At 46.0% G+C, this 72,089-nt stretch overlaps 1 protein-coding gene across 1 annotated transcript; it reads right to left on the bottom strand.

Moving 5' to 3' along the window:
- Positions 1-13,551: 13,551 nt before the first annotated feature.
- ANGPT4 (angiopoietin 4) lies at positions 13,552-60,613 on the bottom strand. The gene is made up of 9 exons (XM_063296862.1): positions 60,055-60,613; positions 37,129-37,284; positions 35,727-35,848; positions 25,966-26,198; positions 22,185-22,300; positions 19,600-19,701; positions 17,901-18,067; positions 16,421-16,551; positions 13,552-14,001 (listed from the first exon to the last, which is right to left on the bottom strand). The coding sequence occupies exons 1-9, from the start codon at positions 60,367-60,369 to the stop codon at positions 13,829-13,831; spliced, it is 1,515 nt and encodes a 504-aa protein (XP_063152932.1). The 5' UTR covers positions 60,370-60,613; the 3' UTR covers positions 13,552-13,828.
- Between the last annotated feature and the right edge of the window lie 11,476 nt (positions 60,614-72,089).

The raw sequence follows: 72,089 nt of genomic DNA, 5'->3' as shown, positions 1-72,089 counted from the left end.
CCAAAGACAAGGGCAACAAAGCCAAGCTGATTTTATGCCCTTTGAGGCTGCCAAGTTTTTACAAACTTCTGGAAGTCTATTAAGAGCAGGAGACTCCTTGTGGCCCACCAAGATCAGAAGACAGAAAGACCGTCTGGCAACATTGCTCAGGGCTCAGTGGAAAGGGAATCCTATGGAGGGGATCTGGTGGTGTCCAAGGGCAGCCTTATTGAAAAAAACAGCAACTCATAGCAATTTGGGCAGGAGATGACAAGGGCTTAAGCTAGCTTCTTTGCTGCCCTCTCTTATAGGCGAGGCCACAATTAGCTAAAGCTTGGCAAAAGTCCTCCTGGAGATGACCTCCACGTGTTTTTCCAGCAGGAGTCACAAGGACTCCCAAATTGTGGGCCTGCTCTGCACCGGGAGGGATGTGGTGGCGCTGCAGGTTAAACTGCTGAGCCGCTGAGCTTGCAGATCGGAAGGTCGGCGGTTCGAATCCATGTGACGGGGTGAGCTCCCATTGCCAGTCCCAGCTCCTGCCAACCTAGCAGTTCGAAAACATGCAAATGTGAGTAGATTAATAGGTACCACTTCGGCGGGCAGGTAACGGTGTTCCGTTCAGTCACGGAGGAAGTGTCTACGGACAAACACCAGCTCTTCGGCTTTGAAACAGAGATGAGCACCGCCACCTAGAGTCGGACACGACTGGACTTAATGTCAAGGGAAACCTTTACCTTTACTTCTGTACCGGGGAGTGCAACCCCATGAAGACCCAGAGTTGGTACAATCCCAGAATCAGTAGGTTTCTGAAGCCAGTCCACCTTGCATGGGGAATCCGAGCCTGTTTTATCTTGTCTGGACCCTGAAACCTTCCAGAGATGAGGTCTAGACTTCCCCACATCCCCCATTTGGCCTGGGGTGGAGATATACAAGTGGTTGTCATTAATGATTTGATGGCATCTCACCCTGAACCGGTGACTTCAGCCATGAAATTAAAAGACGCTTGCTCCTTGGGAGGAAAGCTATGGCAAACCTAGACAGCGTATTAAAAAGCAGAGATGTCACCTTGCCGACAAAGGTCCGTATAATCAAAGCTATGGTTTTCCCAGTGGTGATGTATGGCTGTGAGGGTTGGACTGTAGGGAAGGCTGAGCGTGGAAGAATTGATGCTTCCGAACTGTGGTGCTGGAGAAGACTCTTGAGAGTCCCTTGGACTGCAAGGAGGTCAAACCAGTCGATCCTACAGGAAATCAACCCTGTTGACTCTTCATTGGAAGGACAGACACTGAAGCTGAAGCTCAAATACTTTGGCCACCTAATGCAAAGAGAGGACTCACTGGAAAGGACCCTGATGCTGGGAAAGACCGAAGGCAACAGGAGAAGGGGACGGCAGAGGATGAGATGGTTAGATAGCATCACCACTGCAATTAACATGAATCTGAGTAAACTCCAGGAGACAGCAGAGGACAGGAAGGCCTGGCATGCTGTGGTCCATAGGGTCACGAAGGGTTGGACATGACCTAACGACTGAACAACAACACCCTGAACCAGCAAATGCCCTCTCGGTGGCTTTATCTAAATCAGTGTTTTTCAAGCCTGGAAATTTTAAAATGTGTGGACTTCAACTCTCAGAATTCCCCAGCCAGCATGGGGAACTCACAACACCCTGGCTGGCTGGGGGATTCTGGGAGCTGAAGTCCACCCATGCTGGCTGGGGGATTCTGGGAGCTGAAGTCCACCCATCTTAAAGTTGTGAAGTTTGAAAAACACTGATCTAGATGTTAAATCTAGATGTCTGTGGGTTCCTGGAATCCTGGGGATAGAGACTGTGCTGAGACTCTGCCTTCCTTTGCCCTGTGGAGTGCTGGCATTGACTTGCCCTGTTAGGGATGTGACAATTGCCACCAGTCACCTGCCACCCAGAGCAGAGGTTGGTCCCTTCCAAGGCTGACCACCTCTTCAGGGAGAAAACTTTGATGGACCAGATGGCAAGACCTGCAAATTGCAGAAGTATGCATGAAAGGTCCATCACTGGGTTTTAAAGGTGGGCCCTGCGACCTGTGTCATCTCCTTCTGAGTATATCCCCACTTTGGACTAACAAATGGATAAGCACAATCCACATAAACCATCAGATGCTTGCTCCCAACTATCAGCAGGCTCTAACCCTAACTTGTTCAGCCCCCACTCACTGGTTGCTTTGGGTGAGGGTAAAGGGGACATCTCCCACTGGATACCCTGAGGTTGGTGCCCGTGGATTGAGAAGATTGATTAGTTAGGCCAGTGTTTCTCAACCTTGGCAACCTTAAAATGCTGGCTGGGGAATTCTGGGAGTTGAAGTCCAGACATCTTAAAGTTGCCAAGGTTGAGAAACACCGAGTTAGGCAATGGAACAACGCTAATTCAGAAGAGTGCTAGACATGTCCAGAAATAGACTAACAGGTCACTGGTCAGCAAAACCTCCCTTTTGAGCATCCACTTACCCTCACCCAGCTCCAGTGAGGCCGTTGCCATGGCATCTGCAGGGCAGTGTCAGAAAAGTCAAGATGGTGGCTATGGCTATGTAATCAAAGCCCCACCTACTTTTTGCATGCATCACAGAGGGGTGGGGCTTTGACTGCTGGATCGTGCTGCCATCTTGACTTTTTTGACAGCTCCCCCCTCTGTGGATGTCCCTGGCCCCACCCCAGCTGATCCCACAGTAGGGAGCATGGCTGAGGCTGCTTACTTGCAGCAGGCAACGCTTTCTGGGTTCGAGCTGTTCCTTAATTTTTCCCTGCATTAAAACCCTGGCATGAGAGAGATGGGAAACAAGGGCAATTGGAATATTTCTGTTCCCAGCCTGTAGTTAGGGTGTTTGTGAAGCCCCGCATCAATTTGTTTTAAAAAAATTATTATATTGATGTGGTTTTGCCTGGCTGGTTGTGTTTCTTTAATTGTGCATTTTAAATGTCGTAAGCCGCCCAGAGTCTTTTTTGAGTCCAGTGGCCTCAAAATCCAATGAATTAGATTCAATTACATTAAATTTGTCCTGGCTCAAGGACCAGCCAGCATCACTTTTAACCAGGAAGCTCCCTCAGACGGTTTCTGAGTTTTTGCCCTCTAAAGTTTCATGGGAAATGTTTCAGCTTCAGACTGAGGTGTGACTCAGATGTCCATTTTCAGTTTTGTTGTATGGAAGTGCCCACGCATTGCTTCACAAAAATTTAAAAAACAGCATCTTGTTTCCATCTTTCCTCCTCTCTTTCTCTAACAGGTAGTAAAATTAAATACCTTGCTGTCATCCTGCAGTTTGGTGTTGCGTTTTCCTTTTCTGCCTGATCATCTCTGCTTCTTATTTTATTTATTTATTTATTTATTTATTTATTTATTTTTCAAATTTAGTTACCGCCCATCTCCCGCAAAAGAGGGGAGATATTCACGACTGATGCTCTCAAAGAACAGCCAACCCATTTTTTTTTTCAAATGCACACACTGCATTCACACAATATGACAACCCCTAAACCCAGATTAGCAAACTACACTTATGCTAAAACAAACTGCAGCAGAATCTCTGTGCTTGTGGGAAAAGTCTCCTGTCGTTTAAGCCTTCAAATTTCCTGATGATTAAAATGTGTTGCCTCGTAAAGCATCTGGCATCTGTGAAATCTGCAAAAAGCATGTCATGGCCCGCCTTAAGCAAAACAGCTCAATGGTTCAGACACAATTAATCACTGCCTTTTTCCAGGATGATTTTTTAAATTGTTATTATTTTTCCCTGCCTGGCCTATAATTCTGAGATTTATAGGTTTATATCCGTGACCTCATCTTGCAAGATGATGCTGTCAAGGTAATGCATGCTATATGCCAGCAAATTTGGAAAACACAAGAATGGCCATCAGACTGGAAAAAATCAACTTATATCCCCATACCAAAAAAGGGGAACACTAAAGAATGTTCAAACTATCGAACAGTGGCACTCATTTCACATGCCAGTAAGGTAATGCTCAAGATCCTGCAAGGTAGACTTCAGCAGTTCATGGAGCGAGAATTGCCAGATGTACAAGCTGGGTTTAGAAAAGGCAGAGGAACTAGAGACCAAATTGCCAATATCCGCTGGATAATGGAAAAAGCCAGGGAGTTTCAGAAAAACATCTATTTCTGTTTTATTGACTATTCTAAAGCCTTTGACTGTGTGGACCATAACAAATTGTGGAAAGCTCTTAGTGTTATGGGGATACCAAGTCATCTTGTATGCCTCCTGAAGAATCTGTATAACGACCAAGTAGCAACAGTAAGAACAGACCACGGAACAACAGACTGGTTTAAGATTGGGAAAGGAGTACGGCAGGGCTGTATACTCTCACCCTACCTATTCAACTTGTATGCAGAACACATCATGCGACAAGTTGGCCTTGAGGAATCCAAGGCTGGAGTTAAAATCTCTGGAAGAAACATTAACAATCTCAGATATGCAGATGATACCACTTTGATGGCTGAAAGTGAAGAGGAACTGAGGAGCCTTATGATGAAGGTGAAAGAAGAAAGTGCAAAAGCTGGTTTGCAGCTAAACCTCAAAAAAACCAAGATTATGGCAACCAGCTTGATTGATAACTGGCAAATAGAGGGAGAAAATGTAGAAGCAGTGAAAGACTTTGTATTCCTAGGTGCGAAGATTACTGCAGATGCTGACTGCAGTCAGGAAATCAGAAGACGCTTAATCCTTGGGAGAAGAGCAATGACAAATCTCGATAAAATAGTTAAGAGCAGAGACATCACACTGACAACAAAGGCCCGCATAGTTAAAGCAATGGTGTTCCCTGTAGTAACATATGGCTGTGAGAGCTGGACCATAAGGAAGGCTGAGCGAAGGAAGATCGATGCTTTTGAACTGTGGTGTTGGAGGAAAATTCTGAGAGTGCCTTGGACTGCAAGAAGATCCAACCAGTCCATCCTCCAGGAAATCAAGCCAGACTGCTCACTTGAGGGAATGATATTAAAGGCAAAACTGAAATACTTTGGCCACATAATGAGAAGACAGGACACCCTGGAGAAGATGCTGATGCTAGGGAGAGTGGAAGGCAAAAGGAAGAGGGGTCGACCAAGGGCAAGATGGATGGATGATATTCTAGAGGTGACGGACTCGTCCCTGGGGGAGCTGGGGGTGTTGATGACCGACAGGAAGCTCTGGCGTGGGCTGGTCCATGAAGTCACGAAGAGTCGGAAGCGACTAAACGAATAAACAACAACATCCGTGACCTCAGGGCAGGGGAGGAGGGGTGGCTGTCGTCATCCGAGAACCCCTAGTGGCCGTCAGGGGCCCTGCTCCACAAGTGACTGGATGTGAGACCCTGTTCTTCAAGCTGGGTTCCCGGGAACAGTTGGGAGTGTTGCTGCTGTACCAGCCCCCCTGCTGCGTGGCAACCTCCCTGCCTGAGCTGCTGGAGGCCGCCTCGGGGTTGGCGGTGGAGTTCCCCAGGCTTATGGTTCTGGGGGACTTCAACCCGCCATCCCTGGGACGGACCTCGGAGGCAGCTCGGGAGTTCACGGCCAGCATGGCGGCTATGGACCTGATTCAGACCATTCGAGACCCAACTCGGGACAGTGGCCTCACCCCGGATTTAGTTTTCTTGTCGGAGCAGTGGCAACGTGATCTGAGGGGAGAGTTACAGCCATCCCCACTGTCATGGTCAGATCACGCCCCGGTGAGCCTGAGATTCTCTCGTGCCGCCCCCCTCCGCAGGGAGGCAGGACCCGTTCGATTGGTCCGCCCCCGGCGACTGATGGACCCAGCTGGGTTTCAGAGGGAGCTGGGGGTTATACCCGGGGATCTGCTGCACGGTCCAGCGGAGGCCCTGGCTGCTGCCTGGAACAGGGAGGCGGCCGGGGCCTTGGACAGGATCGCGCCTGTGCGGCCTGTCGTATCCCATCGAACCCGACACTCCCCGTGGTTCACGGAGGAGCTGAGGGTCCTGAAGAGGACCAAGAGATGCCTGGAGCGCCGCCGGAGGAAGACAAAGACCGAATCTGACCAGACACAAGCTAGAGCGGCTATTAAGGCCTACCTGGTGGCGGTACGAGCGGCGAAACACCAGTATTTCTTCGCTCTTGTTGCATCCGCAGATTGCCGCCCGGCGGCCCTGTTTAAGGTTACCCGATCCCTTCTGGGGAAAGGGGAGTCAGACTTCCATCTACAGGGCCGTGCGGAGGAATTTTCGTGGCACCTGCAGGATAAAATTGCTCAGATCCGGACCGAGTTGGACTCCAAGCGTGAGACAGAGTCTGAGGAGATACCCAGGGAACGTACTTACCAGGTTATCTGGGACCAATTCGATCCTGTTGAACCCGAGGAAGTGGACAAGATCCTTCGGACTATAAATGCTACCATGTACCAATTAGATCCATGCCCCTCCTGGCTGGTGAAAGCAGCACGGGAGGTGACATGTGGCTGGGTCCAGGCGATGGTAAACACATCCTTGAGAGAGGGGGTGTTCCCAGCAGCCTTTAAGGAAGCGCTGGTGCACCCCCTCCTCAAGAAACCATCGCTGGACCCTACTATACTGGACAATTTTCGCCCAGTCTCCCACCTCCCCTTTTTGGGGAAGGTGGTTGAGAAAGTGGTGGCTTTGCAGCTCCAGAGGATTCTGGATGAAACGGATTATCTAGACCCCTTTCAGTCAGGTTTCAGGCCTGGTTATGGGACGGAAACGGCATTGGTTGCACTTATGGATGACCTCTGGCGGGAGCAAGATGGAGGCAGTGCATCCATCCTTGCTCTTCTTGACCTCTCAGCGGCTTTCGATACCATCGACCATGGTATCCTTCTGGACCGACTTAGGGAGTTGGGGGTGGGCGGCGTGGTTCTGTGCTGGTTCCCCTCCTTCCTCCAGGGTCGGTCCCAGTCGGTGTTGATAGGGAGTGAGAGATCCGGTCCACGGCCCCTCCTTTGTGGGGTGCCGCAGGGTTTGGTACTCCCTCCGCTCCTTTTTAACATCGACATGAAACCACTGGGCGAGATCATCCATCACCACAGGTTGAGGTATCATCAATATGCAGATGATACCCAATTATACATCTCCATCCCGGGTGAAGTAAGTAATGCTGTGGCCACCCTTTCCGAGTGCCTTGGGGCCGTGGGGGCCTGGATGGGGGACAACAGGTTGCGGCTGAACCCGGGGAAGACGGAGTGGCTGTGGATTAATGGCTCCTCGATTTCTGGGAAATTGTCATCTTTCATTCTGGATGGGGTTGCACTGCCCCAGACAGACCCGGTGTGTAACTTGCGGGTCTTCCTGGACTCACGGCTCCTGCTCAAAGAGCAGGTGGCAGCCGTGGCTGGGAGGGCCTTTGTGCAACTTCGTGTTGTGCACCAGTTACGTCCCTTCCTGGAGCGAGAGTCCCTTCGAACGGTCACTCATGCCCTGGTTATCTCCCATATAGACTACTGCAATGCACTCTACATGGGGCTACCCTTGAAGAGTATCTGGAAGCTTCAGCTGTTGCAAAACACAGCTGCGCGGGCGATCTTGGGTCTCCCAAGATCAACACATGTCACTCCTTTGCTCCGCGAGCTGCATTGGTTGCCAGTATGCTTCCGGGTCCAATCCAAGGTGTTGGTTATCACCTTTAAAGCCCTGCATGGCACGGGTCCAGGCCACCTAAGGGACCGTCTCCTCCCCATCACATCAGCCCGTCCCACCGGGCCATGTAGAGAGGGCATGCTACGGACCCCGTCTGCAAGAGAACTCCATCTGGCGGGGTCCAGGAGGCGGGCCTTCTCTGCAATAGCACCCGCCCTTTGGAATATCCTTCCCCCGGAAGTGAGACTGGCTCCCTCCCTCCTGGACTTTAGGAAACAGCTGAAGACCTGGCTCTGTAATTATGCCTGGGGCGGGAGGGAGACTAGCCATTCCTGGGGATGGGTAGTTTCTTAGAAGGACCCAGCTCTGCCTGCAAATCATAAAGAACTTTTAACCATCGAGGTTTTTATTATATTGATTGTATCTGTATTATAGGGTTTTATAGTTTTATATTGTTATCTATCTTTTATTGTAAACCGCCCAGAGTCCCTTTTGGGAGATGGGCGGTGATAAATTTGATTGATAAATAAATAAAATAAATAATTTCCTGGTTGCCTCCCATCCAAATGCTAGCCACCTTTCCCAGCCAATTATGGTCAGCCACTGCTTCCACTTGTTGAGACATGCCCAACCAAGCCTGTGCCATATTTCCTGCATAGATTAGCATGTAAGCCCATCTGCAGATAAGCCGACACTCAAATTTTTAACCAAACCACCATGAAAAATACCGTGAAAAATGCACCACTGTGGATAAACCAACCCTCATTTTTCATGGTATTTTGGTTAAAAATTCGAGTCTGCTCATTTGCGGATGGGCTTATACACAAGTATATACGGGAAATACAGGCATAGTACTTAAAAAAAAGTATTACTGTATATACTGTTGGATAAGCCCATCTGCAGAGAGGCTGTACCTGTTTTGGGGGGTGTATTTTGGCACCTAAAATTCTTGGCTTATTCAGGAGTATATACCAGTGTTTTTCAAAGTTGGCAACTTTAAGATGGGTGGACCAACTCCCAGAACTCCCCAATCAGCACACATGGACTTCAACTCCCAGAATTCCCCTAGCCATTAACATGTGAGAGTTCTATCTTTATTTGGGGAGCACGAAGGAACAAATCATTTATTCAGCGTGTTTCAGGCAGGATTTTCAGCTCCTTTTATTTTAATTGGAATTATTTACCTTGCTGTACTGCATCTATGTAGTTTTGTACACTGGCTGCTGTGTATTTTGGGAGAAAATGTTAAATAAATCTTGAGTAATTTCACTCCTTGTTTTTCAGTCTCCTGCAGCTGAAAATTATGAACCTGCTCTTCACACTGTTATGGCCAGCGTCAAACAAATGTTCAGAAAGAAATTCTGTGCATGCTCAGGAGTTGAATGATTTTTCCCCCTTCCTTTCTACCTGAGATGGAAGGGGGGGAAAAAATCACTGCTGAGCATGCACGGAGTTTCTGAACAAGGGGTTGCCAGAATTTGAGAAAGACAGAAAACCTGATCTCCTGAAAAATTAGCCATTTTGCCTATTAACACATTCACTTTGTTATCATAGGACTGAGAATTTATCTCACTGCAAATTACCTACTCCATGAATGAAAACAAAGTGCCATTAAACATTCCTCCTTTGCTTAAAGTATTTCCCAGATGGCAAGGCCATCTCACAGCGTTGGTAAGGAAAACTCCCCCTTCTAACCGTAACATAATTCTAAAGCCTAATAGACAGGAAGCTAACTTTTTAAAAGATTGCCAATATGTTGATATCTTTAATCTGATGTGTTTCAGAAAAATCAATGGCAGTTTGCCATAGAGCTGGCCTCTAGCGCCACCTAGAGGCAAACGTTCCAGCTGCAAAACTTTAATTTGCTTTTCAAGGCCGGCTGAGCAAGATGACCGTTGAAACCATTAGCATTATTCACGCAAACCGTTTGTGGGGAACAAAGGATCATGGGCAGGATCAGGCTTCCCCTATAGCAGTGTTTCTCAACCTTGGCAGCTTTAAGATGTGTGGACCAACTCCCAGAATTCCCCAGCCAGGCATGCTAGAGATCATGTAGTCCAACCCAATGCTCTCTATAGGAATTGGCTAGACTATTGCTGACCGGCAGCCAGGAAGCCTCTGTTTGAAATCTTACAGTCAGAAAATTCCTCTGAATATTCAGCCATAGACACCTTTTCTTGAACTTCAGGTTTTTAACCTGTTGATTTTCCTCTTTCTTTCCTTTTCAACAGAGAATATGGTTTAGGGTTTAGCATTTTCCTAAATTTTAGACCCCTTATTTTGGGTCCTGCCCTCCAGACTAAAGAAAACCACATCTACTTCTTCATCAGTACCATATCAAATCATCTTTTCTCCAGGCTATGCGCATCCCACTCTTTTAGCATTTGGATCTCCAGGCCCATCTGTTTTTACTCCACATCCAGTTTAAGCTGAAAAAAGTCACTGGGGTGAGGCTGGGGGTTATATTCTGGCCCTGAGCATTGCAAGTCACCATGTTTGTGTTCAGAGCATAACTGCTGATCATAAACTGTGGCTGGCAAGTCACAGCAGCTGGGCTCCCATGCTGAACTTTGCCAGAAAGAAAACTGACACATGATGCTATGGTATGTTTAACCATGGTTTGGTGAATAAATGTTTGAACCTATAAATGTGCCTCCTTCGTGTAACAGTGTAGCTTAAGAGCTCCATCTTCTGTAGGATGGAAAAGAAATTGCCAGATAAGGATATTTTTGAGGCTGGACAATTAGGAACGGGTGCCTGTTTTTTCTACTAACAGGATGTCTGAAGGGGTGTGGGTGTGTGAAAATATGGCAGCTGCAATCAAACAGAAGCAAAAGTGCTCCCTTTTTGATGTGCAATACGCAGCCAACTCCCATGAGTGCAGCTGCCCTCTTGACTTTTTTGACCCCCTGTGGACGCTCCAATCTTCTTTTGCGCCAATTTTGCCTCTCTGCCTGTTGCCGTTTGGGGCTCTGTTTAAAGAACTGGAATGCATAAAATGTGGTCCATATAAGCCTCCATGAATCACCCATAATCCACCCCTAGAGGAGACATTGCCCAGAACTGCCAAGTTCTGGGCTGCAACCTCCTATTTCAATCTTCTAAAGCTGTGTTTCTCAACCATGGCCACTTTCAGATGCATGGACTTCAACTCCCAGAAACCCCGCAGCAACGGGAATCCTGGGAGTTGAAGTCCACACATCTGAAAGTGGCCAAAGTTGAGAAACACTGTTCTAAACTATTCCTTGGCGTCTCCCTGAGAGCTAGAGATATTCTTGGAAAGGAAAGGCCATGACTTGGCTTTGATGAAATGCTGGCTCTGCACATTGAATTTTTTTTAAAAATCACCTCCATCTAAAGCAGTTTTTCAATCTCAGCAACTTTGAGATGGGTGGACTTCGACTCCCAGAATTCACCAGCCAGCCATGCTGGCTGGTGAATTCTGAGAGTCAAGGTCCATCCATCTCAAAGTTGCCAAGGTTGAAAAACATTGATCTAAAGGCACAACTGAAGAAAATCAGGGGAATGGTTTTCATTTCCTCATTGCTTACAGCCTCTGTCCCTACATGGGATCTTGAGTTATTGCAGGCTGCCTGTTCAGCCATTGCTCAGCCCGTAAGATCCTCAGCCTGCATCCCCACTGGGGAAAGGAATCAGTTTTGAAACGGAGCTCAGCATCCCCAGGGAGTCCAAGATCAGCTTTAGTCTCGCTCCCTGGTGTGCCTATTCTAAAGATCAGTTGTGTCTCGGCAGATGAAAAGACATCTTGCTGCAGCAACATTATAAATGCATGCTGGGGTGTCAGAAGCATGAAAAGTGGGGATCGTATTGAAGGATTTCTGAGTCGATTAAGCCCTGTGTCCACGTCCGGAGGGGATGTGATAGACCCCTTCCACCAAGGGTCTCTCTGATGATCAAGTCACTGCCCAGCCGTGGGAATCCATCTGTGGCCAGAAGTCAGCACGAAAGATCAGGGTTATCTGCAGGGGACGGGAGGGTTCAGAAAGTCCAGGTGCTACCCGTGATTGCAGACGCCATCTTGATCTTTTTGACCTCCCTCCCTCTGCAAACACTCCTGAGGGCTTCTCTGTGACAAGGACAGAGAAAACTGAACTGGTCATTCAGTTGGGATCGTAGTCCATTCATGGCCCCCAAAGCTGCATCAGGTGTAGATTTCTATGCATGCCCAAATCCTGCCATCTCCGCCCCCTTGAGCTGCTTTTCCTGTCAACTCAGGCAGATTTAAAAAATAGGGAACCTCAAGAAGGGGGCACCACACTTAGAGGTTAACATTTATTAACACAACAGCGTGCAAAGTGCTGTACAGAACAGAAAATTCGCGCCAAGTAATATCAGAATTTGGAAAGTGATCATTCTCCAGACGTTGGCCACAGTAACTTTCTTTCCCCGAGATGGTGCCCGTGGCCTCTGTTGGCCAATGTGGCTGGGGATGATGGGAGCTGAAAGTTAAGCTAATGGTGGGCACAGCTTGGAGAATGCAGCCATAAAGTCCTTGCATCTTCAAGGTGCTCTATTCAAGGTCCTAATTTCTTCCACCGTTAGAAGATTGGAGCAGCTGGAAGAATGAAGAAGGCAAAAAACAGTCCTTCCTTCTCTGTCCATTGTACGCAATTTTGCCCCCCTACTACTTTTGGAAAGAGAATGTAAGTCAAGGCTGGTCACACAACTGCCGGGCCCCCTTCTGGGACAAAATGTGTGCTTGCTGTTTCCGTGCCAGGACATCTTTGGAGAAGTCAGACCTCCTACAAGTCAGGTTCAGTTTAGCTAAGTGAAAAGCTTAAGTTGGTTTATTGATGGCTTAATGTGCTGCACAAACCAGCCCTGCGGGTTAGTTCGTGATGCATTGTATGATTATGAGCAGGGGGCTCTGGAGGGATTCTTAAAAAGGCAAGACGATTGCCAGGACTGTGGGATTGAAGCCCCACCCCATTTTTACATGCGTAATGGAGCGAATGCAAATTTATCCTGGATTGATAAAAGATGCATCAAGGATGACCCACCATTTCTTATACAGAAAGGACGGCAGAGGGCAGTGCACCATCCAGCACAGCTTTCCCAAGCTTTCTGCCAAACCGGACATGTACTTCCGTGCATCTCCTGTTGATGTTTCCTCCAACTAAATTCATCCAGCCAGCTAAAAGTGCGAAAGCGATTGCTCCAACCTGGCCCCTTCAGATACAGGTAGTCCTCACTTAGCAACCATTTGTTTAGTGATGGTTTGGACTTACAACACTGCTGAAAAAAATGACTTACAACTGGTCCTCACATGACTGTCGCAGCTCCCCTGTGGTCACGTGATCACAATTCGGGTGCTTGGCAACCGGTTCCCATTTTTGATCATCACAGCAGCCTGGGGTCATGTGATCACCATTTTCGACCTTCCCAGATGACTTCTGGCAAACAAAATCAACAGGGAACCACACGATTCACTTAACAACCACATGGTTCACTTAATGTCTGCAGTGATTCGCTTAATGACCACCTCAAAAAAGGCCATAAAATCAGGTCGGATTCGCTTAATGACTGCTTCACTTAGCAAGCAAAATTCCGGTCCCAATTGTGATTGTTAAGCGAGGACTATCTGTATATTGGATTAAAAACCCCAGCCTGTAGGTGCCTAGACTATTTTAACTGACCAAGTGCACAACTGTGCCTTTTTGCAACCAAATGAATGGTTCTTCTGGCCACCACCCATGATGTTAAACACTGTATGCTGGCTTCATACGTTGCGCTAGCCATGTTTTGGGCATAAACCACAACTGGGCAGCTTCGTACCACGCTGCACTAAAGCGTGGCTTACAAACACAGTGGCCAGTTTCAGGCAACAGAGGGGGCTAAAATCAAAGAAACCCCATTGTGGCTCTGTGTGATGTGTGAACTAAGTCTAGATGTGCAATTTCAAATATATACAGTACATTATCCATCCATGCTGGCTGTTGGAAACAGATGTGACTAATGGATATTCTGCTCGGGCTAGAAAGAGTTTTAGCCGCACCGCAAAAGATCTAAATCACACAAATCCCTTTGGATAGATGGGGAACATTCGAGTCCTGTCTTCCTTTCCTTGGAAACACAGGAGCCCTCCACAAGCTTCTTTGCTTATCTGAAATGCATTTTTCTCCTTGCAACCTTCCTCGGTGGTGAGGTCTCCAGCCCGGCGCAAAGCATCATGCTTCCCAAAGTTCATTGCTTTTCCCCCAGGAGTCCAATGCTACAAGGCCTCAGGGATTGTGCAATACGACTTGGAGGAACAGCATCCTGGCCAGCCCCGTTACGCCCCGTCACGGCTGCTGGAAAGCCTGATCATCATCCGTGTGCCTTTTAATGAGTATCCTGGACCTTGGAAGTAATGCCACCGGACCCCGTTCAGTTTCCGGATGTTGTGCCGGGCCGGATAATAGATGCCGTTCAGATTGGAGAGGCCACAGGCATCAAACCACCAACCTGGTTATGGAAGGATCAGAAGAGGTCAGTAGTAAATCACACTGTTCCAAGTCCCTCCAAAGGCATGGACCCACTCCCAGAATTCTCAGTAACAGCCATGCTGCCTGGGGAATTCTGGGAAGTGAGATCCTTCAGGGCAAAGTGACCTATCCAGAGTGCTGAACTTGTTTGATCCTGAAATGACTTAGGAAAAACTTTGGACAATGAATCCTCCTCCTTTAGGATTGTGGAGGAGAAGCAAGAACACATTACAACAGTGTTAAAACAGTGTTTTAAGAGGTGTGGACTTCAACTCCCAGAATGCTGGCTGGGGAATTCTGGGAGTTGAAGTCCACACCTCTTGAAGTGGCCAAGTTTGAAAAATACTGTATTACGAAGACTTAGGGCTGCCAGGGAGTTTCAGAAAAACATCTATTTCTGTTTTATTGACTATTCTAAAGCCTTTGACTGTGTGGACCATAACAAATTGTGGCAAGTTCTTAGCGGTATGGGGATACCAAGTCATCTTGTATGCCTCCTGAAGAATCTGTATAACGACCAAGTAGCAACAGTAAGAACAGACCACGGAACAACGGACTGGTTTAAGATTGGGAAAGGAGTACGGCAGGGCTGTATCCTCTCACCCTACCTATTCAACTTGTACGCAGAACACATCATGCGACAAGCTGGGCTTGAGGAATCCAAGGCTGGAGTTAAAATCTCTGGAAGAAACATTAACAATCTCAGATATGCAGATGATACCACTTTGATGGCTGAAAGTGAAGAGGAACTGAGGAGCCTTATGATGAAGGTGAAAGAAGAAAGTGCAAAAGCTGGCTTGCAGCTAAACCTCAAAAAAACCAAGATTATGGCAACCAGCTTGATTGATAACTGGCAAATAGAGGGAGAAAACGTAGAAGCAGTGAAAGACTTTGTATTTCTAGGTGCAAAGTTTACTGCAGATGCTGACTGCAGTCAGGAAATCAGAAGACGCTTAATCCTTGGGAGAAGAGCAATGACAAATCTCGATCAAATAGTTAAGAGCGGAGACATCACACTGACAACAAAGGTCCACATAGTTAAAGCAATGGTGTTCCCTGTAGTAACATATGGCTGCGAGAGCTGGACCATAAGGAAGGCTGAGAGAAGGAAGATCGATGCTTTGGAACTGTGGTGCTGGAGGAAAATTCTGAGAGTGCCTTGGACTGCCAGAAGATCAAACCAGTCCATCCTCCAGGAAATAAAGCCAGACCGCTCACTTGAGGGAATGATATGAAAGGCCAAACTGAAATACTTTGGCCACATAATGAGAAGACAGGACACCCTGGAGAAGATGCTGATGCTAGGGAGAGTGGAGGGCAAAAGGAAGAGGGGCCGACCAAGGGCAAGATGGACGGATGATATTCTAGAGCTGACGGACTCGTCCCTGGGGGAGCTGGGGGTGTTGACGACCGACAGGAAGCTCTGGCGTGGGCTGGCCCATGAAGTCACGAAGAGTCGGAAGCGACTAAACGAATAAACAACAACAAAGGGCTGCCAAGAAGAAAACATCTGGGTGGAGTCAGCTTGAATAACAGCTGCTAGAGGAAGTTGGACAAGACTTTCCCATGTTCAGGGAGGATTAAGGAAGATAAACCTTGCATGCTTTGTTTGTTTTTTGTTGTTTATTCGTTTAGTCGCTTTGTTTGTACACTCCAATAATCAAGAAAAGCACAATACAGGATGCAAAATATATTGGGTGGAAGGGTGCTTGGGAATTTGGAGAAGGCATTTCGAAATGTGAGTGGGGTCTGCTTCAAAGCGTTGCAGATGGCTGCTTCAAAGCTCCTTTCTCAATTTATTTCCAAAGCACAGTCCAGGCCTAAACCAATGCACTTCCATTGTTTGATCTTTGCACAGCAGAGAAGATCAAGGGCAGGCTGCCTGGGATGGTTTGCACAACTCCCAGAATTCCTTAGAGTTGGCCGGGCTATCTCAGGTTCATAGGCAGTGTAGTCAAATGGACACAATAGACCAGTGTTTCTCAACCTTAGCAACTTTAAGAGGTGTGGACTTCAGCTCCCAGAATTCCCCAGCCAGCACAAACAGACTTGCAAGATTGTGTCACTATAGAAGTAACATAAAAGTAGTTTTAGCCTTCCTGTGAGCCAACTTCCTGGCCTGGTCTACCTCGTGGGGCTGACCATATATATCTAATTTTATCTAGCCAGGAATTTAGGAAGGAAGGAGGAGGATGGGAAGGATGGATATTTGTTTTGTTTATTTATTTAAATGATTTATAAGGCCACCCATCTCACTGCAGTGACTCCACAGCACCTTTTTAATCCCTCCTAACCACTGTGTGCATGTTCCAAAGCACCTGCTCCTTCATCCCATAATATTCCCTCCAAGGGCCACGCCTCCCCTCCCTCTTTCCAGCTGCAGCTGGGAGCACACTCACCGCCGGAAAGCATCTGTGCACATCTGCACATGCAGTTGTCGTTATCAGCGTCCCGAGTGCTGAACGAAGTTCCTTGGAGGGGCAGACCGCTTTGCATGCCGGCTGAGCCCTTGTAGCCTTTCAGAAAGAGCCTGGAACAGCAGCGAAGGGCAACAGGAGGAGAGATTAAATTCTGCCCCCCCCCATGTCTGGCACACTAAATCTTGACTCTCTTGCACTGAGCTATGGTTCAGACATGCTATCGACACCCATTCTCCAGCCATGTCCCCCTAACATTGACTTGTTAACCGTTACAGTCAGGGGTGTCTGCAGGGTGTGGTCAAAGTTGGCCACAACAGTGCGATCGATGCGCCACCTGGTTCTTATGTGCGTCACACTCACTGCATATCACAAAATGGGTGGAACTTCAACAGCACCATCCTGGCCACCATCTTGACTTTTCTGACCATATCCTGCAGAAACCGCTGCTTGCAGTAATTTTTTCCATCTGCTTCCAACACCAGCCAAGGACCAGATGGTGGGAGAGCATTGTCTGGGGGCGACTGCATTTGTGATTGTGTTGATGTCGTTTAGGATTCAAGCGCACCTAAAAGGGAAGCTAAGTCCACCACTCAGAGGGGGAAATGGCTGGTTCCAGGGTATCTGAAACAAGCTTCATCTCTGGAACAAGCAATCGCTGAATCCGCATGTTAGATGGGTGTTTATGGTCTGTAAATAGGGATTGAAACCCATAGTAGAGAATATACATGGCTCAGGGTTGAACTGGTAGGTTCTTAGTCCTGTAGATCAGGGTTCCTCAACCTTGGCAACTCTAAGCAGTGCGATTTCAACTCCCAGAATTCCCCAGCCAGCAAAGCTTCTGGGAGTTGAAGTCCGCACAGCTTAGGGTTGCCAAGGTTGAGGAACCCTGCTGTAGATGGATGCACTGATGATGTTGTCTAGCCTGGTAACAAAATGTCTGCAGGAAAATAGCCAAGCTCAGAGAACATCAAGGACCCAACAGGATTGTTAAACAAGAAACGGGGTTGGGGAGCCACATACATTTTGCATATTGAACCTATAAAACCCTCTGTTAATGTTTGGGACTTTGGAACTCACCTGGCGGCTTCACCTGGAGTCAATACAGGCAGATGCAAGGTGTATTACACCTGGTCGGCATGGTGGTCTGGCTCACGAGCCTCTGTGTTGGAGGCTAAGATTGGCAAAATGGGGAATGGAATTGGCTGGGGCAAGCCCTGCCCCTTATGCGCATGTGTTGATGTCTCACGCACGTTCACAATGAAAGGCTTCAAGGGGAGGAAAGCTTAGAACGTTGTATGAATGCAGCCACCTTTCCTATTTTGGAAACTAAACTTCTGCGGAAGCAGCCTAGGATTGCATTTGCCTTGTCTGTACCACATCACATTGCTGGCTGATACACACTTTGGAATCAGCTAAGACTCAGGTCTTCTTCACAAGATCTGTTCCCAAAATATCTTACCTATATCGCTGGCGCTCACTTCCAAGCCGGAATTTGTCATATTGGGCATAGGCATGGTTGCCTTCCCAGTCAAGAAGCTCCACCCTCAGAGTATAGGCTGCCTGGTTTGTCAAGAGGTGGACGGCCTCATTCCCCAGCCAGTATTCTCCTGCTGCATCCCCAAAACCCTGGGAGAGATAAACATACAAGCAGTCAATGGGATGGAGAAGTGAGGGAAGGAGGGAGGGAGGGAAGAAGGAAAGAGGGAAGGGAGGGAGGGAGGGAGGGAAGAAAGGGGAGAGGGAGAGAGGGAAGGAGGGAAGGAAGAAAGGGGAGAGGGAAGGGAGGGAGGGAAGAAGGGAGGAAGGGAGGAGGGAGGGAGGATTGGGAGGGAGGGAGGGAGGGAGGAAGGAAGGGAGAAGGGAGGGAGGGAGGGAGAAGGGAGGGAGGACTGGGGGGGAGGGAGGGAGGACTGGGAGGGGAGGGAGGAGGGAGGTTAAGTTCCATCCACCATTTAAAAACCAGATATACTCTACATCTGTAAAGTTGGACCTAATTCATTAGCTCCATCCACCTCACCACTCTACCTACACCCAGGATGACTATCCTCGGTATCACGATAACTCCACTGCCCTCTGTTCTTGCTCAGAGCCAGAGGTTGGAGTAAAAATGGGATGAGGTGGGGCCCACCCCTGTTGGCCTTCCATATAGCCTTGAAAACTTGCTTTTCCACCCAAGCCTGGGGCCCTGGACGCGCAGCAGAATCCTGGCTGTGTGGTTGAACGATGGCCGGCTGCTATGTGTTTTATTTTAATTTTTTACATTGTGAATGTTATACATCTCATTATTTATTTATTTATTTATTTATCTATCAAATTTTGTCACCACCCATCTCCCTCAAAAGAGGGACTCTTTATTGTAAGCCGCCTAGAGTCATGTATATGAGATGGGTACCCCATACACCCCCGGGCAGCTGTATGAATCAAATAAATGAATAAGCAAACAAACAAAAGGCTGGACCCTGCCTTGGGCAGGGGGTAGACTAGAAGACCTCCCAGGTGCCTTCCAACCCTATGCTTCTACGATTCTACGAAATAACTGATCTCCAAGGTCAGTTCCAATTCATTCATTCATTCATTCATTCATTCATTCATTCATTTATATATATTTATATTTCAAATTTCTATCACCGCCCATCTCTCCCAAAAAGGGGACTCTGGGCGGTTACATCCTATGATTTAGAACCCTTGTTTTCCAGGTTCTATAACTCACTAACATCTCTCAGTTCTAAGGAGTCAGTTCCTCGGATAGATACCTTTAACACCCTCAAGGCAATCCTTTTAAGTTTTGATTTGTTATACGTGGATGTGTCAGGCTAACGTTGCATCCGGCTAACGTTGCATATTTCCATTCTTAAATCCATCCGGGCTGAAAAGAACTTTGATAAATTAAATGCTTGGAAAGAAGAGGGTAAGATGGGTTGGTGGCGTCACACTTCCTAGCCAGTCCGTGCTGAGCAGTCCAGCCCCTGCAAATCAATGACTTAAAACAAGTTTCCCTAGTGTTTGGCCTCCGTTGAGTGGGTCTCTTCCAGAGAACATTGGGTACATCTGGACATAGCCACATTAACTGAGAAACCGCCCAGAGTCCCCTTTTGGGAGAGATGGGCGTTGATAGAAATTTGAAGAATAAATAAATAAAATAAACACCAGTAGCAGACCTGTTTATACTCTTTCCAGGTTTTTTGGAAGCTAGCGCTGCCGTTAACCCGGCGTTGGATCACCGTCCATCCTCCTCCATCTGTTTCCATGTCACAGAAGGCCTGAGAAGGGCAGAAGGGCTAATGTTAGGGAGAAAATTAAAGGAGGTAGGAAGAAAACCACCAGCTTGAAGTGTATAGGATGGTCAACGGGACCTTTGTGGGATTGTTGCTAAGGATCCGTATTTTCATCTTGATTAGATATACCCAGTTTTGGACATTTTTCAAGACATCAAGAATAATGGGCACTTTGTGCAGTGATGGGGGGGAAGCGAAAATATTTGTTATATAACATTAATAAATAAATAAATTTATCCTTCCTTTGTAGCAGTGGAATTAGAAAAATGTTACCACCATTTGAATTAACCTTTGAGTTTTGGACAGGGATTGAAAGACATATGCCTTTGAGCAAACTGCCCAGATTTCCTTGAGCTGTTTTGGTTAGGATATAAAGTTTTAGCCATTTTTTTTTCCTACCCACTTCCCTTCTTTTCAATTTAACTGATCGCATGTAAAGATTATACCGTTCACTGTTTCTTCAAGCTGGTTTTAACTGTCTGTGTAGCATCAAAACATCAATTTGATATTTGCAGCTTCCATTTTATCATTATGGAGTTATTATTTTTTTTTTAATAAAGGGGGAAGAATCCAAATTTCACGATGTTCCCACTGACACTTCCCTGCCTCGCCTTATTTATTTCCTGATTTTAATTTGTGTGTGTGTGTGTGTGTGTCTTCAAGCCAGTGTTGACTCCTGGCCACTGCCTGGACAAGTCCCCATAGTTTTATTGGCAAGGTTTTTCAAAAGTGGTTTGCCATTGTCTCCTTCCTAGGGCTGAGAGAGGGTGACTGGCCCAAGGTCACTCAACTGGCTTCATGCCTAAGGTGGGACTAGAACTCACGTTCTCCTGGTTTCTAGCCTGGTGCCTTAACCATGACACCAAATTGGCTCTCTGTTCTTTTAATTAAGAGTAATAATTAATGAGAAGCTGGCATTCTGAAAAGAAAAATGCCAACTTCTAGAAACATCAACCAGTAAGCATGGGACTTTATTTTTTGAAATCGGTGGAACAGATGTTTTCAGGCCTCTGCATCCAGCGCCATGTTACTTGCTTATGGTACAACTGTAGGAGAATGGAATTTTTATAAGGATCATCCTAAACTCTTACTTACTGGGTCACAAAGACACCTAGCTAACTGTTTTTAAGGGACATGTTTCATTTTCAGCCTGCTGCAGTGGCATCCTGGATTTATCCTTAATTGTTCTGGTGTGGAAGTGGTGTTTTCCCTCTTCTTCCAACATAAGATTTGCCATATGAACAGTTTATGACACTTTGGTGATGAGGCTGGCAATGGTCCCATCAGAGTCATGGATTGATCCAGCTCACCACTTAAGTCTACTGTGGGCCCAGCTGCTCCCCATCCTCCCTTGAGTAGAATAGACTTGCCAGATGAAGATGATGAAGATGAAGTTGGTGAAGATGATGAAGATGAAGTTGGTGAAGATGATGAAGATGAAGTTGGTGAAGATAATTTGCATTGCCATACCAATTTTCCAAGAGAGCAATAATGTTACAGCACAAAAGAGATATGAAAAAAGAAAAGATTTGGCTGACAGTTGGTAGGGCACATGAGGGGAATAATATGAAGCACGAGGGAGTGTCCTAATCCAACCCCAGGAAATGCTAAATGGGTGGGGAAAGAGTGACACGGAACCCACCAAATGCAGCCCCCAAACCACCCTGCCTTTTTCTACATAAAGGCAGCAACACAGTCTTGCCTTGGGGATCAAGCACAGCAAAATGAGGCTGCAGGGCCATGCCACTGATGTCAACAAACATTGCTACCAACTTAAGGGTGGGAGAAATGCAGTGTCCATCATTATTAGTTTGCACAATGGCTTCTTTCAAGAACAGGGGGAAATCCCAGAAAATGCTTGATGGCTGTCTTTAGAGGAAGAGAGCTCAAGAAATGCAGACCTTTACTCTATTGCATTGTAGTGTGATACATTCATTTGCCTACAGAACCAACGAGAGAACATGGCATGAATATGCACCAGACAGATTAGAGATATCTAGATTTATTCATCTCACTCAAGGCACAAATTACCCTGCTTCAGACACATTATGCAAAGACCCGGCTCTTGGGAGAAGCTCTAATGCAGTGTTTCTCAACCTTGGCAGCTTGAAGAGGTGTGGACTTCAACTCCCAGAATTCCCCAGCCAGCATGATCTCTAGCATGCCTGGCTGGGGAATTCTGGGAGTTGAAGTCCACACCTCTTCAAGCTGCCAAGGTTGAGAAACACTGCTCTGATGCTGGGAAAGGTGGAAGGAAAGAGAAAAAGAGGACGACCAGCAGCAAGGGGGATGGATTCAGTTCCAGTGGCGATGGGGGCAGCGTTGGGAGTTGTGAAGGACCAAGTTAGGGACAGATCACCTGGAGAAGATGCATCTATGTGGTTCCTAAGTGTCAGCACTCACTTGATGGCACATACGCATTCATTCAGTCAAGCCCTCAGATTCATCTAGCCTTTGGGTTAACTGACCTTTTTGGGTTCAGTCAAGTTGTTAATATGGAGGGTGTAAACCCCACTGAGGTTGAATCCAGACTGAAGGATGTCTGTGCAGTCTTGAAACAGACGGTCTTCGTTTTTCAGAAGAACTGTTGAGGGAAAAACAAGCTCTCTGTAGATTTTTGCAGCAAAGAAGGTGAGCTTCCAGTTTTTTAAACTAAAGGATGAGACAGGTGGGAAAAAGATTTTAGAACTAATTTGAGGCTGTGATGCAACTACTGTACAGGTAGTCCTCACTTAACAACCATTCATTCAGTGATGGTTCTGACTTACGATAGTGCTGGAAAAAACAGCTTACAACTGGCCCTCACATTTATGACCACTGCAGTGTCCTCACGGTCACAGGATCACAATTTGGGTGCTTGGCAACCAGTTCACATTTATGACTGTCACAGAGTCCCATGGTTGTGTGATCAGCATTTTCTCCCTTCCTGGCCAGCTTCTAGCAAGCAAAATCAATGGGGAACTGTGTGATTCGCTTAACGACCATGTGGTTTGCTTGCCTCCCATGGTGATTCACTTAGAGACTACAGCAAAAAGGTTGTAAAATTGGGTCGGATTCACTTAATGACTGCTTTGCTTAGCAAACCAAAATTCTGGGCCCAATTGTGGTTGTTAAGTGAGGACTACCTGTACCATCTTCTACCAAGCAAAATCTCTGAATTCAACATTTGTTTGGGAAAATGCATAATTATATATATTTAATTTGTGGGGTTTTTTTTATTTTTTCCAATTACCAATATTATTAGGCTTCTGTTATAGGTGAAGGATGAGGAACTATAAATTAAAATCAATGATTATATTTATTGTTTTGATTATAGCCATCCCTGGACCCTACTATACTGGGCAATTTTCACCCTGTCTCCCACCTTCCCTTTTTGGGGAAGTGGTTGAGAAAGTGGTTGCGTTGCAGCTCCAGAGGATTCTGGAGGAAACGGATTATCTGGACCCCTTTCAGTCAGGTTTCAGGTCTGATATGGGACAGAAACGGCATTGGTCGCACTTATGGATGACCTCTGGCGGGAGCGGGATGGGGGCAGTGCATCCATCCTCGCTCTCCTTGACCTCTCAGCGGCTTTCGATACCATCAACCATGGTATCCTTTTGGGTCGGCTCAGGGAATTGGGGGTGGGTGGGGTGGTGCTGCACTGGTTCACCTCCTTCCCCCAGGGCTGATCCCAGTCGGTGTTGATAGGGGAGGAGAGATCGGGCCCACAGACCCTCTTCTGTGGGGTGCCACAGGGTTCAGTACTCTCTCCATTCAACATCTACATGAAACCGCTGGGCGAGATCATCCGTCACCACGGGTTGAGGTATCATCAATATGCAGATGATACCCAATTATACATCTCCATCCCGGGGGAAGTAAGTGATGCTGTGGCTGCCCCCTCCGGGTGCCTGGGGGCTGTGGGGGTCTGGAGGGGGAACAACAGGCTTCAGCGGAACCCTGGTAAGACGGAGTGCCTGTGGGTTGATGGCTCCTCTGTATCTGGGAAGTTATCATCCTTAGTTCTGGATGGGGTTGCACTGCCCCATTCAGACCCGGTGCGTAACGTGGGGGTCCTCATGGACTCACGACTCCTGCTCAAGGAGCAGGTGGCAGTCGTGGCCAGAAGGGCCTTTGCACATCTTTGGGTGGTGTGCCAGTTACACCCTTTCCTGGATGGTGAGGCCCTCTGAACAGTCACTCATGCCCTGGTCATCTCCCACATAGACTATTGCAACGCGCTCTACATGGGGCTACCTTTGAAGAGTATCCGGAAGCTTCAACTGGTCCAGAATGCGGCCGCGTGAGCAGTTTTTGGTACCCCAAGATCGGCACATGTGACACCTCTACTGCATGAGCTGCACTGGGTACCAGTTTGCTTCTGGGTCCAATTCAAGGTGTTGGTTATCACCTTTAAAGCCCTACGTGGCATGGGGCCAGGCCGCCTAAGGGACCGCCTCATCCCCCTAACATTGACCCGCCCCACCCGGTCATGCAGAGAGGGTATGCTACGGACCCCACCAGTAAGGGAATTCCACCTGGCGGGGTCCAGGCGGCGGGCCTTCTCTGCAGTGGCCCCCGCCCTCTGGAATATTCTGCCCCCGGAGCTGAGACAGGCCCATTTGCTCCTGGACTTCCGGAAGAACCTGAAGACCTGGTTCTGCTGCCTCGCTTGGGGTGGGAGGGGCACCAGTTCTTCGTGGGGGTGGCTAGTATCATAGATCTCTCCCCAACAAAGAAGATCTGCGCTGCTTGAACTTTATATTTTATATCTATTTATCTTTTACTGATCTATTTATATTGTAATGTATATGTTTTAATTGTGATTTTATTGTAAACCGCCCAGAGTCCCCTTTTCGGGAGAGATGGGCATTGATAGAAATTTGAAATATAAATAAATAAATAAATTAAATTATATGATATTATATTTATTGTTCTGAAGTTTATCAGCAAGACTTTGAAACCTGAGTTTGTCAGACGTGTCCCTGGAAGTAGAATGAATGAATGAATGAATGAATGAATGAATGAATGAATGAATGAATGAATGAATATATATATTCATATATATATATATACACACATACATACATACATACACATAATGTTCCCTGCAGGGGTGTCCACAAGATATGGTAAAAAAGTCAAGATGGTGACTATGATGGTTCCACCAAAGCTCTTTCCAGAGGTGCACAGGGGTTTGACTAGATGATCTCTAAGGCTGCTTCCAACTCAGTGATTCTGTGAACCCAGAACAACTAGGAACTGAAGTAGACCAAGAGCAAAGCGTGGTGGCAGAAGCCCAAAGTGAGGAGGTTCTTCTTTTTTTTAAATAGACTTTAGGAAAATGTGCAACACGCATTTAAAAATGGGTGGGGATTCAATTGCACAGCTCTGTCGCCATCTTGGTTTTTTTATCACACCCCTGTTTACTGGCACAGCTGAGGTGCCAAACGGCACAGCTGATCCCGGGAGACCAGCTGCACATGTCTCCCCCCACAACTCCTAACCCCTTCTGCCGCTGGCTGAGTAACCATGATGTAAAAGAGTGTTCTGAAACTCTCAAAGGCTTGGAGGGGAAGACATCCAGCATAGCACACTGACGCCGGATGAAGATCAGCAAGACCCTGCAAGTCCCACCCTTTGGGGACGGGTGTGTGATGCCATGAGGCATGGGAGAAAAGGGGGGGGGGTGCGTCCTGATGCCACAGTGCTCCTGATTCAGTCTCCTCTGTGGATGATGCTGGCTGGGGGTCTTCAAACACAGGCTGGACGGTCATCTGTCAGAGCTGCACCCTGCACTGAGGGGGAGGTTGGACTAGATGACCTCTAAGGTCACTTCCCACTCGATGATTCTACGAATCTGTGAGAGGACAACCAGAAGCTGAGGTAGACCAAGAATGCTGAAAGCAGCCCCGCGTGAGGAGGAGGTCCTCGGAAAAACAGAGGCCTTAGGAAAGGACTCAAAAAGGATGTAATTACTGGTTTTAAAAAACACAGGGAAGGCAAAGCAGAAGGGTCATCTAACAAAATATAAATGAAAACAATGGAGTTTGGGAGAAAGATCTGAAACGTGCACCCTGCAGCTGTCCCTAACCCAGGACCTTCCAGATGTGTGGACTCCAACTCCCATCATCCCTAGCCAGCCTGGCCACATCCTGGACAGCTGCATCTATGGCTTTTACGTATATCTCCCACAGCCTGTAGGAGACAGAAGAATGCAGCTGGATCCAAACCATCATCCCTTTCTTTGGATGCCCAGGAATGTACCTTTGCCTTGCGAGACAAGGGAGACCAAACTCTGGACCGACTCCAGGAGCTGCAGCTGCTGTTGCTGAAGGAGGCTGGCATTCCTGCTGGCGACGTGCAGGGACTTCTCCAGGCCCTTGATGGTGTCGCTCTGGTGGCTCACCAGCTGCTGGAGCTGCTCCTTCTCCGTCCGAAGGTCCTCCAGTTCTCGCAAGTGCTTCGTTTCCATCTGCAGGACTCGGGTTTCTAAGATGCTGCAGAGACGGGAAGGTGGTCACAATAAAGGTTGGACAGTTGGTTGCATCGCAATACAGGCAGTCCTCGACTTACGACCACAATTGGGACCGGAACTTCTGTTGCTAAGCGAGGTGGTCATTAAGTGAGTCGTGCCCGATTTTTCAACCTTTTTCGCTGCAGTCATTAAGTGAATCACATGGTTGTTAAGCAAATCTGGCTTCCCCCATTGACTTTGCTTGTCAGAAGCTGGCTGGGAAGGTTACAAACGGCGATCGTGTGACCCCAGGATGCTGCACTGTCATAAATACATGCCAGTTGCCAAGTTCCTGAATTTTGATCACATGACTGTGGGGATGCTGCAACAGTCGTAAGTGCGAGGACCGGTTGCAGGTCACTTTTTTCAGTGCCATCATAACTTTGAACAGTCGCTGAACAAATGGTTGTAAGTCGAGGAATACCTGTAACATCAATGGTTTGTCTCTGGGCTCAACCCCCAAAGCAAGCAAAACGGCTGGGCAGATTTCGAGACTTAAAATTGCTGAGGTTTTAAAATCGCTGAGGTTTGTCTTCACAGATTTCAAATCAATGAAGACATCAATTAGATGCCTGGCCACCAACATCTGTCACTGAGACCTCCTTCAGGGTCACCAGTGACATTGTTTCTCTGCCTCAGAAGGCCGCTGAAGCTCTGAAGACGCAAAGAAAATAAGGGGACTCTCTTGAGTAACTCAGCCTGAACACTTCCTATTTCATCTCGAAAACAGGCAGCCAGATTTCAGTACAATTATAAAGTGATCTCTCCCCAACCTGGGGACCTCCAGATTTATTTATTTATTTATTTACTGTTTATTTATTAGTCACATTTATTATGGCTGCCCATCTCCTGCCAACCTAGGGGTGTTGCAGAATTTCCCAGAGAACAACCTGGGCGTGATATTTCCAGAGGGCCTTCAAGGGCTGTCCCTCAGTAGAAGTATCACAGCCATCCAGCCTAGAAGATACCAGCAAAGAGGGTTCCACTAAACAGAGACCTCCATAGGGAGGGGGTGAAAAAAATCAAGATGGTGCCACAACGGTGCAATTGTAGCAGCCATCTTGACTTTTTTGACCCCTCCTGCTGATGCCCCTGCTGCTAGAGGTCTTCTGACGGAGGCTGGATGGTGATCTGTCAGAGATGCTCTAGTGCAGTGCTTCTCAACCTCAGCGATTTTAAGACGTGTGGACTTCATCTCCCAGAATTCCCCAGCCAGCCATGCTGGCTGGGGAATTCTGGGAGTTGAAGTCCACACGTCTCAAAATCGCTGAGGTTGAGAAGTTCTTCTGTAGTGGATCCTGCACTAAGATGCAAGCTGGACCAGATGATTCAAGAGTCAAGGATTTGAGGAAATACACCACTATTTAAGATGAGTTTCTTTCCAGAAATATGCTGCTGCTATCTGGCCCTACAGTGTTTCGATAATTCCAGAAAATACTGTAAGTCATTATCACACAGCTGATCTCGGGGTCTTTCTTGGGTCTTCCATGTGATAGGTAGTTGGCCACTGTGTTCTGCAAGTTGCTGGACCAGCTGGTGCCCTGGTCTGATCCAGCTCAGTTATTCAGGGTGGGAAATGTTGGAAAAAACGAATGTGAGGAATGTCTGTTTTACAGGTAGTCCTCACTTAATGACCATTCGTTTAGTGACAGTTTGGACTTGCAACGGTGCTGAAAAAACCAACTTACAACTGGTGCTCACACTAATGACCATCACAGCATCCCTGCAGTCACGTAATCACGATCTGGGCGCTTGGCCACCAGTGCGCATTTATGACTGTCGCAGCATTCTGTGGTCACATAATCACCACTTTTGACCTTCCCAGTTGGCTTCTGGCAAGCAAACTCAATGGGGAACCATGTGATTTGCTTAATGACTACGTGGTTCGCTTAACAACCACAGTGATTTGCTTAATGACTGGCACACAAAAGATCATAAAATCAGGTCAGATTCACTTAATGACCACTTCACTTAGCGACTGAAATTCCGGTCTCAATTGTGGTCGTTAAGTGAAGATGTAGCTTTGGTTCTGCTCAATAACCGCATTTTTGCATATGCAACCTGATAACGGTTTGATCAGCCAAAGCTCTTCCTTACCCAGCAATTTTAGGTCCTGTATCATAGAGCAGTTTTCAAAAAAATACTCATGATGGCACTTGGAACTGAATTTATTTTTCCATGGTGCAATCCCTTCCTTTCTTGTGAATGTTTCCAACGTTGCTAAGATCGCAGTTCGCTGCATGCCGGCCAGCTGGCTCTCCAAACTTGGAAGAAGATTTCAGTTGTTAAGTGCAAGCATGATCTTGGCTTGTTCACAAGTCATCTTCTCTGTGCCAGAAATATTTTTAAAAAGCTGGTTGATGGTGATGCTTTGCCAAGAGAGAGAAAGGTCAACTGTGGATGCCAAGGTCTCTCGCAAGTGTCATGTAATTTGGTAGAGAATTCAACCCCCCGGGAGAATTTTAGTGGCTTCACTTTTGTTTTCTTAAATGAAAACTCTTCTGATTGCAAAGATATCCTTTCCAGCCCATTAGAAATCCCTAACAACGTGTTGGGTGGTAGTCAAAAGACTGTTCCTGATGGTTAAAATGACTTGATTATGCCTTTATTGCCCTAAAACACTTATTTCCAAGGGGTGGAAGCAAATCTATGGAAATTGGAGGGCTTTCTAGAGCCCACTACATGTTTCAAAGAATCACAGATTACGTTCACACAATACAGATAACCAGGTTAGTTCCAAACCTGCAGCTGTGTTCAGGCAATATGCTACGTTTGGGCCACAATCAAGATGGCTGAGCACGTCGCAGAAATGCAGCCGTTTGGTTCACCCTGTCGAATTATTCCACCTTCTGCAGAACAGCCTTTGGCGACATAAATTCAAATTAGCTGATATCTTGCCTGTCCTTAATTCAGCCCTCCCTCATCTGAAAGCATTCCCATGATTTAGGAATTTTAATTCCTAGAATTGCTAGCCAGTATAATATACTGCTGGCCCATATTGGGATGGTAATCCATCAAGACAAAATCTTCCTTATATTTTATACAGGAAAGATCTCTAGGTTTTCGTATTTACATCTTTTCCCCACTTTTGTTGATATCAAGAACATGAGATAGTTTTGAATCTTGATTCTGTCTTTGATATTACCTACCACACCCTGTGCCAAACACTATCTTAGCACTCTCATTGAAGACATGGATTGAATGTCGGCCAGTGGCCACTAAAAGTCAACACTGACTTGGTGGCACATAATCAGTCAAGCCCAGATCACGGAAGACAACTGACTAATGCTTATTTGAGGCGTCCCTCCAAATCAACATCTTTTGAACATCACTGATCAACTCATTGTAGATTTACCAAACTGTTACATTGTCCAGTCCACATTTTACCATCCTGTCAACCAGAATAGCTCGTCAAATCAAGATATATTACATCCATGGCATTCCCATGTTCTACAAATTCAAGCAACTCTGTCAAAATGGAGATAAGGTTGATCCGGGGTAATTTATTCTATAGACCCTCATTGTCTCCTAGTCATCTTGTCTAGAAGCTGACAAAGGGTTTAAGATGCTATTCTTAAGTTTTGAGAGTTATTGACTGGAGATTGGTTGACTGACATGTGTTTGGACTCATTCCTGGTGTGTGCTAAATTTGAAATCTCAGCAGAAGTGACCTTTTGGCAGCGTTCCTGGTGCTATACTGAGCTTGTGGGTGGGCTATTTTCCCACAGGCAGGATTTCTTGCTCTTCTGCAACACCCAGCTCCTATTTCACATGGTCTTTTCAAGGCAACAGAGAAATAGGGGCTTGATGGTTTAGTAGCTCCCTCTCATCCAATGGCTTAGACCACCACTCAGACAAAAAGTGTTGAGTATAAGTAAAAAGCATGAATGAGAGGGCAGTAGCAATCCCTATTATTTTCCTTTTGTGTGGATAGGGTGTGGAGATTTTTCTAACACTGGCAGTAGCCCAGGACAGGGCATTGAAGGATTGCCATACTTGGTACACTTCTGCCGACCAGCTGGAGAGAGACAGATTGGCTCCTATATATCTCAGCTCTTTGAGGCTAGTGGAGTTGAAAACCTTCTGGGTCAGCTTCAAATGGCTTTTGAGAAAGCGAATAATGGCAGGTCTCCGACAAGTCTCAGGGGTTAACCAGAGGCCCTGAAATAATGCTCACCAATTCTTCCAACCTCCCAAAGAAGACTTGAATGAAACTTTCTCTAATCACTTCCTCCTAACACAATGTGCTTGACCCATCTTAGAGTGAACGAAGGTCCTTGTGGGCACACACAGGGCAAAACAGGGTGCCTTATCTCCATCACCACTTAACTACCTTCTTCGAGCAAGGGAACTGCCCCCTTCCTCATTCTTCTTCCTCTTCCTAGCATAACCAGGAGAGACCAGCAACCTCTCAGAAATGTTTCTGTTGCTGTTCACCGTCTCTTCAAGTTCTAGCATATTGGTCTTAGCTTGACATATCAGCTCATGCAATTTACTCTTCCTTTACAAATGCGTTTTTACTTCTCCTGTTATAGGCCTCAACTCATCAGCAACCTCTCAGTGAAGCCACACTGGGTTTTTCAGAAATCTCCCATTTTTTCTTTGCACTGGAAGGCTGGCTTTGTGTGACATGGTTGACAAGGCTAAGAGAATGCCGGGTTGCTCATGGCTCAGTGCAGGGGTGTCAAATGTGGGCTGTCATCTCAAGTTTTGGAAAGCGCCCCTCTGCCCCTGGCCATCCCTGGTTCAGAGTGCTGTGGGAACAACCCAGCCATCGTCTTCACAGATATGAACCAGGCCATCATGCAAAGTCCTTGCAGAGTTTATTTGTGTGGGATAGCAAGTTCATCATCCCAGGTTTAGGGTCAAACGTGGTTCGTGGGAACTCAGCCGCAAACCTTTGTAACTGTGCTCTGGGTGTTTTATTTTTAGAATACTCCAACTTTCTTGAACATTTTTTGCTTCTTCTGAATTTCTAGCCACAGGATCAATTTTTCTCTGAGCTTTTTTTTTTAATCAGTTTTCCTGAAGACCGGCTAGGCTTAATTCTCACCTTCTTCGCTAGCACTCAGCCCAGGATGGCCTGTTGATTTCCACCAAAATTCCCTTCAATTGTCGTTAACAAACTCTTCCCTGGAAGGCGGGATTAGGCCCTAGAGAGCAGATCCCCTCTTCCTTCCTGCATCTTCTGAAAGACCATGTTGCTTGCAATGGACATTTTGCTGCAGACGAAGAAAAAGCCACCCACTGTGGGGACAGAAGAGTTACTGCCAGTGATGTCACCAATCGTATGGCTTAAGCCTTTTCCCCATGTGCATCTGCAATTTCATAATCATCTAAAAATAATTGTGATTGCTGTGGTTATGGATGTGGAGTTGTGTGTGTGTGTGTGTGTGTGTGTGCGTGTATGAAGGCGTGCATACATAATATGCATGAATAATATGCATGCTTAGTAGGGGTATGTGGGAATGACCTTGGGAGACAGGAGGAAGAAGCCACAGATTAGACAACAGTCAGATAAGAGGCAGCTGAACCCGCAGAAGGAATGGGGAAGTGGCAAACATCTCAGAAGGGACCCTCCCTAGTTTCTTGGGCTGTAAAGGTGAGATGCACATTCAGACTTGCAAGATTCAGTTAATGTAGCCTTACGATAAAGTAGGATTAGTCCATCCGGTTGTGCTTCCTGTCTGGACTACCTCGCAAGGCTGACACATGGATTGCTTTTTTAAAACAAAACCTTGATAGCCTAGCAGGACCATCTGGGCTGTTGACATCCACCTCTAGGGCTTGCATTCTTGAGCAGCCTGACTCTAAGAATCTAGGAGCAATGGCTTAGGACTTTGACAACTGCCTCTCCCCTCCACCCACCCAAAATATTTGTGGTCAACATGAGGATTGGGTCAGTGAGTGGTGTGTAATCACAGCCAGGGGAGATTTCGGGGAGGAAAAAAGCCTTCTTGGTGGCCTTCATCACGCCGAGCCGCTTCTCTCCCCCGACTGGGGTAGTCAAATCATTCCCCCCCCACACCTTGCCCCAATCTCCAATTGCTCAATGTCCCTTTGCTGTTTGAAAAGCTCTCTGCTTTTGGGTCATTTCTGGCCAGAGTCCCAGTGAGTATTTTTCTAGCCATTTTTCAAAGTGTCTGCAGGAGGGGGAAAAAAACCCATACCAAACTCACGCTGTAGTTCTCTTATAAGGAATTGTTTACATATTGTTCTATTCTGATTTTTAATCTGGTTTATGTGGTGGGGGGACCCATGCAACAGAGAAGGCTAAAATGGGGTAAGGGAGTTGAGGTTCAGTTTTGGGGGAATGTGGCCACGTCCTTGTGGGCTCTGTGAATCACACCCTCAGGTTAAGTCATAAAATGGCTCAGGGGTGTTTGCAGGGGTCAAAAAAGTCAAGATGGCTGCCATGACCATGTGATCAAAGTCCAGCCCCTTTTTACATGCATCACACAGTTGTGATGACCATCTTGACCTTTCTGACTCCTTCCCTACTGACACCACTGATTATGGCTTAGTGGTTTGGACATAGGTAAAGGTAAAGGTTTCCCTTGACGTAAAGTCCAGTCGTGTCCGACTCTAGGGGGCGGTGCTCATCTCCGTTTCTAAGCCTTGGAGCCGGCGTTGTCCCTAAGGACACGTCCGTGGTCATGTGGCCGGCATGACTCACAGAACGCCGTTACCTTCCCGCCGAAGCGGTACCAATTAATCTACTCACATTTGCATGTTTTCGAACTGCTTGGTGTGCAGGAGCTGGGACGAGCAACGGGAGCTCACCCCGCCGCGCGGTTTCGAACTGCCGACCTTCCGATCGGCAGCTCAGCGGTTTAACCCGCAGCGCCACCGTGTCCCTATTGGTTTGGACATAAGTTAGCGCAATAACATAAGAAGCTGGACATAAGAAGTCCAGTAAATAAATAAATAAATAAATAAATAGTGTAGTTTGTGGGCCAGAGTTTAGCATTATCTAGGTTTCGCATGTTGGTGGAACCCAGTCCTTGTGTTGCCCTTATTTTCATTCCACTTTTAACCTTGGCTGTTCTTAGGTTTTCAATTCATTTTTTCCCCCCCTAGAATAATGTTTACAGACATTGCAAGTTCTTTGGATGAGGGATGCATCTGCCATCTTGACTTTTGGGACCAGGCCCCTCTCGCCAACATCCATGCTTTGGGGGTGGGGGGGGTTGTACTGAGGATTGTGATAGAAATACTTTAAAAAAGAAATCAGTTGCTGAATATTTCCTAACCAAGTCAAGGGGAGTGTTTTTTGAGGAGTAAAGCTGTTTTTAGTGGATGAACCTGATCACAGTTTTTCAGCTGGTCATATTCTACTTCCCTTGAAACACAGATATCCCTTCTCTTACTGCACAGAAGTTCCTGTTTAATGTTTTTAATGCTAACCCTCCATAACCTTCACTCAAATAATCATCTAATACAGTGTTTCTTAAAGTGTGGTCCGAAGACCCCCAGGGGTCCCCCAAGATCCTCTCAGGGGTCCATGAAATCAAAACTATTTGCCAGATATTGAAGATACTTGCAGAAATTTAAAACAATGTCACTCTTTTATTTGTTAATAAAATAAGCCCAAATAGGCTACTATCACCATATGGGAAACAAAATGCTGTGGATAGCCTTCTGTGCCATTTTTGTAATTATTTGTCATGATATCAAGATTTCGCTTTACCATATCCTCATAGTATCAACCTGATCCATCACGTACTTTAATTTTGGCACACTCTGATGTATGAACCCAGCAGTTTTTCATGAAATGTATTTTATTTAGGTGAATATCTAATGGGCTTAATCTTGTTATTTCTACAGGGTGCCATAAATAAATATTCTACGAATGCATCTTGATTTTTAATATGGTAAATCTTGATAAATGTAATCAGGGCCGCAACTAAGGGTCTGTGTCGCACGGGGCAAACAGGGCCGCAACTAAGGGTCTGTGTCGCACGGGGCAAACATGGATTCCACGCCCATTTTGGCACACACACACCCCGCGCTCATTTTGGCGCACCACCGGTTGCGGCCAAACTAAGCTCTTTTGGGTCCTCCCTCGTTTTTAAAAGTGGGAAGGAGTCCTGAGAACAAGATGTCTAAGAAGTGCTGATCTGATAAATGAAACCTGTCCTAAAACAGAAAAATCGGGAAGATACTGTCGCAATGAAACCTGCAGTAACTTTATTGGGCTTTTAACCTTCTGGGACTCTCTACCAGCAGGCTGCTGAACTTCGGCCAAGGGGTCCATTAGCACAAGGAGGCATCTCCCTCAATAAACGTGCCACGGCTGTAAAAAAGCAAGCAGCTTCACACTCCGACAGAACAGCAGAGGCAGTGACAAATGAAGTGATGTCCCTGCTTGTCACTAACCACAGTGAAAACATGTTCTTGCACTCTGCTTTCTTCTGCTGTGTCCCCATGATGTCGCCTTCATCTCAGGCCCAGCTGAGCAGTGAAATGGCTTTAGGGAGCTGTTCTAGGGCTAAAATGGCATTTTTTTACCTTTTTCAACACCATCCAAAGGCAGTGAATAAAATCATCCTGTGCTTTAGCAGAGCTTGCGCTGAGAAGGGCAGTGTTTCTCAACCTGGGCTGCTTTAAGATGAGTGGACTCCAACTCCCAGAATTCCCCAGCCAGCCATGCTGGCTGGGGAATTCTGGGAGTTGGAGTCCACTCATCTTAAAGCGGCCCAGGTTGAGAAACACTGCTGTATAGCTTACTAAGTGGTATCAACTGGGTCTTTACTGTAGTTCATTTGTAGTCAGTATATTGAATCATCTCCTGAGTAGGTTAATTTGATGAGCTGGTTAAGCATATTGTGTGAATGAAGCCCGCAAAGTCATCTCAAGACATTCACCTGCAGATGAATTCTGGGAGTTGAAGTCCACACATCTTAAAGTTGTGGTGGTTGAGAAACACTGGAGAAGGGGATTGGACTAGATGACCTCTGAGGTTACTTCCCATGCTGGGGGAGACCTGGGGGACTGGGAACAGAGGCCAAGGCAGGACAGGCATCAGCAAGGGGGCAGCCAGCCTAGTTTTCGGCCAGCTCAAAGTATAGCGGTGAACCTTTCAACTCGAGTCATAGGAAAGGCCTTCTGCAAGAACTGCCTTCTCCTTGGAGGTCAAAGAGAGACCTCCACATTCCAGAAATTCAAGCTGGTGATAAGGGCATGTAGAACATCAAGCGGATGAGCGAACTGGAGAGCTGAGTCACCCTGAGAACCGGAAGGATTCAGCCACAACGAGAAAATGTGGCTGACGATGTCCAAGCAAAGGCTCCAGGGCGGATGTGATTTTGGATCCGTTGGGTTTATCTTTGGGTGTGTGCCCACCAGCTCCCTTCTATCGTTTGGAAAACAGGCTTGCAGAATTTGGTCTCACGTACCGACCTTTTGAAACAGCAATCATTTCTGAATATCTGCCTTTTCTCTCCCAGCCCAACTTTTCACAAAACTGGAATTCAGCCTGGGGGCCTCTCTCACTCCGCCAAGACCTCACCTGTTCTGGTCCTGGAGTTTGTGAATCTCGTTGGTCTGCATCAGCAGCTGCCTTTCCAACTTGTTGGTGGACAGGGAATTCTCCAGGAGTTGTATTTCAATGCGTGAGGTCTGGTTTAGGACCTAGGCACGGAGCAACAGAAAGCCAAGGTCAGGGTGGAAGTCAGAGGCAGACACCCGCCACCCCGTCTCAGTGCCAGAGCTCAACCACAGAGAATAGGGAGGAATGAGCATCGTTATGCAGTCCAACCTCAGAACTGACTCAACTGTGCATTCAAACCACGTACAGGAGAGCTGTTTTGTCCACAGTCCACGCTGACACACTCAAGGTTCATGCTGTACCTACTGATATCCCATCACAGCCAGGAAAAGGATGAAATGTCCTCGATCAGGACATTTCCCCCATCAATTCGCACAACCTTTGTAAACCGCCCAGAGTCCCTCTGGGGGAGATGGGCAGCGACGAAATTTGAAAAAAATTAATAAAATAATAATAACCTGCTCAGGATCCCATGATGCTAACAAAGGGGGTGAACTAGATCCAAACATAATGTATTTCAGGCAGACCCACCGACATCAACAGGATGTAAGTTTGTCGGAGGGGGCGTGCTTTTTTGTTTTTGTTTATTTTTTGGGGTACCTTTGAGTCAGTCTTAACCCCTGACAATTTCCTTCTTGGCAATGTTTCCAGAAGTGGTTTAGTGTTTTCTTCGTCCTAGGGCTGAGGGAGAGGGACTAACTCATAGTATTCCAGTTGGCTTCGTGCCCAAGGCAGGACTCAAATTCCCAGTCTCCTGGTTTCTAGCCTGGTGCCTTTAACCACTACACCAAACTGGCTCTTGGTCATGAATTACAAGACAGTGAATCCACAGAGTCTACTCTAAGTCTGGACCCTATACTTAATTATAGATACAGTATTTACATTGCAACACACTCAATTGCTTTCTTTTTCATTTTCCATAAACATACACATGGAGTTCTTAGAAATGAAGCCAAAGTAATATGCTTTAAGTCTCTCCATGTTTTATTTTTATTCATTTATTTATTTGCAGAATCAGCTTGATAGTTCTCTACTATCTTAAAGCAAACCAGAGCTTAGCTGTGAGGTATTCTTGAAGCTTAATCAATTGCTGATGGGTTCTGATCCTGTGAGATTTTAAATATACAAGGAGAAGAACTGGCCTGACTTGGAAAACATTTTTGTTTTGCTACAAGAAGAACTCAATTTTTTTTTTAGGCCAATTCCAAGAACAAAAGTCCAGAAATCAAAACAGAAGGTTTGGCTGGATGTCTTCCTAGGAGAGTCTGCTGAAAATCTGGGAAGTTAAATCCCTGTGTACCTTCTGAATATTTATGCATCTCTTTTTTTTTTCCTGAATTCCCCCATCCCCATAATAAATCACCTGGGTCTCCACATTGGTCAGTTTTCGTGTCTGCTCAGCTGTCTGGCTCAAGAGGTTGGTGCCAATCTCCAATATTGCAGCCGTCTGGTTCTGTACCACATTTTGTTGGATGTGCTCCATCTCAGACTTGATGTTCATCTGGATGAAGTTCTCCAGCTAAAGGGAAAGCAGCCACACGTGAGAAGGAAGTGCTTCTGAGCTCCCCAGCCTTGCTTTCAAACCACATTATCCTAATACTCATTCCTAAGAAGACCTTAGATCTTTCTTAAAAGAGAAACAGTCATGGTTAGTCATACCCTTGCTTGTCTCCAGAGGCACCCCATGGATTCTCTCACCTCCTGAAGAAACCAGACTCCAGGCCATAGGTCTAGATGACTGCCTAGGACCCTCTGGGTCAAGCAAACTCTTGATGGTTAGAAATCATCATGGCATGATTGCCCTTGGATTGCTGCCTAGGAATTTTAGCTAAGAAGGAGGTTCAAAGTAGGAAAACATCTTCTAACTTGGTTGGAATCCAAAGCAGCTTCAAACACTGATTGCTCCAACCAGTAGTTTAGCCATTGTTCTGCAGCTATTCCAGACATTTTTCCTTCATAAACATTTTGAGGAAATGGGGGACCACATAAAAGAAGAAGATGGGAGGCAAGAATGCAACCAACGTTTGATCAGGAAGCTCTCCTCAAAATTTCCATCTTCAGAAAATACTCAAGCGTGAATTAGTCTGTGGGTCACCCAGGGGTATCCACAGGGGGGAGTCAAAAGTCAAGGTGGTGGGCCACAACCATGTTACACACGCAACACAAAGTAACACTGTGCACACGTAAGAAAAGGGCAGGGCTTCAATCACATGGCATCATGACATTTTTGATGCCACCTTTGCAGATATCTGGTATCACAAATGCCAACGAACAGTCAGAAGACATGACGGAAACTCCTTTGTCTCACAACACTTGGACAGATTCAGCCACAGGGTCAAGTGTTAGCTCAAATGAGAGATCAAGCCAAATCCCAAAACATTAGGGAATTCCTGGAAGTTGGGCATTCAGACAAATCAGCCATCAATACCGTAGACACATCGAGATAAACCACACTTACACGCCATTCAAAAGAGACAATTAAAAAGCTAAGAAGGAAACAGAAAGACTAGAACAGATCCCCTACAGCAGCCAACACTGTATATAAACAGGGAGCAAACCCCACACTCCCTCGCACTGATGATGTTCCCTAGTCGGGTAATGAAACGTCTGCAAGAAAACAGCCAAGCTCACAGAGCCCCAAGGACTCCACAGCCTAAAGGTTCAGCAGAGGGCCAACATTTCTGTGTTCAGCTTTTAGTAGGTTTAACAACATTTTAGCTACCCAGGAACAAAGATAGATGGTTTATAAGCCTGTAATGACAAAAATGCAACCAGAAGTACAGGCAGTCCACAAAACCATAACGCAGAATGTTCTCTTTCCACTAAATGGCTTTATTCTTACTGTTATGAGTACTTTTAAAAATTAAAATCAAATTCTTCATATTAATTGGCCAATTAAATCATCATTCTCCACCACTCTTTCCATAAGACACTTTCCAGCACAACCTTCTTGTGCCCTCCAGGTGTGTCAGACTGGAATTCCCATAATCCATAGCCAAAATGGTTGACCCTTCTTGTTGGCAGGGATGCTAGAACAGCAGTCTAACACACTGAGTAAAGGCTGATGAAATTTCTCTAAATGGCTCCAGGAATTCAATGCTTCCTCATTTCTTGTTCCAAGAATTTCAGGGAGATCTTAGAAAGCAATATCCACTCTAAGAAAACCGTCCCAGACTAGACAGGGTCAGATCCAGGGATGTCTGCTGGTGTGTCAAAATAGTCAATATGGCAGCCGTGCCCACGTAATTTATTTATTTTATTTAATTAAATTTATGTCACTGCCCATCTCCCCCAATGGGGGACTCTGGGTGGTTTACAATAAAATGATACTAAAAACATATCCCTTCAGCAAAGGATTGTTACCTTGCCGTGGTGCTGGAGCTTGACCACCTCAATGATGCCATGAGCTAAACCGTGAAGGGCCACCCAAGACGGGAAGGTCATGACAGAGAGGTTAGACTAAATGCGATCCCTGGGGAAGGTAATGGCAACCCACCCCAGTATTCTTGCCGTGAAAACTAAATGGATCAGTACAACCAGAGATATGTCGGTATACCATCGGAAGATGAGACCCCCAGGTCGGAAGATGGTCAAAATGCTACTGGGGAGGAACAGAGGATGAGCTCAACTAGCCCCAGACGTGATGATGCAGCTAGCTCAAAGCCGAAAGGACAGCTAGCGGCCGACGGTGCCGGTGGTGAACGGCGAATCCGATGTTCTAAGGATCAACACACCACTGGAACTTGGAATGTAAGATCTATGAGCCAGGGCAAATTGGATGTGGTTATTGGTGAGATGTCAAGATGAAAGATAGACATTTTGGGCGTCAGTGAACTGAAATGGACTGGAATGGGCCACTTCACATCAAATGACCACCAGATCTACTGCTGTGGACAAGAGGACCACAGAAGAAATGGAGTAGCCTTCATAATTAATAGTCAAGTGGCTAAAGCAGTGCTCGGATACAATCCAAAAAACGATAGAATGATCTCAATTCGAATTCAGGGCAAGCCATCTAACATCACAGTGATCCAAATATACGCCCCAACCACAGATGCTGAAGAAGCTGAAGTAGAGCAGTTCTATGAGGATCTGCAGCACCTACTGGACAACACGCCTAAAAGAGACGTTATTTTTATCACGGGAGACAGGAATGCTAAGGTGGGCAGTCAAATGACACCTGGAATTACAGGTAAGCATGGCCTGGGAGAACAAAACGAAGCAGGACATAGGCTGATAAAATTTTGCCAAGACAACTCACTCTGCATAACAAACACTCTCTTCCAACAACCTAAGAGACGGCTTTATACATGGACTTCTCCAGATGGACAACACCGAAATCAGATTGATTACATCCTTTGCAGCCAAAGGTGGCGGACATCTATACAGTCGGTAAAAACAAGACCTGGAGCTGACTGTAGTTCAGACCATGAACTTCTTCTTGCACAATTTAGGATCAGACTAAAGAGATTAGGGAAGACCCACAGATCAGCTAGATATGAGCTCACTAATATTCCTAAGGAATATGCAGTGGAGGTGAAGAATAGATTTAAGGGACTGGACTTAGTAGATAGGGTCCAGAAGAACTATGGACAGAAGTTTGCAACATTGTCCAGGAGGCGGCAACAAAATACATCCCAAAGAAAGAGAAAACCAAGAAGGCAAAATGGCTGTCTGCTGAGACACTAGAAGCAGCCCAAGAAAGAAGGAAAGCAAAAGGCAACTGTGATAGGGGGAGATATGCCCAATTAAATGCAAAATTCCAGAGGTTAGCCAGAAGAGATAAGGAATTATTTTTAAACAAGCAATGCGTGGAAGTGGAAGAAGACAATAGAATAGGAAGGACAAGAGACCTCTTCCAGAAAATTAGAAACTTTGGAGGTAAATTCCAGGCCAAAATGGGTATGATCAAAAACAAAGATGGCAAGGACCTAACAGAAGAAGAAGAGATCAAGAAAAGGTGGCAAGAATATACAGAAGACCTGTATAGGAAGGATAACAATATCAGGGCTGGCTTTGACGGTGTGGTCAGTGAGCTAGAGCCAGACATCCTGAAGAGTGAGGTTGAGTGGGCCTTAAGAAGCATTGCTAATAACAAGGCAGCAGGATACGACGGCATCCCAGCTGAACTGTTCAAAATCTTGCGAGATGATGCTGTCAAGGTAATGCATGCTATATGCCAGCAAATTTGGAAAACACAAGAATGGCCATCAGACTGGAAAAAATCAACTTATATCCCCATACCATAAAAGGGAAACACTAAAGAATGTTCAAACTATCGAACAGCGGCACTCATTTCACATGCCAGTAAGGTAATGCTCAAGATCCTGCAAGGTAGACTTCAGCGATTCATGGAGCGAGAATTGCCAGATGCACAAGCTGGGTTTAGAAAAGGCAGAGGAATTAGGGACCAAATTGCCAAAATCCACTGGATAATGGAAAAAGCCAGGGAGTTTCAGAAAAACATCTATTTCTGTTTTATTGGCTATTCTAAAGCCTTTGACTGTGTGGATCATAACAAATTGTGGCAAGTTCTTAGCGGTATGGGGATACCAAGTCATCTTGTCTGCCTCCTGAGGAATCTGTATAATGACCAAGTAGCAACAGTAGGAACAGACCACGGAACAACAGACTGGTTTAAGATTGGGAAAGGAGTACAGCAGGGCTGTATACTCTCACCCTACCTATTCAACTTGTACGCAGAACACATCATGCGACATGCTGGGCTTGAGGAATCTAAGGCTGGAGTTAAAATCGCTGGAAGAAACATTAACAATCTCAGATATGCAGATGATACCACTTTGATGGCTGAAAGCAAAGAGGAACTGAGGAGCCTTATGATGAAGGTGAAAGAAGAAAGTGCAAAAGCTGGCTTGCAGCTAAACCTCAAAAAAACCAAGATTATGGCAACCATCTTGATTGATAACTGGCAAATAGAGGGAGAAAACGTAGAGGCAGTGAAAGACTTTGTATTTCTAGGTGCGAAGATTACTGCAGATGCTGACTGCAGTCAGGAAATCAGAAGATGCTTAATCCTTGGGAGAAGAGCAATGACAAATCTCAATAAAATAGTCAAGAGAAAGAGACATCACACTGACAACAAAGGTCCGCATAGTTAAAGCAATGGTGTTCCCCGTAGTAACATATGGCTGCGAGAGCTGGACCATAAGGAAGGCTGAGCGAAGGAAGATCGATGCTTTTGAACTGTGGTGTTGGAGGAAAATTCTGAGAGCGCCTTGGACTGCAAGAAGATCAAACCAGTCCATCCTCCAGGAAATAAAGCCAGACTGCTCACTTGAGGGAATGATATTAAAGGCAAAACCGAAATACTTTGGCCACACAATGAGAAGACAGGACACCCTGGAGAGGATGCTGATGCTGGGGAGAGTGGGGGGCAAAAGGAAGAGGGGCTGACCAAGGGCAAGGTGGACGGATGATATTCTAGAGGTGACGGACTCGTCCCTGGGGGAGCTGGGGGTGTTGACGACCGACAGGCAGCTCTGGCGTGGGCTGGTCCATGGAGTCACGAAGAGTCGGAAGCGACTGAATGAATAAACAACAACAAAAAACATATCCACCTAATTTACCATTAGAAATATAAATAGAAAATAAATATAAAATCCAAGTGGAGATGGAACACAGTCACTAAGGGTTGCTATAGCGCCAGCCATCCCCAGGTGCAGCTATCGCTTTCCCCCTCCCAAGCAAGGCGGCGGAACCAAGTCTTCAGTTTCTTCCGGAGGTCCGAGAGTGAGGAAACCCGTCTCAACTCCAGGGGCAAGATATTCCAAAGGGCGGGCGCCACTGCTGAGAAGGCTCGCCTCCTGGACCCTGCTAGATGAAATTCCTTTCTTGATGGGGTCCGTAGCATGCCCTCCCTGCCTGACCGGGTGGGACGGGTCGATGTTAGGGGGATGTTATTTATTTATTTTTATTTATTTATCATATTTTTATTACCGCCCATCTCCCCCACTCAGGGGACCCTGGGCGGTTCACAAAAAAACAGTATAAAATACAATAAAATCAGGATAATATCAATAAATATACATAATATATAAAATATAATAAAGTCCAAGTGATGGCAGATCTAATTTCCCCGCAAAGGGGACCGGAACCAGTCCTGGCAGGACTAGGGAACCAACCATCCCCAAGAGTGGCTTTTCCTCTCCCCACTCCAGGCATGGTGACAAAACCCGGTCTTCAGCCGTTTCCTGAAGTCCAGAAGCAAGGAGGCCAACCTCACTTCCGGGGGAAGGGTGTTCCAAAGGGTGGGAGCTGCTGCAGAGAAGGCCCGCCTCCTGGACCCCGCCAGATGGAGTTCTCTTGCAGACGGAGTCCACAGCATGCCCTCTCTGCACGATCGGGTGGGACGGGCTGATGTAACGGAGATGAGACGGTCCCTTAGGTGGCCTGGCCCCATGCCATGTAGGGCTTTAAAAGTGATAACCAACACCTTGAATTGGACCTGGAAGCAGACCGGTACCCAACGCAGCTCGCGGAGCAAGGGAGTAATGTGTGCTGATCTTGAGGCACCAAAAACTGCCTGCACGGTTGCATTTTGGACCAGCTGTAGCTTCTGGATACTCTTCAAGGGTAGCCCCATGTAGAGCTCATTGCAGTAGTCTATATATATGGGAGATGACCAGGGCATGAGTGACTGTTCGAAGGACCTCTCGCTCCAGGAAGGGATGGTAATTGAAGGTCTGCCCTCTTTTTTACTTGCAATGCTCATGTGGGTATAGGTGGGTGGGTGGCCATATTGACTTCTTTTGATCCCCCAATGTCTCTGCAATCTTCCCTAATCTGGTGCTCTCCAAAACTGTCAGATGCCGCTTCCCAGAATCTCTAGTCCAGCAAACATGATGGTCATCCAATTGGAGCTGGTGGTGTGAAGCCTCTCAGAGGCCGGAGGCCGGAGGATGCCATGACACTCATGCCTTCTTACGAATATCCCAAAGGTCGTTGATTCATCTTTGTGGAAACAGAACACTGGACTAGATGAGTCGGTCGGATCCATCGGCACCTAAAATTCAACCTGCTACTGTGGACTGAAGATTGTGTTAAAATTATACCATCACCCAATATAGAACACTAGGGTTGGAAGTTGGATCTTCTGGGTTATTTAGGTCAACTTCCTGCTTGAGACAGGACACTGAATGCAGCAGCAGTCAGCCAGTGGAACAGCCTGCCACCTGATGTGGTCACTTCTCCTTTGGTGGAGTTCTTCAAACAGGGCCTGGATGGTCATCTGTCAGAGATGCTCTAGTGGATCCTGCATGGAGCAGGGGATTGGACCAGGTGACATCTAAGGTACCTTCCAGCTCTCTGCTTCTATGACACTACAGCATCCCCAGCGAAGAGCTGCCCAGCCCAGGCACGGCAGTTTCTAAGAAGGGAGCCCATCGGTCCTCCTAAGGAATTCATTCCAGGACTGAGCTGCCCCTGCTACTGAGATGTGTCTCGTGATCATGAACAGAAACCCTCCTACTCATAACTTCATCCCATTGCCACGTGCTGGACCAGCCCGGAGCAAGACCTGGTTCTCTGCCACATGGTGCTCCTGCAGCTGTGTTGTGAGTGCAAGTATTTCTTCTCCTTCCCTTCCCACCAGCAGTACAGGTGGGCACCACAGACATGTGAGCTGCTACAAATTAGGAATTGGTGGCAATACTATCAACTGCCCCAAGTCTTTTGAAGGAGACACTCTAAATAAATACCTGTGATAGATGGATGATGGATGGATGATGGATGATAATAGATGATAGATTGAGGTGAGTAATAGGTAGGTGATGGATTGATGAGAGAGAGAGAGAAGGTGGGTGGGTTGGTGGGTCAGTAGATGAGTGGGTGGGTGGATGGATGGAGTAGGAAAGTAGATAGATGAGAGAGACAGAAATTAGGTAGGTAGGAGATGGATGGATGGATGAGAGAGAGAGAGATAAGGTGGATTAGTAAGATGATAAATAGATAGATAAATAGATGATAGATAGATGATAGATGATAGATAGATAGATAGATAGATAGATAGATAGATAGATAGATAGATAGATAGATAGATAGATAGATATAGAGATGATATAGAGATGATATAGAGATGATGGATGGATGGGAGATAGAGATAGAGATAGATGATAGACAGACAGACAGACAGAGATGATATAGAGATGGATGGATGGATGGATGGATGGATGGATGATAGATAGAGACAGAAATAGATAGATAGATAGATAGATAGATAGATAGATACAGATAGAGACTATGCATGGAATCACTACTTTGGACATATGGGCAAAACAACACAAGCATTGATGCAAAATCCCGATGTAGTATCTCTGCCCCCCTCTGCCCCACTGCCCAACAGCTGGGAAATGTCTGCACGACCCCCCCTTGGGATCCAGTAACACCAGCCGAAAATATGCTGAATGGTTTATGACCATGTAAGAATAAACATGTCATTGTTTTTGCAAGCCGCTTCCTCTTCTGAGCAATTGGCTAAACCCCTTTTCGAGAGCGCCGGCTTTAATCAACTAGCGATTGTGGGTTTCTTTGGAGAGACTGTAATTATAGCTTTTTCCTTCTTTCTTACTTTCTGGCTGACTAATTGAACAAATTGTTAGCTCCACGGATCTCACTTCATTTAGACTCCTGGAAGTCCCTCGCCTGGAGCAAAATGGTGCAAAGTTCACGGAAAGAACATTCTGTACTGGAGCCGCAGCTATGCCATGGGAACGGGTACCGACGCTGCAATCGGTACAACTTAGGCATCATTCTGCCATCCAGGCTCAGAGGTGGTGATTTAAATCTCATCTGGAGCTCCGGTGTGGGAGAGGGAGCAGAACACTTATTTGCCTTGGGTTAAGGCAGGGGGAGCCACAGAACTGCTGAAATGGGGGGTCCCCAAATGTCCTGAGGCTACTGCACAGTGATGGCTTGGGACCACCCCAGGAGGGTTCAACTGAAAGCCTAAATTAGGCTGGGCCAGGGCTGGTCCTCCAGATGCTGTGCAACTCCATCAACTTTTATTTGAGTGGAAAAGACGAGGAATGATGGGAGTTATCACCCAAAACATCTGGGGGACCATTCTTGGCAACCCCCTTTCCAGCTGCTACTGCTTGGAGTAGACAAAGTAGAACTGGGTCTGGTCTATGGCCTGGCAGGGTCTGATGTTTTTAAGATGGACACATTTGAGGATGGTGGCCATGAGAACAAGCTAGGGTTTAAAACCTAGAGCAGGGTTCCTCAACCAGGGTTCCGTGGCACCCTAGGTTTCCACGAGAGGTCACTAGGGGTTCCCTGGGAGATCACGATTTATTTAAAAAATTATTTCAAATTCAGGCAACTTCTCATTAAAGAGGTAAGCTTCATTATTTTTTAGTTTAAAAATACTGTTAATGCATATATACAGGCCCACACATGGAAGGAATATAGTAAGTCTTTAAATAAATATAAAGAGTCCCCCTTTGGAGGAGATGGGCAGTGACAGAATTTTGAAATATAAATACATAAAATAATTTTTTAACTTCTGGCCGATATTTGAGCCTGAATGGGCAGGGGTTCCCCGAGGCCTGAAAAATATTTCAAGGGTTCCTCCAGGGTCACGAGGTTGAGAAAGGCTGACCTAGAGGAATAAGAGATTAGAACTGTCTTCCTCAACCCTTCATACGTGTGACCTGCCCAGATTTCCCAGCTAAGGGCTGGGGATGAAGGACATGACATACAATCCGTGAACCAAAAGAACAGCACTGGCATCTGGCTGAGAAGGATCAGCTTTTCGATGATCCCTTTCATGCAACTACAAGTTACAATTGTGAGAGGCAAAAGTAATGGGTGCAAGATCCATGGGCTTTGCAAGAGGGCGTGGTGGTGGTGGTGTTTAGGTCTGGTTACTTGGAGGCAGGGGCACCCAAAGGGGGAGGAGGTCAATAAAGTCATGCCCAAACTACATAAAAGAGGATGGAGACTTGATTGTCCAAACACGGCTGACATCTTGACTTATTTGACATCCAGAAAATCTTCCTTCCAGCCTCTGAATCATGCAGAACTGCCAGACAGATTATGAACTTTCAGATGGGGGATTAAAATATATGTGTTTAGGAAGGTGTTTGATGGCCTGGAGAAAATACGTTGAGCTGCATTCAGACAACATATTTATCTCAGTTTCTGAATGAATGGGTTTTCTGGTTTCTCAGAATACATTGAATTGCTACCTAAACAAACAGGCTGGCTTTGCACCACACACGGGCACATACACACGCATGCCAGTTAACACTCTCCATGCTTTGCCTGTTGGTAAAAGTGCATCTGCTAGACCTCCAACTCAGCTGGTTCAGTGGGTTGTGTGAATGCAGCCCTGTGCCTGACTTTGCAGAATGCTCCTGTCAGCCCAGACAGCCTCCCAGGGATGTAGTTTTGGAGATAATTTTGGGAAGTCACCTTGAGCTATCAGGAAAAAGAGAAAAAGAAATGCAATAGGGAGGGAGGGAGGAGAGAGCCCTGATGGCCATGTAAAGGCTGATGAATGAGGTTCCACAATCAACTGTGGATGCAGACGATACCAACCCCCCTGGGAGTTCACAGTCACTTCCTTGGGGCAGGCAGTGGGGCTGTGTTCATGCAAGAGAGAAAGAAGATTCGTGTTCAGGACAGTGATGAAAGGCAGATGTTCCTCTTTTTAAATCCACAAGGGAGATGTGTTTCCTGAACTTCTCTATTTTTAGGAGAGATTCTTATAACTGAGATTTGCCTGATAAATTCCAGCTTTCTGGAAGGTCTCTGGGAAGTGGGGGCTTCCGATGGCTCACCAGCAGAGCCAAGGGATCCCCGTCTGGTGGCAGCACAGAAGCTGACAGCCTGCAGGGTGTGGTCAAAACAGTCAAGATGGTGACCATGACAGTGCAATTGAAGGTCCACTTGGTGGCCCATCTTGACTTTTTTGACCACACCCTGCAGACACTCCTGTCCCACAGCCGGACTAAATAAAATCCTTTTCACAGCTTTGGGAAAACCCAGTAAGGTGAAGAGCCATGTTATTCCAAAGCAACAAGGCTGCTGCTGAAAATATCTTTCTCTGCGTCCTGTTTAGGATCCCTGAAGACCCCTCCTGGAACTCACACATAGGACAGGTAGATTCCAATCAGAGCAAACGGTCCTGCAAATAACTTATCATGATCTGAAACTATTCCTGCAACTTACAAATACATTTATCCTTTTTGCAGCCACATTACATTTCTGGCTCATATTTCACTTTTGGTTAGTCTACAGATCGGTCAGTCTGTCAGCAATACCTGGGAAGATTACTGAGGAGAAGGTGAACAATATCCATCTATATGCAGCATCCTGAAAACAGTGCAGGGATTAATAGCTGCCAGCATGATTTGTCAAACAGAAGTCCTGGTCACACTTATTTCATTTTTTGATTAACTTCATTAGTTGATTGTGGGGATGCAGTGGACATAATATATCTTGATTTCAATAAAGCATTTCATGGAATACCTTATGGCCTTCTGATTAGAGTGAGAGAAACTTGTTCTTGAAAAACCCATGCTCACTGCACTGTTTTCAAGACTTACAAGCACTTTTAGATTTCACCAATAGATTGTAGCTCCCCAGTTCCTCCTTTTGCCTTTTTGGAAGATAGATTCTCACAGAGCCTCTTGAACTAGACTGATTGAAAGAGAATGGTCATTAGTTTGTAGAAATCTCAGCACCTGGATACTTTCCCTGTAACACCTCATTCATCTCCAAGTTCTCTAGGGAAGAGATTTTTTTCATTCTCTTTTTAAGAACTGTATTAGGATAGGAGTTTTCGTTTTAATGAAAGAATCTGCAGGTGTACCGAGCCTGCATAATCATGCCTGCCATCTTGACTTTTTTGACTCCTTCAGACAGCCCTGCCTCTGCTTGAGTCCCGAGCACTTGATACTCTCTGAGGGAGGTAGAATTTCCATTTAAAGAAGAAGAAATAATCTCCAGATTTAACACAGGAAGTGGGAGGAAACTATTAATAATTCTCTGATCTTTTTGGAAAAATAAATGTAAAGTGGGCCCTGGGGAGGCTGGAAGGAGGGGAGAAGTGAAATACAGAAACACGTGCTTTTCTGTTGAGGCCGAAGACTTCAAAAAACGGGGAATCATTAACAAGCACATCCGGATCTTGAACTTAGATAGATGATACTCAGCTGTTCCCAAGCTAGTGCCCTCCAGGTGTGTCGGACTACAATCCCCATCAGCCCCAGGGATCCAGTCTTTATTCCAGTGTAATCTGGCAGAGGGGTCTTCAACTTGCCATAGGTGGAGAGAGAGAGTGGTGGGCGGGGCTGCAGCACATGGTGGGTGTGGCCAGAACCAATAGTGGGCAGGGGCACCGATTCCCTGTCTTTTGGTCCCTCGGTGGGCTTCTGTATGGTGTAAAAGCAAGAAAAGCTAAATGTTGTCTCCGTTGCATGTGTTGGATCCATCATCCCCACCCACCAAATTGTTTCTTTAATAGTGCAGAATAGAGGAGGCATCACCTGGTGTCCTCCTTTCCCTCTCTAGTCTGCTGTAGCATAACAGGGTTAAAGCTGGAATAAGATTGCTCCCTTTGAGACCCTAATTAGGCACACAGTTGTTTCTTGTAGCTCTGGAAAGCTAATAATAATAATAGGAATAATTGGAAAAATTATGAAATGCCAGGACTTGCAGACTGAAGTTGAACACCTATGGAAAAAGAAATCCATTGTCATACCGACTGGGACTGGAGCCCTCAGAGCAATACTGAAATACTCGACTCTGGAAATACTGAATTAATCGGACCTGAACACCCTAATTTGACACAAAAACACCCTGCTTGGAACTGCCTACATTCTTAGTTGCTACCTTAATCATTCTTAGGTCCTTGGTTAGGACGAACTATTAAATTTCCACCACTTAGACTGTGAATCGAACTGTAGATTACCCCCACATCGCCATCATCATTCGATACCTTCAATATTATTAAACAACAGCATCTGCCTCTCCCAGATCCTTGGGAAGGACTTGACAGGTGGACAAAAATGCCAAACCCAGTCTAAACATCTGGCTGGCTGTGCGACCAGCCGTGATACATTAACCTTGTATGCCTCCCAACTCTCACACTGCCATCGTGGGATTACTCTGCCTTCTGGGTATCTAAAGATATATTGTATGAAGAGACTTGTATAACATCTAAGAGGGAGGAGGGATAAGAAGATTGGAGGAGGGATAAGAAGATTGGAATTACGTGTTGAAACGAAGGTAGGAAGTCACTTATATATTTCTTAACTTTAATTTCTTTTTTATTTTTTTTCTTCTTTCTTTTCAATCTTTCATTCTATGGGAAAAATTCTAGAAGAGGAGGAAGAAGAGGAAGAGGAGGAGGGAGGAGGAGGAGAAAGAGGATATCCTATAGATAATGTAGATTGTTATGATTAAATCAATCCTTGGTCCTTTCTAATCTCTCACCTGCTGTTTGTGCTTCTGTCCCTGATTTTGCCCGACTTTGATCCCATTTTGCCAATTTTGGTCTTTGCTGATGTTGAACCAATGAACATCAAGCTTTATTTTTTGGCAGCTGAACGGAGCAACGCGTGCATTCGCTCCAATCCGGATCTGCCTGGGAATGCAGTGGGTACAAACTCGGCTGGAAATTCCCCACTGTAACTTTGCAAGAACAAGCGTCCCGATAAAACAAGAATTTTAACTCCTTCAAAACAATCGCAGCACGGAAAAGGGAGATAACACCAATGCATTGGCTAAACACTTGGTAAAAACAAGCTATTTCTCAATTTCAGGGCAGGATGAAGGTGCTCCCTGGGAGGCAGACATACATCTGACCATCTAAAATATCCAGTGTAGTGTTTCTCAACCTTGGCAACTTTGAGATGTGTGGGCTTCAACTCCCAGAATTCCCCAGCCAGCCATGCTGGCTGGGGAATTCTGGGAGTTGAAGCCCTCACATCTCAAAGTTGCCAAGGTTGAGAAACACAGATCTAGTGAAATATGACATGATCCCAAAGGGGTAGGCTGAGGTTATCGGGGTGAAGGGGCTAAAAATCGATTCCATGTCAATATGCAAAGTTTGCTAATATTAGACGAATTAATGTGCAAATGTGTCTTCTTTTTTGGATCCTGAATTTGAGTAGGTTTAATTAAGAAGTGATAGAGAAAAATGCAGGGAGATTTCTGTCCAGCATTAATAGCAGAGGGGGCCCTCAGGGGCATCAAAAAAGTCAAGATGATGGCCACCACCTCCAAGCGCACATAAAAAAGGAACAGGGCTGTGCGGGCAGGGTGGTAGCCGCCACCTTGACTTCGCTGACCCCTCCTTGCAGACACTCCTGACTAGCCAGAACTTGTCTGCGCTGAAAGTCCACCCCTTCCTAGTCTCCTGAGCTGCCCCTCACCCTCTAAAGCTGGAGAAAGCTTTGCAATTCTTTCTATGAAATGAGAGCTCTTTTCCACGTTTGTTCACCCAGGATCTGGATTTGTTGCTCAGCTGCTGGGTTGCTTCTCCCTGTTTGTGACCTGGAAGATCTCAGATAATGTGGGTTGTCCTCTCTTGTTAGCCCTTGGTTACATCAGCAGATAGCATCTAACCACCTTTCCTCTCTTTGAACCCCTTTGAGTTTTTTGGGCATCATGAAACTTCTCTCCAGTGACTCTTGCCTTGCATCACACGTCCAAAATAGCCAACTTTTAGCTTCATAACTGGTGCTTCCTGGGAACAGCCTGGTTTTAGTTCATCTAGGATGGAATGATTTAGCATCCGGATTCTTCCTTGGTAATCATTGTTCTCGTTGCCAAGCTGGTCCCTGACTCAAGCCCTCTCTGCTCTCGGCCACCCACGCCCACACCGATGACACTACATGTTCTGCTTCAGCCAAAATTCATTTCCCCTGCGGTGAAAAAGATAGCCATGTTGCGAAGGACTCTCGTTGCCAGCCCTCTTGCTTAATTTTAGATGAAGTGCAGGTATTCCTCAGCTTACGACAATGGTCTGAAGTTACAACGGTCTTGGAATGGGTGCTGTCATGAGTAAGGATGGCGAGCAGGGGGCTCCCATCCAGACTGTCAAGCGCATGAGTAGCACTGAGGAATTGGGCAGCCATTCAAAGAGACACAGATCGGGACCACCTTAACCTTTGGGGTTTATATGTCTGGGTTTTTCCCACGCTTCTTCAGTTTGTTAGGATTCCTGTTATGTACAAGCAATAAACATTAGAGACCAGTTCCTTGTCTCAGCGTGGTTCCTGGCTGTTAGGACAGGTGCTTTAAGGCTCATAAAGCACTTCCGAGTGTTGCGAAATGTTGCACCCCCCCTCGGTCGCATGATCGCATTTCAGGCGCTTGGCAACTTGGCAACCGGCTCGCATTTACGACCCGTCGCAGCATCCCACAGTCACATGATCACATTTCGCGACATCTTGTTTGTTTATTTATTTATCTATCCAATTTGTCCCCGTCCATCTCCTCCCTTTGGGGGACTCTGGGCGGTTTACAGTAATCAATTAAAACCATCATAACCATCATAAAATCCACAATATAAAATTACAATAATAAATAATATAAATAAGAGTAAAAAATACAAATTTTCCAGCAAAATTTTCCATTTTCCAGCAAAACACACCCATTGGGGAAGCCGGATTCATTTAATAACCCATGATTCGCTTAACGACTGCTGTAAAAATGGTCGTAAAATCAGGTCCGGTCACATGGTGACTCAACTTATGACCACAATGACTTACGATGGAAATTCCAGTCCCAGTTGTGGTTGTAAGTCGAGGACTACCCATAAGGACAATAACCATAAAATGCAGAAAGAACCAGCGATTTGGGGATGAACCTGCCTTGTTTTGATGGCCTGAGTCCCACTTGGAAGTTTCCAAGGCAGGAAGTGTTTGGCAGCACCGCAACAGTGCCAAGCAGAGATGATGGGTTTTGTGGTCCCAGGGCTGGGCAGGATCACCGGCAGATGTTGCTGGACCATGTGATTGGGGCCCAGCCAAGAACTGCTGGCTTGGGATGAGGCCAGGGAAAGAAATGTTGCCCGTGTGCAAAACGCTTTTGCGTTACTTCCCTGGTTCTTACCTTCGAGAAAGGAGCCCCAGGCCCTCCAACCCATTTTTCCACGTGGGCTCCCGAGCAAGAGATGCTACGTGCATCCTGGATTTTCCAGTTTTGATTCTCTTTCAAAAAAAGTGGAACTGAGGCTGAAATAAGCCTGCAAATCCCATCTTCTGATTCTTAATCCTCCTTTTTACCACATTTGGAGAAGCTGGGGTCTCTGACTCAGCGAGGGGAAGGAGGCACTCTGCACATGCTAAGAGGCATCTTCACCTTTCTCCTTCCTGACCTTTCAAGGCCCCAGCTGCCAGGCGGCACGGACAGACAACCATCCGCACTTTCTCTTTAACTCGCGGGCCGATCGTTTCTGTGTTTCCTCACTCTCCCCTTCTCTTTCTCTCTCCCCCCTTCCCGCCATCTCTATTTGTTTCTTTCAGGGTCTGAATCCAAAGAAAACAGGCCCTGTTAAGTGGTTCCAGCTGAATTTGTGAAAAACAGCCCATCTTTGGGAGGGACGCCGTATTTTCAGAGTGGCCATGCAAAGAAGTGGTGCCCGCTCCTGGTAAAGGCAAATGCTCCTCACGCTCCTTGGGGAGCCCCAAATTGCAACGGTGAAGCGTTGGCCAGGACCCCAAGAAAGAGAGTTTCAACTTAGAACTGATTAAAATAATCTGCTGGCCAGAGGAAGCACAGGCAGGATCCCAACAGCCCTGCCAAAGCTTTGCACTCACTACAAATGGGTGTCAGATTTCTCAACCGCTCCCGCAAGGAATCCAGGAACTCAAGTTCAGTTAGGGAGTGAAATTTCTCCTGCGGGATTTGGCATTTCCCCCCTCTCCCCCCACTGAACAAGAATCCAGGGGTCTACAGACAATTACGTCCAGGTCGTTTCCCAACATGCACAGATTGGTCGGATATCTCCGTTGCAACAGCCGATCTTTTACAGTAATCCTCTTTTCAAGCAGGGATGAAAGTAATCCTAGTTCTTTTTCAACTCTGCTCCCTCCAGAGTCCTATCAGAGTCCATGCTACAGACCGGGAATGTGCAGGTCAGGACAGATCTGCAAAGAATGAGGTTGAAAGATGGGGCCGTTTCCTTCCTCCCATTTGCTGATGCTTGTCACACTTTGAAAATATGCAATTTCATGAGAAAAGAAGAGCAAACTTGGCACTCTCTAGGTTGCTGAGCAATGTTGCTGGGAAAGGTAGAAGGAAAGAGCTGAAGAGGATGACCAGCAGCAAGAGGGGTGGACTCAATTACAGTGACAATGGGAAGAGATGTTGGAACGGCTGAAGGACCAGGTTGGGGACAGATCATTATGGAGAAAAACTACCTATGTCATCACTAAGAGTCAACACTGACTTGAAGGCAGATAATCAATCGATCGATCAATCAATCAGTGTGAAGACCCAGCTCCTTTGTGAAGTCCATAATGCTGGGAAAGGTGGAAGGAAAGAGAAGAGGACGACAACCAGCAGCGAGGGGGATGGACTCAATTACAGTGGTGATGGGGACACCATCGGAAGACCTGGAAGACCAGATTAGGGACAGAAAGTCTATCTACATGGTCGCTAAGAGTCAACCCTGACTTGATGGTACATAATCAAATCAACATTGTTTGTTCATGAACATCCAGTTTGTTCATAGATAAGAGTCTATGTGATTGAGGCGGCTTTCCAAGGTTGTGCTGAATACAGCCAATCTTTATTCCCGTCTGTTTGCCAGCAGCTTGCATAAATACTTTGTTTAAACCCTGTTTCCCAAGATAGAATAAGTACTTTGTTTATATAAAGTGCCACGAGGGGGAAGGAGGAAAGGACTATTATGGAATTTCAATGATCCACAAATCTGTCCTCAAATCAGAAGTTCCCTTATGTTCAAACCACTGTGTTTGGTGCATTGTTGCTGGACCACCATGTTGTTCTTGATTTTTATTAAAAACATTGTTCTTATTTTTCTTGTTCGTTGTTTATTATATCTCTGATTATTCATAGAGTATTGCATTTTTATTATTGTTGGATTGTGAGCTGCCCAGTGTTTTCTGCCTTTAAATTAAATTAAATTAAATTAAATTAAATTAAATTAAATTAAATTAAATTAAATTAAATTAAATTAAATTAAATTAAATTAAATTAAACTAGATCACCATTGGTCACAGGGGTGTCTGTGGGGGTAGGGTCAAGTCAAGAGGGCAGCCACAACCATGTGACCAAACCCCCACCCCTTTTTAACAGTTGGGGCTTTGATCACATGATTGTGGCTGCCATCTTGACTTTATTGACCCCCCTCTCTGTGAACACCTCTGGTTGATTACCCTGCTTAGAATCTTATCTCAGGCAGTAGAGAGATGATGAAAGTGGAAAGATCTTAGGAAGTCTTCACATTTTACTCCATGTAGCGATCCCACCAATCTTTTGACCTGAGTGATTCAGTTGTATTAGTTAGGTGATCTCGCCTGGGCTACATTTCAAAACCATTTTGGGTACTACTTTAGGACCAGAGAATCTGTCAATCACTGTCTAACATTTACCCAGAAATTAAGGGTTACTGATTCATCATTCCAGCACCCTGTTTGGCTGGAATAAATAATGAAAAAGGGTGAGAAACTGAACAGGAACACAAGCAACACCATATTCCATCCAAAATAATCAAATTACAATCCCTGAAAACATTTTAGAGGACTACAGTTCTTAAACATCCCTGAACCAATACTTACAGCAGTGGGTGCACAATGATTGTAAAGCTCTATCTTGCCTGCAGATTTCATCCCAATCATCTGAAAAATGATTTTCTGAAGTCGTAGTCACTGTTATTTTTTCTCATGCTAAAGAATGAATAGGGGGGAGGGTGATTTTCCCCAAATCTCCCTCCACATCTGGGCAGTGAATTAGATAAACCCACTTCTGGATGAGGCTTGTGGTTCTTGATGGAGGCCCAAATCTGGATCTCATCATATCTCACCCAACCCTGACAATTAAAATCGATTCAAAGGTGCAAAAGTCTTTGCATGTAGCACCATAATACAATGGAAATCTAACCCTGGTGATCAAGGGTACAGCTGTGGAGGTGTGCAAACCATGGTCACTGTACAAAGCTGTCCTGATGGCCTTTCATTTCATTGATATCTCTGCTCCATCAGCAATATTTTCCCAGTGGCAACCTTAAATATATCTATATGCACAGAATGGAAGACCTGGCTGGGAGATGACCACCAGAGTCAGCTGTGACCAAACATGAGAATGAGCAGGCCCACATGGCAGATCCAGGAAAACACTAACCACTTTTTAAAAATCTCAACCGTGCAAGGATAAACATTCGGACCTCTGTGGGTTCACCGGCCGATGTTTGACTTAAAAGAAGCACCCCGTGGAGCTTGCACACCACACCCAGCCCCTCTAAGCAGCTTCTGCTTCTCCAGCAGGCGCAAGACGTGCACCTTCTCCGGATGGTACAAAAACTGCCGATGTTTGACCGAACTCTTTCGGCTGTGCTGAAGGAGCAGCAGCTGCTCAAGGGGAAAGGATGGCCCTGCTATGCTTCATACCCAAAAGAGGCCCTGATCCATCTCGCCCCAACCCAGATGGTTGTGTCTCTCTCCGTATGTCAGCATGTGCACAGTTCCAGGGCTAAGTGCTGAGATCAGCAGCTCCTGGCTTCTATTCTTTAAGCTGGAGTCACCCCAGATCGCTTGAGAACTGTCCTCTGGAAAGACAGCTGCACACTGCATTTCAACACCTGTTCCAATATGTCATGATCTCTATCCTGGAGCCTTCCTGTTGCATTGGACTTCAACTCCCAGAATCCCTTGCTAGACCTAAGTTACAAAATTCTGGCTTGGGATTCTGGGAGTTGGAGTCCCCTCAAGATCTGGAATGGGCTGCCTATAATGATAAGTTCAGCTTAACAGCCAGCAATCGGCTCTCTTCCAGATGTTGCAGAGTGCCTGCAGCCATGTGAGCGGGGGCTGATGGGAGCGGCTGTAAGATGATGGCAGTAAGAGTGATGCTTATAAGTGGCCTGGATCTGGATCTGCAGGAAAGCTGAAGAAATGTGTCTTCGGGCACGGAGAAAAATTTCTTATCTCCAAATACCTAATGCAGCGTTTCTCAACCTTGGCAACTTTAAGATGGGTGGACTTCAACTCCCAGAATTCCCCAGCCAGCATTGGGAACTCCCAACACCCTGGCTGGCTGGGGAATTCTGGGAGGTGAAGTCCACCCATCTGAAAGTTGCCAAGGTTGGGAAACGCTGATCGAATGGCTGGCGGGCTGATTTGGCATGTGAATCTTGCTCAATGCATTTTCTTCCCACCAAGCACAAGGACTTTCCTGAGAATACCATAGACAAGGTCAACCAATGCAGTTGCCCCGCCTGCTCCGAAAAGTTTGCGTCAGTTTGCCCTGGCCTTACTTCCAGGGCTCAGATAAATTCAGGATTCCTGGAGGGGCCCTGGCCAGAAAGAGATACATGTATGACCATTTCTCTACCCAGGACTCTTGTAGAAAAACGTGCATGACCACTTCAAGCACATTTTTCTACCAAGTCAAGTTTGGTGACAGTGAAACATTTTGCACTCAACAGACCAATTTGATGGTGATTTACATCATTGGGGCAATGAGGTCATCAAACAAGGGATGTTGAGAGGATCTGGAACCTTTGAATGGTGAGATCACACAAGATGTCATACAGGTAGTCCTCGCTTAAAGACCACAATTGAGACCGGAATTTTGGTTGCTAAGCAAAGCGGTCATTAAGCAAATCTGACCCGATTTTAAGACCTTTTTTGCAGCGGTTATTAAGTGAATCACCACGATCATTAAACAAACCACATGGTCGTTAAGCAAATCACATGGTTCCCCATTGATTTCGCTTGCCAGAAGCCAGCCAGGAAAGTTGAAAATGGTGATCACATGACCACAGGATGCTGCGACAGTCATAAATGCAAACTGGTTTCCAAGCGCCCAAATCGTGAACATGTGACCGCGGGGACACTGTGATGATCATAAGTGTGAGCACTGGTTGTAAGTTGTTTTTTTCAGTGCTGTTGTAGGTCTGAACCGTCACTAAACAACTGGTCATTAAGTGAGGACTACCTGTAAATCACTGCAGTGGTGTACTGTCCAATTTAACAACTCCCTTCCCCTACCTGGTCTGTTCAACTGAGGTTTTATTGTACAGTTCAACTGGCACAGGCTGCATGGGTGTCCATGGGGTCACACAGTTGTGACTGCCATCTTGACTTTTCTGACCCCCCCCCTCACAGACATCCCCAACAGTCAGTCAGTTTTCATTCATTTGACTAAGTTGGACCTTACTTTCCACACTTCTTTCCATGAAAAGAAAAATGGGGTGACCTTACCAGGGTGGCATTCATTCAGCTGCGTTAACCAGGTCAGTAAAGCTGTAGCCAAGGCATTCACACAACCTACTGAACTCTGTTCCTGTTAACCTTGGTTACTTTTCTTTTTATATACATGAGTTCACCCGCTCTGGTTCATCCTGTTCTTTTTTGTGTGTGTGTATATGTATAAATAGTTCATCTTGTTTCTTTTTTGCCCACCACTAATAAAAAAGTCTTATGTTGAAAAAGTTCTTGCCCCATGGCAGATAAGAGACAGATGAAATAAGCAGTCAAAACTCGCTGGCAGGCCAAAAATTTTGGCAGGCAAAAAAGGAAAAGAACCACATTTAGTTTACCAAATTTATTTGGTTAGTTTAACGCACTTTCTAGGCTCATACAATAGACTGAGCCATATGCTAGTTAAGTGGGCTGGACTCACACCAGACACAAAGCCCATAACATAGAAGCTAACTAAGGTAGTCCTTGCTTAACGACCACAATTGGGATTGGAATTTTGGTTGCTAAGTGAAGCAGTCATTAAGTGAATATGACCCAATTTTATGACCTTTTTTGCAGTGGTTGTTAAGTGCATCACACAGTTCTCCATTGATTTTGCTTGCCAGAAGCTGGCCGGGAAGATCAAAAATGGCGATCACGTGACCATGGGACACTGCGATGGTCATAAATGTGAACTGGTTGCCAAGCACTCAATTCATGATCACGTGACCGTTGGGATGCTGTGATGGTCATAAGTGTAAGGACCGGTCACAGATTGGTTTTTCCAGCACCATTGTAAGTCCAAACCATCACTAAATGAATGGTTGTTAAGCGAGGACTACCTGTAAGCAAGTGTCTGAAGTTGTGTGAATGCAGCTGTTTGGTCTTACCCTGATCCAACTGTGCAATGTGTCATGTGAACACACTCAGTGGGTTGTCCGACACACTTCTAATTGTCAAACCAGGCAAAGTGTAAACCAGGTCACCCTTCAAAGGACTGCTGCCAAATCCTCAACTCTCTCAAGAAGTTTACATGGCCACAGCCAAACTTCAACGGAGTACAAGAAAATAAGTCCCTTCTTCGGGGGGGTCAAAAAAGTCAAGATGGCAGCCTCCTTTGCACAGTTGAAGCCCTGCCCCTTTTTTGGACATAAAAGCACATAAAAAGGGGACGGCTTTGATCACATGGTCACAGCTGTCCTCTTGGCTTTTTTCATTGGTTTCCCCTCCTGTGGACCCCCGTCCAAGACCATCCAAGGTCACCCTCAAGGAGAGTAAAACCTGTTAGGCTTTGTCCCCCATTACCTTGGAAGGAAGACTGAGGAGTTGCCAATGGGGCCGGCACATCGCAAGCTGCTCTGATTCTCTGCAGACTCAGAGAGGGTTGGAGAGCAGGGGGGGAAAGGCCCAGATCTGCCAAGGGTCCAGTTTTTAATTCTACAATTGCCCCCAGTGAAGTTGAAAGAGATAAGCAGCATTAAGGATGCCCCGTAACAACTGCTTTGGGTTTGTAGATGCGCCCTTCCTGCTTTCGCTCAGACCCAGAACCTCTTGTTTTGCGCTTCATGCGTACAATTTTCCCTACCATGGACAGCAAAAATACCCAAGCAGGGGTTTCCCCGAGCTCCACAAATTGTTTCCCGGTTCCACCTTTTAATGGGACCAAAGGGAGACACGGGGGATAGTCCTACTTCATTTCTGAAGGCAAATGAAATGCAGTCCATTTTTTGCCCTCCTCCTCCTCCTCCTTGCTCTTCAAGCCCAGGTGCTCTTCAAGCCCAGGTGCCCAGGGCAGATGCCCTGGGCAGGGCTGAGCATCCCCGACCCTCCCAGCTCCTGGCATCCCACTGCCCTCCCCCCGCCCCATATCCCTCTTTTTTTTTTTTTACCTTCATTAGCCACTGGGTGTTATTTTCTAAGGTCCTCTCCAGCTGCTGGACCCGCAAGGTGGGCTGCCCGTCATTCCCGGGAAAAGACTCCGCCGGGGAATCCCGCTGCAGCGAGTTGATGCCCAAAGGGTCTCCGCTGGGTGGGCAGAGGGGCGGATCCGCTTCGGGCAGGACGAAGGTGTAACTGCAGCGGCCGTGCTGGACGCGGTGGGACCGGCGGCGGAAGACGCCCTCGCCCGCCCTCCGCTGGCTCCCCTTCGCCCCCCAGGCGGCCAGCAGGAGGCTGAAGGCCAGGAAGTCCGGGAGGAATTGCATGGCGGCCAGGTGGGCGAGGAAAGACCCCCCCCGGCCCGTAAGACTTATTTTCTCCGCTAAAACGCTCTGCTGCCGCGCAATTCCAGGGATGCAAGACCCGGCCGATGCCAGCCGGGACGACTTCTGTCCCTTCTGCAGGTCGCGCCCCAGTCTGTCTTCTGAACGCGCTCACGTTCTGTAAAATTAGAACTTCCTTTCTCCCTGCGGCCCTCCTCCTTTCTTTCTTCCTTTTTTTTTTTTGACAGCCCCCCTCTTCCTCAACAACTCTGCTCTTTTTTTAAAAAAAAATCATCCTGCTGGCCTCAGTAGCTATGTGGGCCTGCCTTGCCAAAAGGGGAGGGGGTTGGGAGAAGAAGAAAAATAAAAATAAACAGCAAACCCCCTTCCCAAGGATTTGAGGCTCTCCCCTGCCCCCCATCACCTTCCTGTCCCCTTACAAGAGCTGTGTGTCAGACTGCAGGTTACACACTCACAACTGGGCAATGCAAGAGTGAGTGATGCGACAGGGTTCTTTAAAAAGTGTACACATGTACACTTGTCCTTTGTGCCCTGATCAATGCACATTTGAGGACCTCATGACAGCGTGACAGAACGCAATGAATGTTGCTAGTTTCTGGGCAAGATCGCTTTATCTTTTATGTATTTTAACTCTTATATTTTATATTTTAAATTCTATGTTTTACAGCAGGCCTTATTTTAATTGTGATGCTTCTGGCACGAATAAATAAATAAATTTTAAAAAACCATATGCAGTGCTTCATATAAACGTACAATTCTGGATTTTGGGGGTAGAGGGGCTAGTTCAAGCCGGTCACTCCGCGGATCGTTCGATTTGGTGTCGTTTTTCCACATTCGGCCATCTGCCCTGCAACTGAATTGCAAGGAAACCCGTAGTCTCCGTGGGGTGTAAGGGTCTGGCCCCCTCCAAAGAGTTTTTACAAGACCGGCTTGACATTTCTTCACATGACTTAATTAATAGAATAGAATTGGTTCTGCTTCCTCTGTATTTCTCCTAAATGTTTGCAGGGAGATAATTGCTTTTTCTGAAAAAGTGGTCTGCACCCCTCTGCTCGCTAGGGGGGAATGCGTTTTGTAACCACCTTAGTCTCTGTTTCAAATCCTTGCAGGAAAGAAAGGCCACCATTTTCCAAGCTGTTTGCGCCCCTTCCAAACAACACCTACACTACAGGTCGTCCTCACTTAACAACCATTCATTTAGTGATGGTTTGGACTTACAATGGCGCTGAGAAAACAGACTTGTGACCTGTCCTCACACTTATGACCATCACACCATCCCCACGGTCATGTGATTGCAATTTGGGCACTTGGCAACCAGTTCGCATTTATGACCATCGCAGCATCCCATAGTCACGGGATTGCCATTCTCAACCTTCCTGGCTGGCTTCTGGCAAGCAAAATCAATGGGGAAATGCGTGATTCACTTAACAACTGTGTGGTTTGCTTAATGCCCATGGTGATTCGCTTAACAGGTGCTGCAAAAAAGATCATAAAATCAGGTCGGATTTACTGAATGACCGCTTCACTTAGCAACCAAAATCACAATCCCAATTGTGGTCGTTAAGTGAGGACTACCTGTACAAGGTTCTCCAGATGTTTACTCCAAATCTACTTCCTTGCAATTTCTACCCAATGCCTCCAGTCCTGCTCTGGGTAAGAGAGAACTCATCTTCCCCAATTTGTCTGAGTAAGAAAGTGGACTTGCCTTAACTTTTTTCATTTCACTGCTCCGCAGAGGAGTTGGATTCTAGGCTTCCCATTCTCCATCCTGGTCATCTTTCCCACAAGATGCTGGGGTGTTTTAATATCTTTAAAGCCAGTTGTAGATGGAGCTTAACCCAGACTAGAGCAGAAGTATTGTTTCCTGCTCAGAGATTCAGTTTTAATTACTACTGCATGGCAGGCTTACGTCCATCTGGTCATCAACTCAGACACTGAGATTATTGTCATTTCCTACATGTGCTGTTCATTTCTTTGTACTGACAGGCAAGCGTCTTTTTCTCTCTCTCACTTTTAATCTCACCACCCCATTTTCTTCCTTCCATTTTTCCTCCCCCTCCTCCACTTTCTACTTCTTCCTCTCTTGGCTTTACCGCTCTGGTGGGTTTTATTGTAGCTTAGGGAGCCACCCAGAGCTGTGATGCACAAGGTGGGCGGCCATACAAGTCTTCTCCCTAAATCAGTGGTTTTCGAACTTGGCAACTTTAAGATGCGTGGACTTCAACTCCCAGAATTCCCCACCTTAAGGGTGCCAAGTTTGAAAAACACTGACCTAAATAAATAAACTGCAAATGCAGCGAGCATCTCTAGCATGCCTTGGACCCAAGGATTGCTATCTATATAATTATTCCAGGGGACAGAAATGCTCTGGGAGGCGTATTGCTTCAGGCATACAACTGTCCAACTCCTTTATCAAACCGATTTTCCTTAACAGTCAGCCCAGAGTCTGTCTCCATGCATGCTTTTCCTGTTTCATATAAATGGTCACCTCCCCAGTCATGGCTAGCCGGGTTTTCTGGCAATCACGGCTTCCTGGAAGCCCGGCTCCCCCCTAGGATGCAAAGCCAACAGCAAATCTCGGAAGACGATGCTGTTTGCTCTGCCTGGGCTATTCCTGATCAATACCAGCTGTTTGCTGGCTTCAGAGAGATGCCGGTCACTGTTTCCTTGCTTGGGAGAAAACGCTGCTGAAACCGAGGGAGATTTTCTTGTGAGCTAAAGAGAACGAAGGCATCCGACTGTTCCTTCCCTACACTGATCTGGCTATATGGCAGGATTAGTTCCTCTCTTGTCTTCTCCTTCAAAATCAAAGGCGGGTCAAAAAGGCAGAGTCATAATTTAGGGCCTGTTTAGGAACCATTTGGCCTGCATCCAGGCAGTGTGCTGCTGGAGCTGCTATTTTGGGAAAGCCATGGGCTCTCCCATGTGGGAAGGAATGGGGCTGGGGTTGTTTTCTTAAGGGCACATTTTAGATGTTTTCAGAGTTGGTTTGGAATGGTAGACAAAAAAAAAGGGGGGGGGAGGAAACTGGCTTGCCGCAATCAGATCAGTAACTCCAGGGCTATGAGCCTGGACTTTTACATCTCCAGAAAGCCCCCAAGGCATAGGTTTATTTCTTTAAAAATCTTTTATATGCACAGATATACAAACATACTACCTACCTGTGCTGAGCTGAGTTGAATTGCATTGTGTTGCGTTGACTTCGGTGCCACCCAACTCCAAAGCAACGTCCCCCCCATGCTACCCATCATGCAAACAGACTGAGGAATTCACATATATTTGAACAAGATCCAATACATCAAAGGTGTTTTTTAAAGAAGTGTGGATTTCTATTCCCAGAATTCCCCATCTTAATGTTGTCAAGTTTGAAAAACATTGACCTAAATAAATAAATTGCCATTTTTTTGGGAAATAAATAAATAAATACATTGCCAAAAAAAAAATTTTTTTTTTACACTTTTGATGCTTGCCATCAAAATCCAACACATCAAATTTGATGCATGTTTGCATCAAATCTATTCAAAGACAATTAATAGAATGGCACAGGCTTCATCTGGTTAAACCATTTCTGGATTCACCCAATACATTGAACCATCAAACAACAAATGGATGAATTCACACAGTGTGCTAAACCAGGTTAACAACTAACCAAGCTGACCATGCATTGTTCTAGAGCAGAGCAGAGAGAAATCGTCTAATGGAATGCCAACTTTTTCCCAGAATGCCCTTGGAACAATGCTACATCGATGGCCTAGCATTGTTCCAGGAGCATTATGGGGAATTTCACATTATAAGCAGCAGGGGCATCTTCAAAGGGGGGTAAAAAATCCAAGATGGCAGCTACTATTGTGCAATCAAAGCCCTGCCCCTTTTTCATGCGCATTGTGTTGATGATGCACATGAAAAAGGGGTGGACCTTCAATCATGAAGTCATGACCACCACCTTGACTTTTTTGACCCTTCGTCACAGACACCCCTAATAAACAGCAACAGAAAGGAAAGTGCAGGAGAATCAGCTGATCTCACTCCCATTTGCAATTCTGATGTGCAAAGGAGGGGGGCAAGACTCTGTTTTTTTCACTATGAACCCCTCCATTCAGAGATCTCTGTGGGAAGGGCAAATGGTGCAGATGACAAAAGGAACATCGTGCCACCCCTTTGGTGCACGTGTTGTGATGTTGCCGGCATCTCCGAAAGGGCGAAGTTTGCATTGCTCCGTTGCTATGCTCATTTTCCAATTCTGACAAAACGGTCCCATCCTGCAGGTGACTCTACCCACATTTTGACTGAATTTGGAGGTCCATCTCAGCACCCATCCAGATCATTTTAAGGACCATGGAAAAGTGTCAGGAAGAACATGCAGGAAAGGTGCATAGATGGAAAGTGAAAAATAACTGGTCTCAGGAAGGGTTTCTCAACCAGGCTTCCGTGGCACCCTCGGGTTCCACGAAAGATCACTAAGGGTTCCCTGGGAGATCACGATTTATTTTAAAAATTATTTCAAATTCGGGCAACTTTGCATTAAAGAGGTAAGTTTCATTCTTTATTTCTAGTTTAGGAACACTGTTAATGCATCTATACAGGCCTACACATGAAATGAATATAATAATTTTATAACTTCTGCCCTATATCTGAGCCTGGATGCGCAGGGGTTCCCCGAGGCCTGAAAAATATTTCAAGGGTTCCTCCAGGGTCAAAAGGTTGAGGAAGGCTGCTCTAAGGTAATGCAAGTAGGTCTCAGTTAGTGCGGTTAATTAATCCCACAAAATGTTGCATTATTCCAATTTTCACTATTCTACAGGATATTTCTATGGAAAATAGGGCCATTGGTCCCATGACGGAAACAGGCAATGAACATTTTAAACGTAATAAATAAAAAATCTTCAGCAAAGGATTGTTACCTTGTCGTGGTGCTGGAGCTTGAGCACCTCAATGATGCCATGAGCTAAACCGTGAAGGGCCACCCAAGACGGGAAGGTCATGACAGAGAGGTCAGACTAAATGCGATCCCTGGGGAAGGTCATGGCAACCCACCCCAGTATTCTTGCCGTGAAAACTAAATGGATCAGTACAACCAGAGATATGTCGGTATACCATCGGAAGATGAGACCCCCAGCTCAAAGCCGAAAGGACGGCTAGCGGCCGACGGTGCTGGTGGTGAACGGCGAATCCGATGTTCTAAGGATCAACACACCATTGGAACCTGGAATGTAAGATCTATGAGCCAGGGCAAATTGGATGTGGTTATTGGTGAGATGTCAAGATTAAAGATAGACATTTTGGGTGTCAGTGAACTGAAATGGACTGGAATGGGCCACTTCACATCAAATGACCACCAGATCTACTACTGTGGACAAGAGGACCACAGAAGAAAGGGAGTAGCCTTCATAATTAATAGTAAAGTGGCTAAAGCAGTGCTTGGATACAACCCAAAAAACGACAGAATGATCTCAATTCGAATTCAGGGCAAGCCATCTAACATCACAGTGATCCAAATATACGCCCCAACCACAAATGCTGAAGAAGCTGAAGTAGAGCAGTTCTATGAGGATCTGCAGCACCTACTGGACAACACGCCTAAAAGAGATGTTATTTTCATCACAGGAGACTGGAATGCTAAGGTGGGCAGTCAAATGACACCTCGAATTACAGGTAAGTATGGCCTGGGAGAACAAAATGAAGCAGGACACAGGCTGATAGAATTTTGCCAAGACAACTCGCTCTGCATAACAAACACTCTCTTCCAACAACCTAAGAGACGGCTTTATACATGGACTTCACCAGATGGACAACACCGAAATCAGATTGATTACATCCTTTGCAGCCAAAGGTGGCGGACATCTGTACAGTCAGTAAAAACAAGGCCTGGAGCTGACTGTAGTTCAGATCACGAACTTCTTCTTGCACAATTTAGGATCAGACTAAAGAGATTAGGGAAGACCCACAGATCAGCTAGATATGAGCTCACTAATATTCCTAAGGAATATGCAGTGGAGGTGAAGAATAGATTTAAGGGACTGGACTTAGTAGATAGGGTCCCGGAAGAACTCTGGACAGAAGTTGGCAGCATTGTTCAGGAGGCGGCAACAAAATACATCCCAAAGAAAGAGAAAACCAAGAAGGCAAAATGGCTGTCTGCTGAGACACTAGAAGTAGCCCAAGAAAGAAGGCAAGCAAAAGGCAACAGTGACAGGGGGAGATATGCCCAATTAAATGCAAAATTCCAGAGGTTAGCCAGAAGAGACAAGGAATTATTTTTAAACAAGCAATGCACGGAAGTGGAAGAAGACAATAGAATAGGAAGGACAAGAGACCTCTTCCAGAAAATTAGAAACATTGGAGGTAAATTCCAGGCAAAAATGGGTATGATCAAAAACAAAGATGGCAAGGACCTAACAGAAGCAGAAGAGATCAAGAAAAGGTGGCAAGAATATACAGAAGACCTGTATAGGAAGGATAACAATATCGGGGATAGCTTTGACGGTGTGGTCAGTGAGCTAGAGCCAGACATCCTGAAGAGTGAGGTTGAGTGGGCCTTAAGAAGCATTGCTAATAACAAGGCAGCAGGAGATGACGGCATCCCAGCTGAACTGTTCAAAATCTTGCAAGATGATGCTGTCAAGGTAATGCATGCTATATGCCAGCAAATTAGGAAAACACAAGAATGGCCATCAGACTGGAAAAAATCAACTTATATCCCCATACCAAAAAAGGGAAACACTAAAGAATGTTCAAACTATCGAACAGTGGCACTCATTTCACATGCCAGTAAGGTAATGCTCAAGATCCTGCAAGGTAGACTTCAGCAGTTCATGGAGCGAGAATTGCCAGATGTACAAGCTGGGTTTAGAAAAGGCAGAGGAACTAGAGACCAAATTGCCAATATCCGCTGGATAATGGAAAAAGCCAGGGAGTTTCAGAAAAACATCTATTTCTGTTTTATTGACTATTCTAAAGCCTTTGACTGTGTGGACCATAACAAATTGTGGCAAGTTCTTAGTGGTATGGAGATACCAAGTCATCTTGTCTGCCTCCTGAAGAATCTGTATAACGACCAAGTAGCAACAGTAAGAACAGACCACGGAACAACGGACTGGTTTAAGATTGGGAAAGGAGTACGGCAGGGCTGTATACTCTCACCCTACCTATTCAACTTGTATGCAGAACACATCATGCGACAAGCTGGGCTTGAGGAATCCAAGGCTGGAGTTAAAATCTCTGGAAGAAACATTAACAATCTCAGATATGCAGATGATACCACTTTGATGGCTGAAAGTGAAGAGGAACTGAGGAGCCTTATGATGAAGGTGAAAGAAGAAAGTGCAAAAGCTGGTTTGCAGCTAAACCTCAAAAAAACCAAGATTATGGCAACCAGCTTGATTGATAACTGGCAAATAGAGGGAGAAAATGTAGAAGCAGTGAAAGACTTTGTATTCCTAGGTGCAAAGATTACTGCAGATGCTGACTGCAGTCAGGAAATCAGAAGACGCTTAATCCTTGGGAGAAGAGCAATGACAAATCTCGATAAAATAGTTAAGAGCAGAGACATCACACTGACAACAAAGGTCCGCATAGTTAAAGCAATGGTGTTCCCCGCAGTAACATATGGCTGCGAGAGCTGGACCATAAGGAAGGCTGAGCGAAGGAAGATCGATGCTTTTGAACTGTGGTGTTGGAGGAAAATTCTGAGAGTGCCTTGGACTGCCAGAAGATCCAACCAGTCCATCCTCCAGGAAATAAAGCCAGACTGCTCACTTGAGGGAATGATATTAAAGGCAAAACTGAAATACTTTGGCCACATAATGAGAAGACAGGACAGCCTGGAGAAGATGCTGATGCTAGGGAGAGTGGAAGGCAAAAGGAAGAGGGGCCGACCAAGGGCAAGATGGATGGATGATATTCTAGAGGTGACGGACTCGTCCCTGGGGGAGCTGGGGGTGTTGACGACCGACAGGAAGCTCTGGCGTGGGCTGGTCCATGAAGTCACGAAGAGTCGGAAGCGACTAAACGAATAAACAACAAAATAAAAAATGCATATGCATATTTGTTTGCATATTTAATGAAATATTACAGTAAAGGATAAAAAGAATATACCTATATAAAAGAATATTGTTGTTGTTTATTCGTTTAGTCGCTTCCGACTCCTTGTGACTTCATGGACCAGCCCACGCCAGAGCTTCCTGTCGGTCGTCGACATCCCCAGCTCCCCCAGGGACGAGTCCGTCACCTCTAGAATATCATCCATCCACCTTGCCCTTGGCCGGCCCCTCTTCCTTTTGCCCTCCACTCTCCCCAGCATCAGGATCTCCTCCAGGGTGTCCTGTCTCCCTCTATTTGCCAGTTATCAATCAAGCTGGTTGCCATAATCTTGGTTTTTTTGAGGTTTAGCTGCAAGCCAGCTTTTGCACTTTCTTCTTTCACCTTCATCATAAGGCTCCTCAGTTCCTCTTCACTTTCAGCCATCAAAGTGGTATCATCTGCATATCTGAGATTGTTAATGTTTCTTCCAGCGATTTTAACTCCAGCCTTGGATTCCTCAAGCCCAGCATGTCGCATGATGTGTTCTGCATACAAGTTGAATAGGTAGGGTGAGAGTATACAGCCCTGCCATACTCCTTTCCCAATCTTAAACCAGTCCGTTGTTCCATGGTCTGTTCTTACTGTTGCTACTTGGTCGTTATACAGATTCTTCAGGAGGCAGACAAGATGACTTGGTGTCCCCATACCACTAAGAACTTGCCACAATTTGTTATGGTCCACACAGTCAAAGGCTTTAGAATAGTCAATAAAACAGAAATAGATGTTCTTCTGAAACTCCCTGGCTTTTTCTATTATCCAGCGGATATTGGCAATTTGGTCCCTAGTTCCTCTGCCTTTTCTAAACCCAGCTTGTACATCTGGCAATTCTCGCTCCATGAACTGCTGAAGTCTACCTTGCAGGATCTTGAGCATTACCTTACTGGCATGTGAAATGAGTGCCACTGTTCGATAGTTTGAACATTCTTTAGTGTTTCCCTTTTTTGGTATGGGGATATAAGTTGATTTTTTCCAGTCTGATGGCCATTCTTGTGTTTTCCTAATTTGCTGGCATATGGCATGCCTTACCTTGACAGCATCATCTTGCAAGATTTTGAACAGTTCAGCTGGGATGCCGTCATCTCCTGCTGCCTTGTTATTAGCAATGCTTCTTAAGGCCCACTCAACCTCACTCTTCAGGATGTCTGGCTCTAGCCCACTGACCACCCTGTCAAAGCTATCCCCGATATTGTTATCCTATAAAAGAATATACTTATGTTTTAAATGTATGGTTACCCAAGTCACAGAGTAGTTCTAGAAAGCAAAATAAAAGCAAACAAATTCTACTGTAGATTCAAGCCTTCCAGCATCTTGTCCTATTTTAGCGTTGCTATGACCACGTTCATGTCATTTAATTACGTAAAATTTTTGTTCTAATGGAAAAACGAGCCTCTCCTTTTTTGAACCAGTCCTGTTTTCCTCTGAGAAGAGAAAATCTTCCTCTTCTCCACTTTGCACACCCAAAGACGAAAGTGTGTAAAACCAGCTGCAAATGCACCCAGAGTCGCCTCTGGGTTGCGTTCAGCATGACCTGGTATCAATTCACAATTCACACTAAATGGCATTATTTGAACTTGCACTGATCATGGCTGACCTGTACAAGTCAGTTCTCCCCCAAAGATTTTTAATGTCTGCGTTTTGCCAGCAAATCAGAAAGTTATCCAGCAGCTGAACCCCTTTTTCCAACAACCCTGTGGCTAAACAGGGAAGGAGCTGACCTCTTTTCACCGGCTGTCACCTGAAGGGCAAAGTGTATATAGGAAAGGCTTTATCGGGGTGACAAAATATCAATTCTGCCCATACAGGTCTCTTAGTGGGGGGGGGGGAGGGCTATCCAATGATTGGGAGGGCACTGGGTTGCCAAGTCCAAATGGGTCTGGAGCAGAAGGCACCTTCGCCCAGAAGGCTAACCTCTGGCCCACCGTGACAGCCACTGGGTGGGTGGGTGTGTGTCTTTTGAAGCCATCTAAAAGATCTTAAATGGTCTTTTCAAGCATTAAGGGCCACCACAGGTGTGATTGTGAGGCTTCATTGCATCAGAAGGGACAGTCAGGATTTTTTTCTTTTTTTGCTAAATTTGCTAATTTCCTTTTATCTCTCATCTCCCTCTCTCTCTCTCATCTTCTACCATCTATCTACCATTATCTACCTATCTATTGATCATCTATCTATTTATCTATTTATCTATCTATCTATCTATCTATCCATCCATCCATCCATCCATCCATCCATCTATCTATCATATCTATCTATTAATCATCTATCATCTATCTCTATCTTTCTATCATCTATCCACTAAGTAACAATTCAGTGGAGATCTTAATATTAAGCAATTAGTTTAAGTCTGAAAGTATGATTATATAATTAATATTCTGATGTGAATTGCAGCTTTTTAACATTATAGTTAACTTTGGATGAGAAGTCAGACAATCTTATGTCTGTAATGCTGATATCCTAAACTGCGATTAATACTGATAAAACTTTTACTTTTCTCTTTTTATCCTCAATACGCAACCTTTCTAAATAATGACCATCTTTTTACACCATCAGCCTCCAAAGCCACCTGGACTTGTGACCCTTCCTGAAATAGTGGAATGTCTTCTGGAGACAGTCAGAAGACCTCGAGGAGAGACCCTGCTTGTCCTTGCAGCATGGCCTGGAGGGTCTCTGACTCTGTGGCTCTGATGCTCCTGTTGTGCTGTGATTGGCAACTGATGGATGTCCCTGATTGCAGGGCCCTCCTCCCCTCCCCAGGACGCCCTTGAGAGCAAACTGGCACTGTGAACATAGAAGGCCATTAATCATGCACTGGATTGTTTGCCAGGCCCCGAGGCTGGTCGCGGGGAGAGAGGGTGGCCGATGCCAAACAATGGAATGATTTAAGCATCGTAGGGTTCCCATGGAAAGTGCCTATCCATAGACTGGGCCTCATGGTTTGCTTCTTTTCAATAAAACAGCAGTGGGCAAATGAAGTTCTGAATTCCTGGGAAGCCATAAAGGAATTAACTGTAAACTGCACAGAGTCCCTCTGCGGGGGGAGATGGGCGGTAGCACAAATTTGAGAAACAAACAAACTAATAAATAAATTTATTGTTTGTTTGCTTGTTCAATCACATTTGTATAGCCGCCCCCTCACTTAGTGACTCTGGGCAGCGTACGCAGCAATGATCAAGAATGTGTAAAAACCATTAAAAACAACCCGTTTAAATTAAAATAAACACAAGATGAAAACAAATAAAAAAGCAAAATAGCGGAAAAACAGAGAGTACACTCCGTTAACTGTCTTACAACCATCTAACAGTGTCCACTCTGCCATGGGATCCCCACGGTAGTTGACAGAGCCGTGTTTTGAGGGCCTTCGGGAAGGCCAACAGGGTTGGGGCCAACCTTACCTTGGGGGGAGTGATGTTCCACAGGGCAGGGGCCACAGCAGAAAAGGCTCTGCTCCTAGGTCCCACCCAGTGACTGTCCCTGTGTCACGGTCCCTGTTCCAGTGTTCCTGGAGAACATTGTAACGGGTTCCCATGCCATGGGGCTGACACAGGTCGCTGTGTGGGAGGGGGCTGCTCCTGTTCCTTGTACCAGGCTGCGACACGAGGAGGGAAGAATGAGGAATGCATGTTTGG

The sequence above is a fragment of the Candoia aspera genome, chromosome 3 (genome assembly GCF_035149785.1).
Source record: "Candoia aspera isolate rCanAsp1 chromosome 3, rCanAsp1.hap2, whole genome shotgun sequence".
Lineage (NCBI taxonomy): Eukaryota > Metazoa > Chordata > Lepidosauria > Squamata > Boidae > Candoia > Candoia aspera.
The sequence above is the reverse complement of the archived record's forward strand: the minus strand, read 5'-3'. Positions and strand labels throughout refer to the sequence as shown.

Excerpts from the sequence above, each read along its gene's own strand:
- ANGPT4 (XM_063296862.1), bottom strand. The coding sequence starts at position 60,369 with ATGCAATTCCTCCCGGACTTCCTGGCCTTCAGCCTCCTGCTGGCCGCC. Across the intron at positions 22,301-25,965 it reads CCTTGTCTCGCAAGGCAAAG|TTCTTCTGAAAAACGAAGAC; the intron begins GTACATTCCTGG and ends TTCCCTCAACAG. Across the intron at positions 19,702-22,184 it reads ACTTGACTGAACCCAAAAAG|GCCTTCTGTGACATGGAAAC; the intron begins GTCAGTTAACCC and ends TGCCCTTCTCAG.